Below are 72,089 nucleotides of genomic sequence, written 5' to 3'. Positions count from 1 at the left end.
CTGAACATTCTCTCAGGAAGTCACTGGCTGGGCATTATGGACACCTCAGTGCTATTGTAGCCATGGTGCCTCCACTTTTAGCAGATCTCAGTTCCCCAGTAAACTCCTCCTATGGAAGGGAAATCTGGTCATGGCACGACAAATCTAAGACGCGGTCTGTTAGGAGGGATGGTTTTCTGAGAGGGTTAAACAAGGTCCCAGAAACCACACTGTAGACTCAGCCATCACTCTATTCATACCTGGCCAGTCCAACCAAATGAAAATCCTAAAACTAATAGTACAAAGTGTCCTGATAAAGAGCCCCAGAGGCATGGAGAGGTTACTGTTGCGGGTTATAGTGGGAAGGGGAGATGGAAGGGCTAGGCAGTGAGGGACCTGAACTGTCCCATGTGTAAGGCTGTCCCCAGAAGGTCCAGAGCACAAACAGCAGTGAGTAAAGGAATTTAAAGTTCAGGGTTTCTCCAGATGAGCTTCTGAACCCCAAGGATATAGCTTGCGGGCAAGGGTGGCGATGCTAGCTTTGGGACCAGAGCAACAAGCAGGGTAAGTAATGAGACAGAGGAGGTGACAGGGGGAGTAGAGGGCTGCATTCCCATGGGTCTGAGCTGGAAAAATTGCACAGGTAATAATTAGATAACAGCTCTTCAGGTTAAGCTCTCGTGGATGAGTGGAGTCAGGTGAGGCCAGGTCTGACTCTAACATGCCCATAAACCCCACCTCAGAAGCTTCCACTGAGCCCTCTCACTCCCTATGTAGCACAAAGCCTTGTGATCAAGCTCCCTGGGTTCCATTCCTGTCTCCACCCCTTATTAGCTGTACAACCTTGGGCAAGTTTCTTAACCTCTCTGGGATTTGCTTTTCTCATCTTTAGGAAGAGGATGATAATAATAGGATATGACATTGTGATATGAGCATTTCTCGAGTTATCATATATGTTCATAGCAAAACTTGGCACATGGGAAGAGCTACGTGAGTGTTAGCAGTTAGCATTATTATGATTACATCAGATTTTCAGGGCTGGTGGAGGAAGCAGACACACAGGAGGATCTTTGTCCTCAATTTGGAGCTAAGGAGACATGATCTCACTTTGATAAATTAAAAAAAAAAACATGTTTAGGTCCATGATACACCATGGAAGCAGTTATGCCAAGGTGACATCTGGACACGCTTACAGAGGGGACAGCATAGGATAAGGAGAACAGCCTCAGGTGACCAGCAGGCAGAGGACTGGGGCTGGGCTCCAGGTGAATCCTTAGTGCTTCTCAATTTGTGTCAGATTTTCTGCACACTTGCGGCTCCTCCGTTCACCAACTGTTGACTGTTTGGGGCAAACTCCCAGTGAACTGCTCTAGGGGTGGGCCTGTTTCCCATCACGTCTCTTCTGCAGGCTGTCAGGGTGGAGGCAGGGTGGAGCGGGCTCGGGAGTCACCAGCCATCCTCCCTGGAGCCTTGGTTTCACCTTCTGTCCTAAAGCACCTGCTATGTCACAGGTGATCAATGCATGTCTCTGCCCTTACCTTCTGCCACTCATGGCAAAGTTCTAAATAAGGAAATAGCTAAAGGGGGTCTTTACTCTATAGAAGCTGCAAGTTAGTCACGATACCCCCTCCTTAGCGTTGATGGGGAAGATTGCAGAGTCACTGAGAAGATTTATTCATTCAAAAACCATTTATTGACTATTTACTAGGCAACAGTTCCTTCATATATTTTGAGTTCTTGCAACAGCCTGACTAGATAAATGCTGTTATTACTTCCATTTCAGATGACAAAGTGGAGGCTCAGACAGGCCCAGCAAAATGGCCCAAGATTGGAATTTGGAGGTGTCTGATTCCAAAAAGTTAGCTTTAGATGACCTCCTGTGCACCTCTGTGCATTACAACCTCCTGCAGCACCTCATCTTTCAGGAGGCTGGCTTCTTTTTCTGGGTCACAGTCCACTATGAAGGTGTGACATTCAGTGACTCATGGCAAGAGAAGGCCTCCACCTAGGACAAAGGCCCATGAAGCAACATGAGCTTCCTCCCTCACCCTGACACCCACGCCAGGGAGAAGGCTGAGTGGGGCTGTCAGGTTTTGGAAACAAAAATACTGCATTTTACATTTTATCTGTAAGCTCTAAGGTGAGGGAACCCTCTGTGTTGGGCAGGGGATGGGTTCAGAGGGGAGTCAGGGAAGGGTCTGCCTTAGACCTCAGGGCTCAGATCTCTCACTTGTCTGAACTCAGTCCAGGATGGCAATGCCAGGAGAGAAAATCTAGAGAAGGTGTAGGGAAAGCAGGATGCCCAGGTCTTAAGACCCACTTCTCCTCTAGGACTTTGGAGCAAGATTCCTCACAAGCACTACACACCAGCTCGTGGTCCTGGGGCACCTGGGCATGTGGCAGGGGCCCAGTGTAGATTCAGGAAGAGCTAAGAGGGGGCCAGAGAGAGCACTCTGAGGCCTCTCAGCTCTAGTTGTGCAGAAGGGAGCATGCATCTCTGCTTGCTCCTCAGTAGCTGAGGCTAGAGAGCTAGGAGCCAGCATGAGCCATCCTGCTGCTTGCTGAGGCCACTGACCTCCATCCTGAGCCAAAGCTGAGAAGCAAAGCTGAGATGGGCTTACCTGAAAAGAGGAGAGGACAGGAGAGGAAGGGAACAAACAGCCTCCTCACTGCCCTCTGTCTGCATCACTAGCTGCACATCTTAGCAGCAAATGTTAACCTTGTGATGAGCAGAGAAAGCAACCTCCCTAATCGGACTGCAAGGACCCCTAAAAACTCCAGGCTCCACTGTGGGACCCAAATTTTTTCTATGTAGGCCACCACTAAAAAGCTGACACTTCCTCTTTGCAAGACTGCAAAATAGTCAGGAGGAAAGGGGAGTGGATCTCAGAAAGACTGAGAAATTTTCTACATAGCAGAACATTTTAGAAGATTAGTGGATGGGTTAGCCATTATTGGCAAGTTGAAATACGTGAAGTGAGTGTGTGTTTCCTCTTCCCAGTGGGATGGAGGCCCAGAATGGAGAGGGTCAAATGCAGAAAACAAAGAGGATATGCTTGTTGAACTCCCTGTTTGTAGTTTATTAACTTATTGCCCCCACTATGGAGGAATGAGGAAATACATTTTTGGCAGAATGAAAATACTGTTCAGAATGACCACAGAGACTCAAAGAAATAATGGAGGTGCTGTGGTTTTGGTGCTCGATACGGCTGTGGGAAATGGAGAATTACTGACCCCACAGCACCACACTGCTGCCGGTGGCCAGGATCCTTTCACTGGAGAACCAATCACAAGGCTATGGTGACGCAGAGGAAGGCTTTTAAGTTGGCCCTCTATAGATAGGAGGATTCCTGTAGGTTAGAGAGGCAAGAAGAGGTCATCCAAATGCAAGGCCATGGGACACAGTCTGTAGGCATGTTCAGTAACAGCGAGCAGCCCGGTGTGCTGATCATACTTGGGTGCTGGTAGCAAAACCCACCTGCCAGGGTTTCCTAGGTCTTAGGAAAGAAGAAAGGAGCATTGGTTTTTAACTCTGTAAATACCGTATCCTAGAGAAGCTCAAATGAAAAGATCCAAACAGGGGCTCTGCTAGAGGTGGGATTTGAACCCAGGCATTCTGGGATCAGAGTCCACATTCTTCACTGCTCATAGCAATAGATACTCAGTAATCACTTATTGGTTGAATGGATGTATGAGTTAATAGATGGTTCTGAGTTGCTAGAAATGAGTTCAAAGATACAGGGAGAGCCAAACAAAGTAAGCAAGGGAAGGTATGCACGCAAAAACAGTGCCGATAGGAGTCCACACAAAACTCTGCTGGATGAGGAGGTGCTGCTCCACCTCTCTTACTGGTTTCCACTCTTCACAAATAGTATCTTATACTTTTAAGGGTGCTATAAAAGACATCTGACACTTAAACCCCAAACTAATGCTATGGTTCATCCATGTCAAGAATAGTAATTATCATAGATTTCACATGGGTCCTTGTTTCTGGTCCTGCTTAGGGCTCTGCCCCAACCCTACCTGAGCCTTCAAGTCACTGTCACCTCCCAGCATGACTAGCACCTCATCTTGGGCTTCCTTGCCGAAGAGAAAAAGTCCTTTAAAAAAAGAGGGGTTGATTATCCACACAAGACAGGTTATATGGGGTTCAACAAAGTCTCAAGGTATAGTCTGGAGTCCTTCTGCTGAAAAACTCATTTCTCCCTCAAGATAACCTCTGAGATTAGTGATATGATCATTGTAGTTTGGGGAATTGGGAAACCAAGTCTGAGAGATGTTACATGATTTGGATGAGATGATAGAGCTTCCTAGTAGCAGGGTAGGACTTGAATGTAAATTCTCACGGACACAGACCCAAACCTTCAGTCTTTTTGTCACACCTGCTCCTGATGAGGCTGATCTTGGGTCTGGGGCCAAGTTGACACAACACTTGAGCTGAAGGACATTGAACTTGAATTGACAAAGTGGAGTGAGAGTTGCCTGAGCTTAATAATTCTGATCCATAGCCTGCCATTCAATATTTGTTCATTCTATCGTTGTATTTGCTGCTAGTCATGAATTAATCAAATATGAGATACGGTATTTACAGAGTTAAAAACCAATACTCCTGTCCTCTTTCCTTCTTTGGTCCAATAACATTCATATTTTACCCAAAGGAATGTAGTCAATCTTGCCCAGAGATGTTGACTCTAGATGTCCTTATCTTATAAAATGACAAACTTAATCACTGTCTGCACACAAACTTAGCATGACAAGTAAATCTAAATAAAATCTAACCTCCTGTAGATTTAACCACACACTACCACTCTCATACTTAAGCATGATTCCCAGCTATTTCTCTCCATTGAGGGAGGGGATGTTTGGAATTTTTTTCTAATATTTTTCATTTGAAACCCCACGATGAAATAAAGAGATTTCTTTTTATTATGCCTAGAGGTGTGGCATCAAGTGCAAAGACTGTCACTTAAGAACATGTTTTGGGGATGAAAGGAGAGCCACAATCCATGGACAGACAGGGAGTTTAGGGCAGCTGGTTCTGGGGTTGTTGAGGGAATGAGTGGGCCCAGTAGCAACTTCTCAGTGAAGTAGGAGGACTCCTCAGTGAAGGAGGTTGGATATAAAGGGCCCAGGCTGGCAGCAAGAGCCCCTGGGCAGGTGGGAATCCATGCTCTGAGCAAGGCAGGTAGGAGCATCATGCTCCTGATGGAGAACACAGGCCAGTGTAGGCCTTACAGAGAGTAGAAGGGCAAGAGGCCAAGAAAACCAAGAGTCAAATTAGAAATGAAGTCATGAAAGCCGAAGGAAATGTTCAGTGGCCAGTCCTTGGTGCAGACATACCACAAGAGACGATGGGCCAGGCCAAAGTCAGCAGCCCTGGTTTGAGAAGTTATCTGGGATCCATCAACTGGAGGAGTGGGGTCACTGCCATCTTGTACACACTTTGCTCAATATTGGCTCAGGGACCAGCTGGAGCAACTTCTGCAGGGGGCAGGCCCTGACTACCTGTGGCTGGGTGGGGATGGTGAAGGGGGAAGTGACAGTGTCTACACAGCTGGCCAGATCTGGGTTTCTACACCTTATTCATTTTTTTAAAATAATAAATTTATTTTTTATTGGTGTTCAATTTGCCAACATACAGAACAACAGCCAGTGCTCATCTTGTCAAGTGCCACCTCATTCATTTTTTATGTGTTTTGCTTTCCCCAAGTCCAACAGACCCTTCCCTGAAATCCACCCAGTTGTCTAAGTAATGGGCCCAGTTACCTTAATCATGTTACACACCAAGTTATGAGGTGGTTTTACTTGTCTGCCTAGTTTAGAAAAGCAGTTGACAGGAAATCATCCCATTGTTACCCAAAGTGGAAAAATTGGGGGTTGGAGGAGGGCAAGATTCTTTGGCAACACAGGATGCAAGAAAGCACTTGGGTGGGAAGACTGGATGTGCTGTACCATCGTCACTTATTTGGTAAATAACCTTGGGCAATTAATTTGCCTGCCTCAGTCTTGATATTCTTTTCTGTAAATGGGCACAGTAGACTCTACTTCCCGTGATTGGAAGGATGATTAACACGGTACCCCATGTATGAAGTGACTTCATATGGTGCCTAAGAAATGACAGATAGTAGGCACATGTGGGAGTGGCCGTACTAGTGATGCTGGTGCTGGCAATCCCCATCACCATCCACTACAGCCCCTGGAAGCTCTCCCTTAGGGGGTTCAGCTGCAAGTCTCCATGGGAAGTAAATAGGGGTTGGTGGGGAAGAGGGAATGAATCAGGTGCACCAGATTTGGACAAAGGCTGCGTAAACTGACCAACACGCATTTCCCACTTCCACCCTCACCCCTCTCTGTCCCTTGCTGGTGGACACTGATGTCATCACCTGTCATCTGAGCAGGTTCTGATTCCAGGTCCAGACTACACATCTGGAAGCAAGAAAGGGGTATTCTAGAAAGGGTCTAGCTGATTTCAGCCCTGGAGATATTGTCCCTTGCCTTAGACTGCTTTGCCTCACGCTACTAAGTTGCCATCACTGAGCCTGAGGCTCTCAAACCTTGGAATTCCCTAGAACCAGCTGGAGAGTATTTTCAACATGCAGATTTCTGGATCCTTCACCTTAAGACCCTGACTCAGTAGGTCTGGAATGGGGCCCAGCTTCAGGTGAGGCTGATGCTTCCTGTCCATGGACCACATTTTGACCAACACTGCCCTAGAAGATTCAGATGAAGGTGGTCTGGGACCACACTTGGATGAATTCTCCACTAAAACTACTTAGTGTAGGCTCCGGCTTACGTATTTTCCCCACACCCTGCTCCCTACCTGCTCACAGCCCAGTGCCTGACACAGACAGGGCCTCAGTGAGTAGTAGTTGAATGAAAGAACCCCCATCACTCTGAAGCATTTCTGGTAGTCTTTACAGAACTGGAAACTTCCTTGACATCTTTTTCCCAGAGGCAGGGGTCTAGCCTCTTGCCCAGTATATGAGTTTCTTGGGGCTGTCATAACAAATCACCACAAGCTGGGGGGCTTCAAAGAGTAGGAAGGTGTTCTCCCACAGTTCTGATACCCTGATCTCAGGGTGTCAACAAGCCGTGTTCCTTTCAACTTCTATTTGGTATGAAGTGCTCTATTCAGTCACCACCGCGTAACTCGCTTCTCTCACACTCAGTTTTGAGGATGTTCTGGATTAATCGTTCATGTGCAGACATTTCTTACTGGTTTGCGAAAAGATGGAGCCCTGGACTACAAGTCTGGAAATCTGAATTCTGATCTTGAGTCTGGAACTGACTAGGTTTTACGACCTTGAGGAAATCACTTATCCTGTCTGACCCTAAAATTCTCATTTATTTCTAAAATGAGGAGTTTGAGCTAGATGATTTCTAAGGTCCTTTTGAGTTCTATGATTCTGTGATGATGTTTTTTTTTTTTTTTCTTCTTGGAAAAAGAAAGGGGGGTATTTCATAATGTTGAAATGTTCTGCCTTTGTGCTTTTTCCGGAATAACAGGTCTTAGACTTACTAATGGCCAGAGGAAGAGGAATCATGACATCAGTTTTAATGAAAACTTTAAAACCATGCAAAAAAATCTTTAAAAAATATTAGAATTAAAGAAGGGAGTGGTTGTGAGCTTTTTTAGAGGAGACTCCTCCCTGGTCTCTTCTTAGCCATTCTCAGCCTCCCTTGGCTTGTAGCTGCATCTCTCCTGTGTCTGTCTCCATGTTCACAATGACTTCTTCCCTGGGTGCATTTATGTGTGTCATGTTCTCTTCTTATAAGGACACCAACCATTGGATTCAGGGCTCACAATAACCCAGGACAGTCTCTCTTAACTTTATTATATCTGCATAAATCTGATTTCCAAAGGAGGATTCTGAATTTTCAGATGGACATGGCTGGGAGGAGCACTATTCAGCTCACCAAACCTGGGTGGGCAGATCTGATCCATCTGATTTGAACCAGGACACCTCTGCATTCTTTCTGTACACTCCCCCCTTTCCTCTACTGAGCTTCTGTGCTCTGAACAACATTTACCCTTGATGCTGTGTGACTCTTGCTTTCTGTTTCCACTTGCCCTGCCCCACTGTGTGCCCTCTGTCTTCCATGGGGAAGATCTTAGACTTTGAAATAATTCACTTTCTTGAGCTGCATCAATTTCCTGCTTAACACCCTCCTGGACCCCCATCGCAGCTATAGTTCTCAAACTGGGACAGCAAAGAGATGATATGGACCAAGGATACGAAGCTTAAGGAAAGAAGGCAAATTTTGCTGGATTGTAAATTTTCCTGAAAGATGTTGGTGGAAAACCAGTTATGTTGAAGAAATCAAAGGTTTGATGCATATGCTTTTTTTTTTTTTTAAAGAATAAACATGAGTTTTCAAATACTTTTTAAGCTTGCATTATGCTGCTTGGGTTACTTCTTTCTGAGACTTCTCAAATGTCATTATGCATCTCTGCTCTGGGGTACTTTAATGGGAGACGGGAAGACTATAGCTTTTTGAACAAGACCATCTTTGATGTGGCCCTGCCTATTGATCTAGCTAGTTTACCCCCCTTCTACCCATCACTCTATGTCCCTGGGGTTCCAGTAGTCTTAAGAACCCCAAGTTCAGGAATGCCTGGGTGGCTCAGCAGTTGAGTGTCTGTCTTGGACTCAGGTCATGATCCAAGGATCTGGGCTTGAATCCCATATCCGGCTCCCTGCGAGGAGCTTCCTTCTCTCTCTGCCTATGTCTCTGCCTCTCTGTGTCTCTCATGAATAAATAATCCTTAAAAAAATGAACCCCACTGTGTCCCTATACCTTTGTACCTGCTGTCTGGGTCCCCTTTGTTCCCTGCCCACCTAACTTGTCCTTAGTCATCCCATCAGGCTTTACTCAGGTCTCACCTCTTCCAAAAACCTCCTGGATTTTTCTGTGTGGAATTAAGCTCCCCTCTTTTGTGCTCCTCCACTGCTGGCCTTTGACCTTGGGTACAGAGCACCCATGACCCTGTGCTGGTGTCATCCTATCATTTTCCCCTGAGGACTGTGAACAGCATGGAACAGCAAACACATTTTGGTCATGATAATTCCCCCAGCATCTGACAGTATTGGCCTGTCACCCAGCCTTGGGTGGGGTTTGATCTCCAGGTCTGAGTATGTACCAAATGGAAGACAGCTCAATGGATGGATGAAGACCCCCAAATAGAGTCCTCAGACATTTCCACCAAGATTCCTGTGTTTCCTACTGCCACTGTGACACATTGCTACAGACTCTGTGACTTAAGACAATGAAAATTTATTCTCTTACATTTCTGGAGAGATGAGTCTTATTGGGTCTAAAACCAATATGTTGGCAGGGTGTCTTTTCTTCTGGAGGCTCTGGAGACAACTCGCTTCCTTGTCTTTCCCAGCTTCTAGAGAGAAACTGCATCCCTTGATATTCACAGCCCATTCCCTTGTCTTCAAATCCCTCTCCCTGAGTCCCTCTTTTTATTAATAAGGACCCTTGTGATTATGTTGAGCCCCTGAATAATCCAGGATAATTTATCCATCTCAATCATATGTGCAAAGTCCCTTTTGTCGTGTAAGGTAATACATTTGCAAATTCTGGAGAATAAGACATGAATATCTCTTGGAAGTGGCTTAAGGGGGAATTAGGACCTGGACATCTCTGCATATCTGTCAGGGGAAGGTTTACTTTGTTCTGCCTACCACAATGACCAGAGCTCAAAGTCCCCTCCTGGGCTGCCTCCAGCCAATGACACAAAAAGGGCGAGCCTGCCATGTTCCTGGGTGAAGGAGCTCCAGCCATGTATGAGACCATCACAAGGGCTGGGCTTCAGTATTACCTCTGGACCTGTGGTGATGCCAAGACCTCCTTCCCAGCTTCCTCTAACTGTACAAATGGATGGGTTCCCAGTGATGCCATTAAGCTGATCACCAAATGTGCAAGGAAGTTAGTTGCCAGCTCAGAATAGCTCTGAAGTTTCAAGAGCAGAGTGTGTGAAGGCAGAATCAGACTTGGGAGATGATTTTGATAAAGGGAATATGTTCATCAGTGTGGCAGCCATGATCTCAGGCAGGGGAGAGGCAAGGCCCAGATGTCACAAGTTCCCATTCTCTGCTTGCATGGAAAGTGGCCTCCTGCAATGTGTGCCTGGGGATCAGGTGGGAGTGAGAGGGGTGGTGGAGCTCATGCAGTGTGGCTCATATTTCATGTTTTCATTTCCCGGAGGTGCCAGGAGTCAGCCGTATGCCAGACACTATGTTTGGGACAGAGGAACAGACAGAGGGACATTGCACTCAGAGCCCAGTGGGGGACACAAGTGATTGTAGTTAGATATAGAGAGTTCTAGGTGGCACTGGGATGGGGTGGCTGGGGAGGGGAAGAATGAACCTAAGCTGAGGATGGAAGTAACAGACCCCACATTCCTAACTGGGGCACTGGGATGACCAGAGCGGTAGAGAGGAACTGCTGGATGGGAAGTAGGAAATAGCCTAGAATCAGTGTCTGGAGGCAGTATGGCTGTGAGGAGTCCAGACACAGCAGCAGTGTTAAAATATCTAAGAATCATGGCACCTGTGTCGCTCAGTCAGTTGGGCGCCTAATTCTTGCTTTCAGCTCAGGTCATGATCTCAGGGTCCTGGGATGGAGCCCCATGTCGGGCTCCACACTCAGTTGGGAGTCTGCTTCAGATTCTCTCACTCCCTCTCCTCTGCCTCTCTCTTTCTCAGATAAATAAATAAAATCTCAAAAAAAAATTCCCTAAGAGTCACTATTTCCTGGCTACCGACTTATGGGGTATTTTCAGAAAGCCTATAACTTAGGGTCATCTCCAACAAGTCCCTGAGTCTAAATTGATTTGAGGACTAAAGCAGAAAAATATGTAATGGGCCACCATCCCTGGCTCCAGCCCATGGCACTCACCCCTCCATCCTCGGCACCTCACCCATGCTGTTGCTGCAACATGGGGAGTTCCCACAGCCTCTCTTCTCATCCTGGTAACCCTTTAATGGTAAATGCCACTTAGCTTCCATTCCGGAATTGTGTGCATGAATTTCCGAGCACACTTCAGGCTTGCATTTTTTTTTCTCAGTCCCTTGGGCTTTGTCTGGGTCCCTTTGGGGGTCCCTGTCCATGAAGACCAAGACCTTGTCCACCACAGAGCCCCTGTTGTCCAGGGCTCTGCAAACATGCATTGAATGCTTCCAGTTTCATGCTTGATGTGTTTTTAAATGTGTCTCTTTTGTTTTATAAGAAGCTTCTCATCAAAGATGCCAAAACCACAACTCTCAAGTATTTGGTTGAAGTGAAGCTGAGCATTTGGGTTGATAGGATCAATGAAAGTCAGGAAGCAAAATCCTTGGGACTCGAGGTTGGAGTTCTCAGGTGGGAATTTTGGCTCTGTACTTACCTCGATGATAAGCTCTCGAGCACAGAGTGTTCTGGTGCTTAGGACAGCGAGCAGCACTGAGTGTTTGAAGAATGCATAAGGGAGCATGTTTGCACCTCTTCCTTTCCGATGTCTTTGCTTCAACTAGCTGTTTTGCTCTTGGGCCATCGAAAGACTGAGCCATTTTTATGCAGTCCTACTGCCTTTGTTCCTTGCATTCTTGTTTACTTTTAGTGGAAAAAAAATATGTATCTGCTGTGATTCTAATATGATCGTTCTATTTTGTGCCCCTTTCTCGCAGCCTGGTAAAAGGGTGATTACTTAGAACTGTGATATATCCCTAGGTCTTTGAACCAAATGGGTGGTGGAATGTTCCTGTTCCCTGAAGTTTTCCTTTCTATCATGCAAAACAGCCCAGGGCTGCAGTGGCTTATAAACCCTCCCCTCCCCAGTTTTTGAATTAACAAACAGTGGCCCCCACTAATGAACTGCTCCCATCAAGCTGATGTTCTCCGTCCCTATTAGCATGATTTTCCAACCCAGATTCACTTCTAATGGGAGTTCTTACTTCTGGGGCGGAAAAGCTAAGCTTGGCACAATTCAAGTATCTCTTTGTTTATGCCCATTTGCCTGTGATGGAAAGGCCACTAATTTTCCAAAACAGACGCTGGCGGTCTCTGCCAGTTACTTCTCCCAAACTAATTTCCCCCCTTCCTCCTTTCCTTTCCTTTCCTTCCTCCTCTCTGCCCTCCTGGATTCGCATCCTGGTTCCTCCAATTACTTGTTAGCTGACTTTGGCTACATTATTTAACCTGCTTATGCCCATTTCCTTCTGTCTAAAGTGACAGTTTCCACTAACAATTCTATTTTTTTGAAAAGATGCATTTATTTATTTGAGAGAGAGAGCATCTGCGAGAATGGGGGGGGGGGGACAGAGGGAGAGACTATTTAAGCAGACTCCCCTCTGAGCATGGACCCAGATGTGAGGCTCTATCTCACAACTCATGAGATCATGACCTGAGCCAAAACCAAGATCAGTCACTCAACCGCCAGAGCCACCCAGGCACCCTAAGTCTATCTTTAATATTAAATGAGAAAAATGTGTGGGTGGTCGTGACAGCTTGTCTAGGGCTTAATTAATAAGTGTTTCATAACTGGGGGCTGATCTCCGCTCTGATTCCTCGATCCTCGCCCTTACTCTGGTCCCCTCTCTGTCTTTGCTCTTCCCGACGGACTCTTTCTTCTTTCTAGTTTATAAATTCTTCCTCTCTCCCTCCCTTCTTCTTCATCCCCCCTTTGTAATTCAGCTCTGGTGATGGCCTAATAATCCGCTTGATCAGAAGTTACATTATCATCCATCTGAAATGTTCAGCCGGGTTCCAGGGCCCTTTGAACCGGTGCACATCAATACATAGTCGGTTTGTTAGGGACCCACTGTTTACAGCATCGGGACAGCATGGCCTTGTCTCCTGGCCAGCAGCCACTGGATCGCAGAGGTAATCACAAAAGGGTTTATGTTTCTCTAATCAGGATGTAGGAGCATCAAAGGAAACAAACCTCTCATCCCAGGTAAGATTTTTCTCAGGACAAAGCAAGTAAGAAATATGCTTATTATGCCAGAACTTGCAGCCTGCCTCTCAAGCCGAGGCTCATAAATTGTTTTCTCAGTGTTTTCAGGCCAGCTGTTAGCCGTGTTTGCTGACTCTCTGAATCATTGGCCAGCATGTCGGCACCTTGTTAATCACAGGGACGTTTCCTTTGCCTCTTTTTGAAGAGATATTCTGCTTTCTAAAGGAAGACACCATTTGGCAAATCAGAGTTCCATACCAAGTGATGGCCACCCGTCAGCTCCCTAACTGCTTCCTTAGCAGCCATTGTATTATTCCTTCAATTTGTGGCATTGTTTGTTAATATTTCCTCAATCTGAGGAAGCAGAGAAGAGTTTCAGAGTGATTTTTCCATGTATCTGCCAAAACAGACTGGGGTTTTCGGTTTTCTTTTTCTTTCTTTCTTTTCTTTTTTTTTTTTTTTGTTGTTTTTTGGTTCTTTTGCTGCTTCTGTGTGTATATATTCATGTACACAATAGGAATACTTGTAAATGAGATATTCCTACCACCTACCAGTCTAAATGCGAGTGCCCATACTCACTGGCACTTGTTGGGATCATGACAGGACAGTCACAGTCACATCAGGCTATCACAAATCCAACCCTGCTTTTCTTGAGCATTTGCCTGCCACCATGCTGGGGCCAGTGTACACAGTACACACTCAGTTTTGCACAGTAACTCTGTGTGGGTGACCTTACTGTTCCTATTTTGTACATGAAGAAATTAGGGGTGCCAAGGGTATAAGGTGGCAGCATGAAGGGTGAGGTGGGGTGGACATTGTCAAATAAATGTGGGGGACGATGGCAGTGGGGTGATGGAACCCCAACAGAGCGCGTTTCATCTCCTTATACCTTAGTTTACTCATCAATGTGTGCAAGTGGGGAGGCCAGCCCAGTCCTGCTAACCTCACAAGTTTGAGGTGAAGACCAGATGAAATAACCTCGTGTGAAGCCAGTTCTATTGTCCTTCAGAATCTCAGAAGTTGCTGTCACATTCTAGGAGTTGAGGAGACCCTTATGAGAAAGGAACTGGCATTTAGAGTGTGAGCATTGCCATGACCTGGCCGGGCTCCAAACTCTCTCCCGAGTTCTCTCATCTGAATCCTATGGAAAGCCAGGTTGTACTCTTGTTTTATGTAGGGCAAGCCAGAGTGTGAAGGTGAAGTAACTTGCTCAAAGATACACAGTAAATGGATAGCAGAAGTAATGTCTGACCCTGTCTTCCCAACAAGAGAACTTAGTTCTGTTACACCATACTCATAAAGTCAAATGAATATTCATTTATGTTTCCCTTTCCCACTCCCAAAAAAGAAGAAGGATGGAAGGCAGGGAGGAAGAGGAGGAGGAAGAGAGGGAGCAAGGAGGGAGGAAGGAAAGAAGGAAAGAAAGGGAAAGCAAGCAAGCAACTCCTTGGATATCTTTTTCAGAAGTGCGCAGATAGAATGTGGTTCGATCAGATCACCTTCAGTAATCTGGCCACATTCTTTGTTAAATATTTATTGAGCAACAACTTGCTGTAGAAACTGTAGTGGTTCAGTTGAGTTTTATTGACTTGTCCCCACCCAGGTCTGTGGTGATGAATAGTGCAAATAAAATGAGTAGTAAGTGGAGAACCCGACTCATTCCACAGACAGGTAAATGAAGGCTTTAGAGAAGTTACTGTAATTTGCTCGTTGCCAGGCTCTGAATCCTTGGTGTTCCAGGAACCAGGCACATGGTCTATTTGGCAGCTGAGAAGCCAACAGAACACAGTAGGTAGTGGAATGTGGGCTACGTACTGAGAACCAACCAACCACCGATCAAATATGGGCCTTGCAACTGGCACACTTGCATTTGATCTTGACTCTTCTTTCAGGAGGGCTCTTAGCTGATCTGGTGTGCCTCCCCCTTCTCCCACGCTGCCCCTGCCCCCTCCTCCTGGTGGAGCAAAGCTCCTGCCGGAATTCTGCAGAGCTGGGATCTCTCACAATTATGTTTCCAGATGAAGCCTCCAAGCTGTTTGGATGACTTTTCTCCACCTCCTTTTACGATGAAGTGACAAAGATGTTTCTGGTTGTTTTGTGTTTTTCCTTTTTTATAAAGTAGCCAAGATAGCAAACCTCCTGCAATCTTGGCTCTGCAATACATTTCCATGCTAATTAATAGCAGCCTCAGTCGGGTGAGTTTTTAGGAAAATAAATTACATAGATTCAGGTGTCTGGTTTTTACCGCCATTAAACTTAACTACCCTGTTTGTGTCTCTTTATTGCTCTTCTTTTATAAAGACCATAAAAAAAGCTACAATACTTCAGCCAGGGGCCAGGAGGAAGCTGCCTTTTCATATTTCTAATAGCTCCAAATAAAATATTTGCCAGCAATCCCAGCCATATGGCTGCAAAAGGTTGTTTAGAGGGGCCCCTTCCCCGCCCCTGATTCTTACAGGCATCAATCCTATTTTCCAATTCCTTTGCTGGATTAAATTTATGAAATACTCAGCCCTCTGGGTGATAAATGTGTTGATTGTGACCATTTCCTCTTTCCAGTTTCCAATTAACATGATTGGTATGGAATGTGCACAGACAGCTAGGTCTCTATACTTTTCATCTTGCAGCTGTGGTAGCTGAGTCAGCAGAGATTTCTGCGACCCCTCCCACTCTCTGGTGGGTTCCCTGCTCACACACCTTTTGGAGTGTTTGACAGTAGCTCAATATTAGTTCCATACATTTGGGGGAAAAATGGATTGAAAATCTGCAGATGCAACTTGTAATCTTTCTTTAAAAAAATCCATTGAGTGCAAGTAATTTTCTATAACATTTTCATACTATGGGCAGTGTCCTATTTGCATAGGAAAATAGACTGAGCTTGTAATCAGGCAGTATTACAAGTGATTGCGATGCTTTTTACAAATGCAAAGTGACGGCAAAGGTAGAGAGCCATAAAGAAATAGAAGGGCTCCAGGGTGTTTGTGAAGAGCTGACTGCCTTTAACTTCTGCATTATTCTAACACCCCAAATCTGAATCCCAAGAAAAGGGTAGAGGATCTAAACAGGGGCCAGTGCCCCTCCTCGTCCTCTCCTCTTTCTTTCCCTCCTCCCATAAACCCTTGGCTATCACTGTTACCTTCTCAGGTCCCAGAGGACACTTTTGTGCTGTGAAGAGAATCCAGGTAGAGGTCTGTGGGGCACCAAGCTTGACTCTCTTCTTGACCTAATTATTTTGGATGGAGAGATTTTCATGCCTCAGTTCTAATTCTGGCATCTACAAAAAGAGAAAAAACAAAACAAAACAAAGCACCTCTCTCAGGTATGAGAAGAAATAATGCAAGCAAAACAGCTGGCACGAAGCAGGTGCACAGCAATGTAGTGGCTAATTGCTGAGACGCCAGCCGGACTGCTTGGGTTCAAGTCACAGTTTCACCTCCTGGCTGTGTAGCCTTGGAAAACTTACATAACTTTTTTTGCTTCTGTTTCTTTCGTCTATTAAATAAGAATATTAATCATAGAACATATTTTATTATTGTGAGATGAAATGTGTTAGAGGCTTACGCCATGCAATACTATGAAAATGTAATTATAACCTAAAGCATTTATCAATAGCTTATTATTACTTCCTCCAACGAATATTTGATGATCATCCTCTATGTGTCAGGTGCCCTCCTAGGTACTTGTCATGGCCCAAAGATGAATTAGAGCCTTCAGATTCAGCTCAGGCACGATACTCGAAAGGGAGCCTTCTGTGCACTTAATCTCTGACCACGTTAGATCCCCTGTCATGACTTCTTATAAAACCAGGGCTTCTTCTTTTCAGCGCCTGTCACTGTTAGACATTTCCTCTGTGTGCTAATTCAATTGCTATTCCGTCTGCTACACCATCAGCCCCATGAGAACAGGAATTCTGGCTGTTTGGCTCAATGACCAATGTTTAGTACAAGGCATGGTTCATGCCAAGAGCTCAGTCATTACTTGTTGAATGTGGAATGGAAGTAGAGTCACCTCCTTTGAAAAAGCTCTTGCATTTTGGCAGAGTGATCAAACGTGTCAAATTCTATGATAAAGTTATACATAAAAGGTGTTGGAGAATCTCAAAAGGCAAAGGACTCCACCCTGGCCATGGAGGAAATCTTCCTAGTTGCAGGGACTTGAAGGGTGAGTAGGAGTTCTTCCGGCTGGCTAAAAGGGGGAAGGCAGGCATCCCAGGCAGATGAGAGAGTAAGTGCTAAGGTGTAGAGACACGGGAGTGTGTTGGGGATTAACGATATGGCTGAAGCTCAGGTAAGTATGGTACAAGGTGGGTTAGGAGACAGAATCTGGTGTAGATAGTCTTGTCTCTTAAGTACATAGCTCAATGCCTTTGCAGATGTTTGCTGTCCAATATTTTTTCATGAATGTCAAATGAAAGGGCCAGTGCTCATATTCAAGGGGAATACAAAGTACTTGGTATAAATAAATAGACACAAATGTTGGTATATTATTTAGCTACATGTTCTGGTTGTGGTAAGAAAGACCAAAAAGAACCATGGTTTACATTTGAGAGACGTTTACTTTTGTCTCCTATGACAACCTGAACATGAATAGGTTAGGGCGGATATAGCAGCTCCTTGGCACTGAGAACCTGGGCTTCTTATATCTCAATGTTCTGTTTTTCCAACACAGCTTCAGTTTCTCTGGGTCCAGGTTGGCTGCTCCAGCTCTCACCCTGCTATCCCCATGTGCTATGGATGGCGAAGAAAAGGAGCTTCTCTTCTCAGTACCCAGGAGCTAGCTTTGAGAGAGGTGGAGGAAGGTAGTCTTGGATTGTGTGACAGTTAATCTCCTGAGTCATGTTGGTAGGGCCACAGAATGCCCAGAAGTCTGATGAATCGTTATTTTGGGGCATGTCTGTGATGGTGTTTCTGGAAGAGATTAGTATTTGTATGGGTGGGCTGAGTAAAGCAGATTGCTCTCCCCAGTGTGGGTGGGCATCATGCAATCCACTGAGAACCTGAAAAGAATAAAAATGTGGAGGAAGTTTGGATTTATCCTCGCTCATTTTCTGACCACATAAGCTAGGATACTGAACTTCTGCCCTTCACGCTCCTGGTTCTCAAGCCTCAGCACGAGACTAGAATCTATACCCTCAGCTTCCCTGGATCTCCAGCTTGTAGATAGCAGATCATGGGACTTCTCAGCCTGTATAATTATATGAGCCAATACCTTATAATACATCTCTTTCTAGATCTCTCTCTGTATCTCTCTCTCTCTCATCTATCTTCTATTTACCATCTCTTATTGGTTCTATTTCTCTGAAGAACCATGACTACAACAAGCTGGGGAACCATTGGACCTGCTAAAATTTTAACAACCATAGAGGAAGTAGAAACAAATATTGATGTGACACTTAGACATCTCTGCTCAGTCAGCTTCTGTACATGTCAGGAACCTGCTAAAATGGGAATTATGATGAGACAGCTGGGCTCCTGGGAGGCTCTGATTCAACTCCCATTCTTCTCCGTGCAGTCAGACTTACTTCAATGAAAAAGAGATATTTCTAGAGAAAAGGGTTAGTGCAACTTATACCTGCTGTTGAGAGAAAGTACTCTGATGTGCATATACCAGTTATGAGAGGTGTTAGGAATCACCTACTACTCTTACAATACAAATGTTTAGAGTGAGCATTTCCTGTATGAATTTGAATTCCTACACTTGCATTATTAATATGCTTTATACTGTAGGAGGGAAATGGGTCAGTTTATAATCAGTTCAGCATGATTTAGGAGCCATGGTGACATGGGGGTCACAGTTTGCCTTATCTGTAGCAGATTCTGAGAGCTTGTAATGCTTCAGATGCCTTTCATGTCACATGGAGGCTGGGGAGGTTGGAAACCACCCAAGTTTTAATTTTAACTAAAAATTAAAGAAATGAAGAGTCTAGAAAGGAGGGGAATCCACTAAATTCTTTCCTTCAGGGTGAGGAAAGGGTGAGACCAGTAGTACTCTGAGGAAGAACCTGAGAACCTCAGACCAGGGGTGGTGATGGTGGCAATTCTGTGAGGTTCCACATCTTTTATCAAATTATTTTTAAGTACATTTTCACTCCCTCCCACCTTTGGGGTGGATTGTACTCTCCTGCTTCACTAACTTTTGCTTAGACAATAGAAAGTGAGCAGATTTAATAAGAGCAGATAATTCAAGTGCTATATAAAGTGCTGGCACAGTTTGGCTCAGTTCCTGGACTCTGGTGATTTGCCCAGAAAGCTCCTGTCCCTTCAACCTGGGCCACAAGATAAGGACAGGTGGAGCAGACCTAAACTCAACTGCAGTCTGGAGCCAAGCTGGCTGCCCAAAGCAGGTCTTCCCAGCAGAGACCAGCTCACATGAGCCAAACTGCAGTTGGCCTGCAGATGCATGAGCATAGGAATAGATGTGTTTGTAAGCTATTGAGTTCTGGACTGTTTTATTATGCAATATCAATGCAGGGATAGCTCACAACTACTGATTTTTATTTGATACTGTTTTCCCATGTGCATCACAAATGAAAGTTATATGATTTCTCATGCATGACATAGTCTACTAAAGATCAGCAGGAGGTATGGTGTGAGGAAGGGCTCCATTCTACATAGTCACCCATGGACTCAGGCTCCTTTCATATTGTGGGTCAATATTGAATTGAATCAGAGCTTGAATCATATTGAATCAGAGCTTCCCAGGAGCCCAGCTGCCTCATGTGCCATCCTTCCTTAAATTCTACACGACTGTCAGCAGATGAGTGAAGAGAGGCTTATGGGTTCTACACACATTCTATTGGCCAAAAGTCAGTCTAGATGCAGCTTATCTAACTGCAAGGGAGACTGAAAAATAGAGTCTGGAGTAAAAATTTGTTTGATGGACAATTAGCTAGTCTTTCTCATATGGGGAATAGAATGAGTGGATGAGTGGATGAATTCCCCATGATTGCATGAAAAATGTGACAGGAGAACAGAACAAAAGTGAGAGGGACTTGAATGACATTGGGGGGACACATTGTGTGGAACAGGAAGTGCCAGAAGATGAGGCAGGAGCAGAAGCAGACCAGGCTCAGGGTTAGACCATGGAGGATGTCATAATTCATGTACCTGGGTGCACACTTATTTCCTCTGTGGTTGTAGAGAGCTGTGCAAGTGTCTTCGTAGGACATGGATGCCTCAGATACGCATTCAGGAGAACTCCCAGTGGAGGCAATGGGTAGGGTGGCTGGAAGCATAGGCCTCTTGGGAGAGGTCAGGGAGGCTGCTGGTTTGGAGAGGCTCCAGCCCTTAACTGGAATTCTGGTTGTTGAGCTGGGGAGAGACCAAAGGCCAGAAAACTTGGGAAAAACAAAATTTGAGCAGTGACAGAGAAACAAGTCTTTGGGTAGAATCCAGGAAGCAAGAATCAGAAAATGAGAATGAAAAGCTAGGAAGTTTTCGTACCACAAATCAGAGCTCAGAAAGGGAGGACTCATCAGTCTCAAATAAAGCAGAGACACATGTGCCTACCTCATGGTGAGTGCTTATCTCTGTGAGGCCCTCCTCCTTGGCTGTGATGTGATTCTGTTTCTCTCCCATATCAGATACCAAGTGTGGCTCCATTAGGCCCTTAGAACATGAAGAGGTCATCTGGACCTTGAGGTCATCTGGACCAGTGCATCTCAAATGTTAGCATGGATCAGGATGACTTGGAATATTGTTAAAGCACAGACTGAAGGCACCCAACCAGTACTTGCTGATTCAATGGGCCCAGGAGGGGCTTGAGAGGGTGCGTATCTAATAAGCTCTGAGGTGATGTTGATACTGCCCAGCCACAGACAACACTGAGACACCTAGAGTAGAGAGAACCACTCCTTATGTAACCTAGAAAGCCTAGTCAGAGAGGGAGAAAGACTGGCTATTTTGGAAATGACTCATTCTGGAAACATTTTCTCCTACCCTGCTACCTTACTGTCCCCCCTTTGCCCCTGCTGCCACAGTTTGCATCATGTTCATCTCAGGCTTCAGAGCACCTGCTCACTATCATGAGCCCAGTCTCCTCACATCCTTGTGCTGGGTAGCTACAAGTCTAATTGACTTACCACCAGCCAGATGAGGGAGTAAAGAGAGGGGCTTAAGTAGGATCAGCACACCTTTCTGTTATCATTAAAGAGGAAAATTGGCTTGGAGCAGGGGGATAAAAAACCTATGGCTGCAATCCTGCATAATCTCTACCCTTCATTCAGCTCCAGAGTCACCTCCCAGGGGACTCTTTCCCTGCCAAGTGCCCATTTTACAACCAGCTCTGCCTAGGATGCTTGTGCACTGTCTCTCTACCCTCCTGCCATAGACCCTCTATCAATCAGAGCAGGGGTTGCCTATGTTGCAAAGGTCAAGTTAATGCCTGTGAGTAATCTGAGGGCAAAGCAAAGTTGTACTGTTGTCCTGTCTTCTGCATTTAACACAATGTAAGAATTTTAGTGTACCAGTCAGTATCCAGACAGGAACAGAGAATCCGCGCTCAACAGAGGGATCCATGCTCAATCTAATGCAGGGAACTAATTACAGAGGTGTTGGAAAAGCAGAAAACAGGGAAAAGTGAGGAAACCCAGAGAGATTAACAAGTAGAGAAAGCTGCTACCACCCCTCTGGCTGGAGGACCATGGGTGACAGTGCTGCCAAAGCTCTATAGCTGGCACTGTGCGAGGGAGTATGATCTTTGGAAGAGGAGCCTCTCAAGGATTCAGCCAAAGCTGAGCATATGAGGCTTCCTGGAGGGGGTGAAACCTCTGGAAGGTAGCTGAGGGTCTGGAGAACAGAGTCACCTTGCAGGATCTGGAATGAACAGAAGGGAGCTAGCACTAGAAAAGTGACTAAGGTTAGAGCTGGAATAGGGAAAGAGCCAGAACCACTGATGACAGTTTGCAAGAAGCAGAGTGGGAAAGGCTTCTCCCACTGTCCTACCCAGGTAGTCTGGAGGCAGAACCTGACACAGGGAGCTGTGTACAAATCATACACTAAGAGAAGCTCCCAGGAAAAATCTGTATGGTCAGGGGAGCATAATGGAGAAAGACAGGGATTTAAGCAGGGGTGGGGTTCTGGGTAAGATCTAACTTCAGCGACATACTGCAGGGAGCTTTCGGGTACAAATTGCATCTCAGTATTTTCTCCTGCCTTGAGGTGTTGAGATGAGCTTTTGTACACCCTATTTAAGTCAGTGGTTGGATAAGCATTCCAGAGGGCTATATAACCCGGAGCCAATTCCAGGTGAGGTACGGGGGCAGTCCCACAGAGAAGATAGTAAGCTTGAGCCCCTTATCAGCAGCACCCAGAGGTTTGGAGATGGGAACCCCAGACCTAAAAGGTCCCCCTGCCTCAGGGATCTGAATGATGCACCAATAACGTCTACACCATATTTCCTAACATTACTATTTCCTAACATGATTTTTATTGGTTGACTTTAACTCATGGAGTTAAACATGGAGGGTTTGTTTGCAGAGAAAGGGTGGGAAGGGGGTCAAACCTGAGAACAAACAAACAAATGACAGGTATTAAGTACCCAATAATATCTGCTAAACTGAATTATACTTCCCCACACCTTCTAGACTTTTTGGTGCTTTGCAAAAATTGAATCTGTCAACAGCAGTTGAAGATTTACCATCACTAAGGAAATAGTTTTCAGTAGAAAATTATCATTTGCCTAAGAGTGCATGACAGATACTGATTTTATGTCAAACACAATACAATTTACTCATGACCTAAAAGGAGTTGAGGGGGAAGCACAGATTCAAACTCCAGTTGAATGGGGTTGACCCACCACTGGCCTCCTTCTGTAGCATTGAACCAAAAATATTTTAGAGCTGGTTTGTTTTTTCTTCTAGATTTAGAAAATGCATTTTCAAGAAAAGTCTAAAGTAAGCTGAGGTCTAAGTATTGTGCTGACTTTGAGTTAAAAGTCTAGAATTGCAGTACTGATTTATAATATGGCTTTATTATCTTGCAGATTTGTTTTATGGGTTCTTTCTAGAATTCACAGTGTACCCCACCATGTAATGTCTCAGGGGGATCTCGCTGAGTGGCTTACCAGCTAGTTGTTCTCGTGTAATTACATAGAATATTTGTTCAGCATCTCGCACCTTTCAGAAAATGTTATTTGGTGGAACTTATCGGTGTCCAAAAGACTTGGGAATTCATAAAATTAAAAAAGTCAAACTTTTTAAAGAGAATAAAAGGAGAAATGTGTTATAGAACTTTTAAATGCCAGGCACAGTGCTAGGTTCCATGCTGCTATCTGTTCATCTTCTTCCTATAACATTTCCACAAATTCATATATGTGTGATGCAGAGAACAAGACAGACTTAGAAAGATCAGGTGACTTCCCTAAGACCACACGACAGGCAGTCACAAAACCAGAATTTGAACTTGGATCTTACTGATTCCATACCCCATGACACCAAAGATCTAATAATAGTAACATTAATAATTAGCATCTGTGATTTGGGCCTTTATACATTCTTCTACCTTTACTTGAATGCCTACCCTACCTCACTTTCTCCTACACACCTGTGAGACCTCAGATGAGATGTCACCTTTCTGGAAAGATTCGCATAGAGTGCTCATGTCTGTGGTAGGTGCTCCTCTTATGTGCTCCTAAAACGCATTGTGCTTCCCTCCTAATAGTGCTTATAGCTTATATCACTGTGTTCTCATTGATTTTTGTCTCTCTGGGTGCCCTGTGAGAAGAGGGTCTTTCTTCATTCTGTCTATACTAGTTTCCTAAGCACTTAGCATAGTTCCTGTCACATTGAAGGTGCTCAATTAATATAAGTGGATTAGTGGGGGCCAGGCAGTGTCTGTCATTGTCACATTTCTTATTCTAAAAAGCCACTGGAGAAAAAATATACATATGGCACCTAGGATAGGAGTTTTCCTAGTGAATATGAATTTCCTCCCCATCTCTACCTTCTAGTTACTCTACCCTGACTCTCTAAGGAAGTAAACACACACATACACACATTACTTTAATTGACTAACTTTATTCTTTTTTTTCTCCTTTCCAAATCTTTTACTAAATATTGGAATTTATCGATAGGGCTCATATTTACCAAGTTCTGAGAAGAACCCAGCCCTGCAGAGGGTAGGTTCAGTGAAAATAAGTAGTTATTCCATCCCTGCGAAGGGCACTCTGTGGTTGTGCAGTATACAACAGTGCATATTTAAATACGGTGAGTAAAGCACATTTAAATACGGTGAGTAAAGTAGACACCCTCACTTCCACAGGTATTTATTAAGTGTCTTTCTTGTGTCAGGCCCTGTGCTCACTCCTTCCCTCCTTGAGGGATACTAAGCTTCTGCTTAGGGCTCTAAAGACTTCTTTTGCCTATAAACCTATAAACTGATACTTGAGCTCAACTACATGCCAGCAGAATGACCAGAGAAATTGGATCACATCAAAAGTGCAGAGCTAAAATTTGAGCCTAGTTTCACCCAACTGCATGTCCAGAGAAACCTGTTTCACTCCCTCTGCACCTGTCAGCCAAGAGACCAATGTGAGGACAAGTCATTTGTAATTAAGCTCCATACTCACAACTCAAATTCACAAGGAAGCTTTGATTAATTTACTCCAAACTAATGCTATTAATGCAGCCTTATTATATTTAAGAAAATAATTGAACTAATAATCAGATTTTCTTAACACAATTAGAACACACACAGGGAATTGCAGTTCCTAGTCTGACACATGAAGACCTTCAAAGTTATCATTGCCATCCTCACAACAAGGTAAAAGCCAAAAAACCTGAAAATCAACAACTTTTCTTAGATTCATCAGAGAATTGAGGTCCCAAGGCAATCTGCTATCACCAAAATAAGAGAAATCAAAAGGTAAATACAGAGAATTGAGACTTACTGGGAGCAGAAGCCCACAGCAGGAGCCAGTATCACTGGGGACACTTTCAGCTATTTGTTGATTTGCTGGAGGCTCTGCATAGACTAGCTTGACAGAAAATGGAGGGTGGGGGCAGCCTTAGCAGGGACTCATACTTTAATAAGTTTTACTTCCAAGAGTTTCACTAGACTCTCAGGGTGAATTTTGGAGAAAAAAATCCCCTCATGCTTCCAGCAGAGGGAAAGGAAAAGTAAACATTTGAAATCTGCCCAGAGATTTCTTTTATCCTTAATAAAGTTATTCTTAGGGGAAACTGTTTTATCAAAGTTTAACTCAGTAGAATTTTACTAAAGCTGAACTGACCTATTTAACATAGTACTGGATGTTCTAGCCAGAGCAATTAGATAGGAAAAAGAAAGTCATCCTAATTGGAAAGGAAGAAGTAAAATTATGTCTGCTCATGTATAATGTGATCTTATATGTAGAAATCCCTAAATATCCCACAAAAATCCTACTAGAACTAGTAAATCAATTCAGCAAAGTAGCAAGATTCAAAATTAAGATGCACAAATCACTTGCATTTCTAGACCATAACAATGAACAACCGAAAACTAAATTATCAAAATAATTCCAATTAGAATAGCACCAAAGAATAAAATGCTTAGAAATTAATGAAGGAGGCAAAAGACTAGCATAATGAAAATTATATAAAACATTGCTGATAGAAATTTAAAAAGGCATAAACAAATGGAACCGCATCTTATGTTCATGGACTGGAAAATTTAATAATGTTAACGTGTATTACTATCCAAAGAGATCTACAGATTCAATGTAACCTCTATTAAAACCTAGTTACTGGGGCACTTGGGTGGCTCAATGGTTGAGCATCTGCCTTTGGCTCAGGTCCTGATCCCAGGGTCCTGGTATTTCTCCCCTGCAGGGAGCTTGCTTCTCCCTCTTCCTGTCTCTACCTCTGTCTGAGTCTCTTGTGAATGAATGAATAAACAAACAAACAAACAAACTCATTTTAAAAACCGAATTACTTTTTTAGAAACAGAAAAATCCATACTAAAATTCAGATGGAATCTCAAGGGGCTGCAAATAGCCAAAGCAATCTTGAAAAAGAAAAAATCTGTAGGATTTACACACTTCTTTATTTCAAAACTTACTGCAAAACAACAGTTACAAAAAAAAGTATGGTACTGGCATAAAGATAGACACATAGACCAATGAGAAATAATAAAGATCGTAAAAATAAACCATCACTTGTATGGTGAAATGAATTTTGATAAGGGTGCCAAGATATTTCAATGGAGAAAGGAAACTCTTTTCAACAATGGTTTTGGGAAACTGCATATGCATATAGCAAAGAATAAAGTTAGGTGCTTACCTAAAGCCATATACAAAAATTAATTCAAAATGAATCAAGACCTAAATACAAGACCTAAAACTATAAAATTTTTATAAAACTTTAAGAAAATGTGGAGAAAATGCTTCACTACATTGTATCTGACAAAAATTTCCTAGATATGACACCGAAATCATAGGAAACAGAAGGAAAAAAAAGATGAATTGGACTTCATTAAATTTTTTTGAAATTATGCATCAAAATATATTATCAACAGAATAAAAAGGCAACCCACAGAATGGAAAATATATTTTCAAATCATACATCTGATAAGGGATTAATATCCAGAATATATAAAGAACACCTAAAACTCAAAACAAAAAATGAATAACCTGATTTGAAAATGAGCAAAGGACTTGAACAGACATTTCTCCAAAGACAATACACAGTGGGCTATAAGCACATGAAAAATGCTCAAAATTACTAATCATTAGGAAAATGAAAATTAGAACTATAATGAGACCACCTCACACCCATTTGGATGAGTGCTATCAAAATAATAGAAAATAACAAATGTTGGTGAAGATATGGAGAAATTGGAATCTTTGTGCCCTGGTGGTAGAAATGAAAAATGGTGCAGTCACTGTAGAAAACAGTGTGGAAGTTTCCTCAAAGAGTTAAAAGTAGAATTACCATATGATTCAGTAGTTTCATTTCTGGGTGGACACATAGAAGGGTTGAAAGCAAGGACTCAATCCTATATTTGCACACCCATGTTCATAGCAGCACTATTCACAGTAGCCAGAAGGTGGAAGCAGCCCAAGGGTCCATTGACAGATGACTGGATAAACAAAATATGGTATATACATACAATGAACTATTATTCATCCTTAAAAAAGAAAGAAACTCTGACAGATGCTATAACATGGATGAGTCATGAGGACATGATATTAAGTGAAATATGCCAGTCACAAAAAGACAAATACTATATGATTCCACTTCTATGAGGTAGTTAGAGTAATCAAAATCATAGAAATGGAAAGTAGAATGGTGGTTGCCAGAGGAGGGGGAATTATTGTTTAATTGGTATAGAATTATTGTTTAATTGGTATAGAATTTAATTGGCATAGAATTGGTATAGAATTGGTATGGAATTGGTATGGAATTAATTAGTATAGAATTCAGTTTTACAAAATGAAGAGTTCTGGGGATGGATGACGATAATGGTTGCACATCATTATGAATCTACTTAAAAATGGTTAAGAAGGTAGATTTTCTATTATGTATATTTTACCACAATAAAAAGTTGGAGAAAAAAAGAAGCTGGAAGGAAATAAGTCCACCTTACTTACAGAAGAGCAAGATAAGAATTTCATCCATCTTCTCTTCAGAAACCATGCAAGTGAGAAGAGAGTGAAGTTAAATATTTAAAGTGTTGAAAGAGAAAAAAACAAACAAACCTAAAACTCTGTATAAAACAACATCACCCTTCAAAGTAAAGGAAAAACAAAGACTTTCTCAAACAAAAATCGAGATGATTTGTGGGCAGTAGGTCTGTCTTGCAAAAAATCTTGAAAGAAGCTCTTCAAAGAGAAGGAAAGTGATGTAGCTCAGAAGCTAAAATCTACATAAAGAAGAGAAGAACCTTAGAGGAATATATGGAGATACTGGTTTTTAAGACTCCTATAACAAAATATTGAGCGACTTAACAGAAATGTATTTCCTCTCAGTTCCAAAGGCTAGAAGTCTGACCTCAAGGTGTTGGCAAGATTATTTCTGTGGGGAAATATTTCCTTAGCTTGTAGGTGGCTATCTTCTCCCCGTCTTCACATCTTACCTCTGCATACATGTGTGTGTGTGTATGTGTGTTCTAATTTCTCTTCTTATAAGGACACCAGTCTTTTGGATTAAGGTTGACCCGTAATGACCTCATTTTAAGACAGTTACCTCTTTGAAGACCCTTCCATCAAATACAGTCACATTCTAAGTGACTGTGGGCTCGGACTTTAACATGTGAATTTTGAAGAGACACAATTCAGTCCATAAGAAAAGGTAAAATAAAATATTTTCTTTTTCTTTATTGATGTAGTAGATAACTGTTCAAAATAAGAATATTGGCAATGTGTTGGGTGACTGTAGCTTATAGATAAATGGAGTTAAGGACAGCAATGCAATAAGAAAAAGTAGTGAGAGATTGGGAATATTCTAAGTGTCTGCACTACCAGTGAAGTGGTATAGTGTAATTTGAAAGTTGACAGAATAGTTGTGAATGTATACTACAAACTCTGGTAAAGTCACTAAACAAAAATTTTTTTAAGTAAAATTGACACTGCTAAGAAGGGATGGGAAATGAAATTATATAAAATGCTCAGTTAAAATTAGGGAAGGCAGCAAAAGAGGATGATTTTTAAGAAAAGAAAAAGGACAATAAATAAAACACAGTAACAAATATGATAAATATTAATGCAGCTATATCGATAATCACTTTAAATGTTAATGGTCTAAATATGTCAATTAAAAGACAAATTGGTAGGGTAGATAACACATGAGACTCATCTAATATTGTCTATGAGAAACCCACCTGAAGTATAAGTCATAGATATTTTAAAAATAAAGGAGTGGAAAAAGATATACCACACAAACACTAATCAAAAGAAAGATGACAGAGCTGTAACAATTTTACACAAAGCGGACTCCAGAGTAAGGACCATGACCAGTGAGCTACTTTCCAAGGCAGATCCTGGAGAGGGGGTTACTCAATATTCCTTCCAACATTTTATTTTATTCCTCTCCTTCCTCTACTGTAGAGTCTGGGGAATTAAAGACTTACACGTCTAGAGGCCGTGGTTCAGAAAGCAGAACAGAAGCAGATGTTTGCTAAACATTTTGGAGAAAATTTTTTGCTTCCCTAATTACAGAAACTATTCTTTCTTTCTCTGCTTCCCTCATTCCTCCCTTTTCCTTCCTCAATGCGAATGGCTTGAGTTATCTTGTGATCATGAGGGAAAGGCTGAGAGATTTATACAAACTTTAGCCCTGACACCCTTGAGCAGATGAGTAATATAGATCCTTTTCTCGTAGCTGAATGCAATCTAGTTTGAAATAATCTCACCTCCATTGCTCCCAAGTGTTCGGTGAAAGTCTGTTACAAACCAGAACTCTTTGCCAGGGCTTTATAAGGAAATGAAGGAAGATGGAAGAACATTAGCTCACACAGTGCCTGGGAGCAAAGTGAGAGCAGGGAGCATGAAAAGTAGCCCGTACTAGCTCAGGAAATGAAGAGACTCACTTGTGTGCAGGTGCACGCGCGCGAGCACACACACACACACACACACACACACACACACACCTTGGACCTGCTGCTATAGGAGCTATGCAATGGAGGATCAGACTATTTGGGAAGTAAAGAATCTCTTAAATTCTAGGGGATTTAGGGACATTCAGGTGCAGACACACTGAGTTATTTCTGCCTAATTTTTGTTCTGAAACACAAAAATGTCGCCACGGTGATTGCAACTCCAGATCACAATTATCCTGATGTGATGATCAAGAAAACGGTGTAAAATGGTTCTTCATATGTACATTTTTGAAAATATATAAAATTATTCACAAGCATCTCATTGAAACAAATGAGCAAAGGATGGTAAATGAAAGTACATTGTAAAATGTTCGTTTTTATGTAAGCACTGAGCAATATGTATGTTTTGTCTTATTTAGTGAGCTTCACTATTATCTTATGCTCCTGTACCCACTCAATCTCTACTACTCTAACCTGGCATCTTTCTATAGGGTCTCAAGTTGCTCAGCTATGCCATCTTGTACTAAATGTTCGGGGGCTTAATCTTTGGTGTGGGTGGGAGCCACGTCAGATGGAGGGAATGTCCTATCCATATTCTCAGGAGACTGGTGTGGGCTCCTGTGAAGTGGGAAGCAGAGCAAGTGGTATGACCGCCTGGTTTAAAGGCTCACAGTACATGTGAGTCCTCTTTGTAACCATTCCCACCCTTTATCAAGGATCCTGGTTTCCTAGGGGATCAAGTGGACCAAGGAGAATGCCCTTTGTCTGAACATTTCACAGTGACCCAGGAATTTACACAGGGTGACAAAGATGTGTCAGCTCCATTCATGTACAACATCACTCATTTACCTCAGACCTTGTCAAAATTATTTCCAGTTTCTAGGTATACCTTGAAAATGTTAAAAAAAAAAAAAAAAGAAAAAAAAAAGCTGTGCTTTGTAATTCCTGCCCCTTATCTTGAAACTTTCACCTGCTGATTGGTCCTGGTGGCCAGGTGTGGGCTTGGATTTGAGTTGAGATGACCAATTCATATCAAGTTGCCTGGACTTTCCTGATTTTAGCACTGAAAGTCCCTCATTCTGAGGAAATTCTTAGTTCTAGGAAATTAAAGCTGGTCAGTCTGTTTCTGAGCAAGCTGCAGATGCATGAAGAGCCTGTCGATAACAATGCTTAATCTTTGGATCATCTTGGAAATGCCACACAAGGGTTTGGGAGACACACAGGGATACAGCATTGTCTAGATCCAGGCTCAGGTGTCCGGAACTTTACAGAGATCCAGTAGTATGGGCAGCTACGTCTGACTTCCTCATTGCTCAAATCCAACTTTATAATAGATGACAAAACTTAATATAATAAAATTTGTTATTTAATATAACATTATAATACAATTTTATTACAAAAAATAGAAGAAAGTAAACAAATAAATATTGCTAGCTAGAAAAGACAAAATAAAAAATGTTCCTAAGGATCATAGAAAAATTTTCCAAAGGAAGAATGTATCTTTGGAAATTACAAAATCCAAAGGTTATGGTGAGGTTTAAATGTTTTAGCAGAAGCTTAAGTGAATGAATGGACTCACTCAGGAAAATGAAGGGGAACCTTACAGGAAATGAATTCTAGAGGGAAGAGACCTTTTAGAGATAGCGGAGAAATTTCCCAAGCAAATAAAAGCATGAGTCTTGCCCTGACATGTTAGAAAACTATAGAAAATGAGCTATAGGTCTAAGAATAAATGGAAGAATTCATCAGTTCTTTGTAAAGCCAGTTGACAGTTCAGGGTTGGTGAGACTGGTCAGAGAAACCCCAATGAATTGAGAAAAGAAAATGAACATAGAAAAAAAAAAAAAGGAAAATGAACATAGCAGAGCAAAATTCCTTGAAGCAGATACTCACTTAAGCTTCCGTAAAAATGTCTTCAAAACCTTGGCAGAGACTCAAAATCCCAGGTTATCTGATCACCAAGGCTGGAGGCGTGTTCAGCTAGGATAGTTCAGGGATCTGGGCATGTGGATTGCAGAATGATGATTCCCTCCATCAGGCTAACTACATCTCAGGACAGTTCTTTCTCCTCAAGGGCGAAGCAGAACATCATCTCTTCTTCCTAAAGTGTGGTTCTCTTTCCAGATCAGCAGGATCTCTCAGCTTTTGATGCACTTCCTTTTCCCCGTGCAAATGGTCCAAGATCCTAAAGAATAACACTACTGATGCCTTTGGTAATTTAGATTCTCCTGCTGTGTCTCTCACACTTGAGAGTGATGCAGCTGGCCCAAACTTTGTTTCTCCATGTCATGATGCAACAACAAAACCCTAAATGATCCAATTTAAAAATGGGCAAAAAAAAACTTGAGTAAACTTGAGTAAGTCTCAAGACACACAAATGGCCGACTATGTATGAGAAAAGATGCTCATTGTCACTAATCACTAGGGAAATGCAAACCAAACCATAGCGAGATACCACTTGGAATGACTTTTGTCAAAAAAAATGGAAAATAGCAAGCACTGGTGAGGATGTAGAGAAAACTGAGTCTTGTGCACTGATGATGGGAATGCAAAATGGTACAGCTACTATGGAAAAGAGTGTAGAGGTTTTTCAAAAAATTAAAATATCATCATATGATTCAGAAATTCTGCTTCTTCAGAAATTATGGATATATGATCCAAGGAATTGAAAGCAAGGAATCTGATATTTATACATCCACGTTAATGGCTGCAATATTCATATTAGCCAAAAAGTGGAAGCAGCCCCTTTGTCCGTGGACAGGTGAGTGTATAAATGAAATGTGATATATGCATACAACGGAATATTATTCAGGCTACAAAGGAAGAGAATTCTGATACACACAACAGCATAGATAGATGATTCTTGAGAACATTATGCTAAGGGAAATAGCTACAAAAGGACAAACACTCTATGATTCCACTTATGGGAGGTAGTAGGAGAAATCAGAGTCTGAGACAGAAGGCAGATCCTGTTTGTCAGAATCTGAGAGAGGGAAGAATGGGGAGTTCTCCTTTAGTGGGGACAGAGTTTCAGTTTGGGAAGATGAAAAAAGTTCTGGAGACAGGTGGATGTGCTACAATAGGAATACGTTTAATGCCACTGACTGTACCCTAAAAAATATCTAAAATATTAAACTTTATGTTGTGTGTATTTTACCATAATAAAAAAATAAAATACATAAGACATGGCTCTTCTTCAAAAGTTGCCATGATGACCTCTTTTTTTTTTCTTTTTGCGGAAAAAGAAACCATTGTATCCTGTCTCACCACGGTGATTGCAAAGATTTTCAGACAATCAGTTGATTTTCAAAGCTCAAATGAGCTAAGCTTTTCAAAAATAATTTTATCACCTCTGCCCATTGCTTTAGACACTGTCTCTCTCCCTTGATGGTCCTTTAAATATGCATTAATGTAATAAGATTAGGCATTGCTCCTTCGCACATTCTCACTGCGGATCGGAGTGTGAAGGTGAAGTGGATTATAATCAAACCTGTTCAGATTCCCTCAGCTGCCTGGGGCCTGGGTTGATTGCAGACTTCGGATGCAGTGCTCCTCGGCGAAATAAGGTGAAGGGATGACGGGAGTGCAGGGAAGATGAGCTCTCCTTGAATTTGTGACTGTGGCTGCTTTTCATTGTGATTAATGGTCACTGGCCACTGCCCATATCAATCCAGGCTTATTCCCCCACACGGAAGAGAGCCCGCCTCAACATTACAGGAGTTAAAGTGGTCATGACAGCTGCTGCACTGGCCTGGAGAGGTCCCTCCCCGCCACTCCCTGCGCCGCTGGCATGCTCCCCTCCACCATGGTGCTCCCACCCAAACAGGTGAGAAGGCATGGCCACCGGCTGGCGGGGGCCGGGGCAAGGCTAGGTGGCCCTGGTGGAGGTGATTTGCCTGGCTGTGTGGCAGAGGGCCAGGCAGAGACTTTGGGAGCCTGGGAAAAAGCCACCTCTTATTCTGAGAACAGAGGTGTGTTACTGGATTTCTTTTCATTCTGGCCCCCTCTTTTGTAAAATGGGGGGTAAGCCTTGCCCAGCAGGTCTGTTCTCAGGATTGCACGGGACAATGCGCATCACTCGTCTGACTCACTGTAGGCGAGTCTTCTCTGAATCTCATCTCTGTTGCTGAAGAGGATGCTCCCACTAAAGCAATTTGATTCTTGCTTCAACACTTTTGTGTGAGCTGCTCCCAATGCCTGCAGTGTCCTCCCACTATGAGGACTACTGTCGGTCTTTCACTGTGCCACCCAGATGTCACTCATTGTTTCTTTGTGGAAGGCCACCGCCCCTCTTTCCCTCATAGAGACAGCGCTACATAACTTTCCCTCCCGTGCTCCACTTCTGTGTCCTGGTCGTATTTCTGTTGTCAGGCTTCCCTTCAAGGACAGTTGTTCACTGTTTCTCTGACTCCTCTGCTAGTCATTGCCCTCAGAAATCCACTGGGTTTTTTTTTTGTAGAAGTCTTGATGGTAAATAATTTTAGATTTTTGAGGGCCATACAGCCTCTGTTGTAGCTGTTCCATTGTGCTGTTGTGCTGCAAACACAGCCATGGGAAGTAGGTAAACAAATGAATGTGGCTGTATGTTCAATAAACTTTATTTAACCAAACAGGCAGCAGGGCCAGAGATGGTCGATGGGCCAGAGTTCCTGACTCCTGCTCTGTCCCACTCATGCAGCACAGAGCTTGGCAAAGCAAACACTGGAAAAATGTATTTTTTTCTAAATTCTGGGCTCAGACCTGGCTCTGAAATGTCCTCTTCCACTGGTATATTCTGCTCCTGTTTGGGATAGGCCCACTGGATGCAAAGAGAAGCCCAGAAAGGCCCACTGCATGTGACTCTTGCTCCAGAAGCTATATTTTGTGGGTTTCTTGCTTGGGTCAAAACACAAGGACATGTGATAGCGCGAAATGGCTGCTGTCCATGATGTCAGAAGAACTGGACTCTTGCTGTGTAGTCAATGGTGTCCATGTCCCCCTAGAACCTCAATGTCTTCATTTGCAAGTTAGGCCGTGTACCTACGTTGGAGGACTTGGATGAAGATCACAGTGGTATCACATACTCTGTTGCTTGGTAAGCAGACTTGCTAGTCCAAAGCTGGCTGACTGGCTAGTCAATATTATCATAATCATTATTACGAGGCTCAGATTCTAGCTTTCTTCCATACTTCAACCCCTGGGCCCACAGAAGAGGCCTGTGTTCATTCATTCATTCATTCATTCATTACAAAGTCTGGATTGGAAAATTATCAAATAAGGGAAGAAACTACTCTGTTGGGTCAGTATACCAGTACGGACTTTAAGAACATTCCAAGCATCACTGGCTGATGTTCTTTTTCATCAGCTCTGTTTTTATACGTCCTGCTGATTTAACCATTGGTCAGGGGTCTAGGATAAGAGACACCAGAATGCTGGCCTGGACTCTCAGACTATGAGAGGTAGTGAGTCATATATTGTCTGTAGAGCCTCATTTGGAGAATAGGTTGGGGTGACAGAGATTATTTCTCTTCCACCAAAGTCTGTTCCCTTCTTCTTCCCAAGTCACAGCCACACTGTGTGTCCCTTGCAGTGAGACTGTCTACCTATGGCCATCAGACCAAGTTATAGGCAGTGAAGTGTCAGCAGAAAGATAATGCACCTCTTCTAGGCCTGGCCCTCAGGAAAAACAAAGTACAGAAAAAAGAAAAACATTTCCCATGTTCACTTCTTGCTTTCCTACCTCCTCATGTCCTGGGAGGGTGCTGATGAGGGAAACCCTGGGCACCACATGGTAATGACCACAGCCTGACCACAGCCTGAGTCCCTTCACGATCTGGTGGAGCAAAGCTTGGCCTAACCATGAACTTCCACCTTGGACACTTAACAGAGCATCACATCAACTACTTGTACTGTGCTGTGTTGTGTTGTGTCTTCAGCTATGGAGTTTGAGAGCCTATTTATTAGAGCATTTTCTTACCCAAAATGAACCAGATATATCTACCTTCTTTCTTCCCTTCCGTCATATCTTATTTTCTTTCTGTCTTCCTGACTTGCTCTTCTTTTTCCAACTGCACAAACCCATAATCCTTCAAGTAGGAAGTTTGATTGAAGATTGAAAACTTTTCAAATTTTACAAAACTGATGTAGTGTACTAGGGCTGATCCCTTGCAGGGCTGAAGCTTATGCAATTTGGGGAACTTCTTCAAGTAAAAGATTCTAAATTTTGAATACAATATCGGGGACAAAAGCCCTGAAGTCAGACAGCCCGGGTGGCTCAGCGGTTTAGCGCCGCCTTCAGCCCAGGGCGTGATCCTGGAGACCCAGGATCGAGTCCCACGTCGGGCTCCCCTGCATGGAGCCTGCTTCTCCCTCTGACTGTGTCTCTCCCTCTCTCTTTCTCTCTGTCTCTCATGAGTAAACAAATAAAATCTTAAAAAGAAAAAAAGCCCTGAAGTCTAAGCCTCTTTAGCTGCCAGTAGATCCCCCACTGGTGGCACATACACAGGGTGGCTGGTAATATAATGGAACTGACACATTTGGACTAAACCCACTATTCAAAATTATTAATGTATCTGCACAAAAACGTATTAATATTCTACATGGGATCAATGAAGATCATACATGGCCTCTCAATAATTCAGGTCAAGTTTTTCCCCTAAATTAGTAAAGGTCAGGGACACCTGGGTGGCTCAGCAGTTGAGTGTCTGCCTTTGGCTCAGGGCATGATCCCGGGGTCCTGGGATCGAGTCCCACATCGGGCTTCCTGCAGGGAACCTACCAATGGTTAAATCAGTAGGACTGCCTCTCTCTCTCTATCTGTGTGTCTCTCATGAATAAATAAATAATCTAAAAAAAATAGTAAAAGTCGGCTTTGGTCTCCCTATCAAATGAACTTTTAAAAATACAGCTTTTAGAACTCTTTGGGTTTCAGAATGGTGGATATGGGATCTGCATAACAATGGTCGTGCGTATTAGGTCCTATGAGAGAAGACGGTATCATACGTACGATCTAAACTCCTTCTTTTAGTGAGTCTACCATCCTCATGAGGAAACGTGATGTGAAGTGACACAGCTATAATGTGATTCCTGCCAAGGGAGTAGCTCACATGAAATGAAAGACTTATGTTACCCAGAGGGACTTTCTGTGGGTGAATGTAAAGTCCACAGAGAACCTGGGGTCTTAGAGAGTCTCTGCCCAATCACCATGACGTGCCCTGATGTTCACCAGGATGTTGTGGCAGGTGGAGGTATCCTAGACAGTGAGTCAATCAGGAGAAGCTAACCAACTTGAAGCAGACAGTGGGTTCCTGGGTGGCTCTGTCAGTAGAGTGTCAGACTCTTTGATTTTGGCGCAGGTCATGATCTCAGAGGCATGGGATTGAGCCCCACATCTGGCTCCACACTCAGCATAGAGTCTGTTTGTTCCTCTCCCACTGCCCCTCCCACTGCTATCTCTATCACTCTCTGTCTCAAATAAATAAATCTTTAAAAAAGAAGCAGCAGACAGATCTGAGCTCAAATGCTGATTCTTCTTACTTATTGTGATGTTGGGTAAGTTGCTAACTCATTGGAATTATCAAGTTAAATTAATGAGATACAAGAACTGTTGTTATTGGCTGCCATTCGTTCTGTCCTTACCACACTTTGAGCATTGTGATAGGTGCTTGAGGTGAATGATCTCATTTACTCCTCCTGTAACCCCATGAGATAGATGTATTATTGGTTTAAGGCTAACAAATTAAAGATCAGGGAGCTTCAGAAACTCATCTAAGATTCAGGTCTGTTTGACCCCAAAGCCCAAACAGGGAACTACTGTTCCTCTGCCCCTTCCAAGGATATAAAAATGACTCAGAAAGTCATAAACATAAAATGATGCCAAATTCTTGTCCTTGGTCTGGTTTATCCAAGCTCCTGAATTTTCTCCTTTGAATCTGAATTTGACCCAGATGCTTTATACCTTTTCCTGATCTTCTGTTCTGATCTTTTCCTTTCCAAGAAGACATTATCCTAGATTTAAAGGCAGAGATTGTAAAAAGAGAGAGCGTAGGGGACACCTGGACTGTGACTAGATTTGTGACCTTCAAGATATCGTAAACTTTTTGAAATTTTAATTTGGTAATTTTGTATAAAAATCTGCACATCAGGCGTCTCTTGAGAAACTGAAATGACAACGCTAGGCTTGCATTTTTCCATGATAATTGGCAGCCCCTCAAATCTCAAGAAGGTCCCCTTCTTATAGCACCCTGTACTTTTTTTTATACTTGCTAAGGAAATATACATTTTTGAATTAATGAGGATGATGACATGAAGGGAGTGTGTTCACATATCCATTTAATACCCTATTCCTATGATAACTTAATAATCCATGCCCTTCAGTATGAAGCTGGCTCTCAATCTTTTTGAAGAATTGATCCATAATGGCCCCAAACACTTGCCATTTAAGTCCGAATGTTGGAAGTATAATGACTCCATAGTGATGTCTTTCTGCCACTTAATGGCCCCTAAACATTAAAGAAATTCTAATTGGCAGGGTCTGTGGGGCTATTGTTTTTTAACTTATGGTAGCTTTAGCTTCCAACTAGTACAATATACAAGATTTATGGGCAATAAAACGTAGATCCCTAGCCATAAGAATTGTCACGAACTGCATGTAGGGGAAAACAATCACAAGTTTATGTTGCCTGATGAGACAGTGATTGGCCATAATCATACTTTGATTTCATATACTGGCTTTCTTCAGAGGATCACAAGGTCCCTGCACATGTGGTTTATGAATCATGATCCATATAGACAGGGATGGTCCATCATCACCAAACCTTCTGTAGAGCACCAAGCACATTAATGCTCCCCTCATTTAGGTTGTTGTTATTTGAGCAAATCCAATTAATCTAACAAATTGAGCAACTATCAAGAGTCCAACTCAGTGCACATGGCTGTTTGTGGTGAGAGGACCTTTACAGGTTGACTTTATTCAATTCATGTATTTTCTAATTAAGTATTTCCTGATCCTCCCAAGTAGAGTAGCCTTCTCCTGGTCATCCTCCCCACTGCTCTTAGCACTTTGCCAGTTTCTTGCCCATACACAGTTGGGCTCAGGTGGGAGTCAAACAGCATAAGTGTCTTGGCAAGGCACAGGGTTCAGGGCAGATTTCAGGTAGGCCCCTGTATCCATCTCTCCTAGCCAAGTGAATAAATCCCACCAGTTCACCCATTCTCAATCTTCTCATCTTTAAAATCAGAAATAACACTACTAATATTGCATAGTTGGGAAGAATATTTTGGAATATTGTACATAAAGTACTTAACTATACTGATGGTATTGAATAAATACTAAACTATTCTTCCAGAGTATGGGAAATGTGTTGTGCTTTTTTATCTATTCCTCTTGGCGGAATTCCTGCTGAACTGAAGATTGTAAAAACTTATTAAAGGAAGGAAGGAGGGATCCCTGGGTGGCTCAGTGGTTTAGCGCCTGCCTTCGGCCCAGGAATCCTGGGATCAAGTCCCACATTGGGCTCCCTGCGTGGAGCCTGCTTTTCCCTCTGCCTATGTCTCTGTCTCTCTCTCTCTCTCTCTGTGTGTCTCTCATGAATAAATAAATAAAATCTTTTAAAAAATAAAAATAAAGGAAGGGAGGGAGGGAAATTCAAAGCCATTAAATTATATGGGTCATTTAATGGCTTTGAATTTCCCTCTCTTCCCACTTAGCAGGATAGCAGGAACAGAACAAGTAGGAATTTGGAATTCTTCAAAATAAATCCAAGGAAAAATAAGTTTAAGACATATGAATGGATATTTTATTTTAATTTTATGCACTACTATTTACCTAAAAAATACGAAAGTACCACTTCGAAGGGATACATGCACCCCTATGTTTATTGCAGCATTATTTACAATAGCCAAACTGGAAGCAGCCCATCAATAGGTGAGTGGATAAAGAAGATCTGGTATATAAACACATGCATGTGCACACACACACACACACACACAAACACACACACACACAGGAATGTTATTCAGCTATGGATGGTTATTTCTGGGCCAAGACGTTCTGTGGTCAACATAACTCTCCAACTCTCCATTGGCATGTTTCATTTTGAGTGTTTAATATAAGACCTTTCCAAGAAAAATCTGCTTTTTATATAATTGTTTCATACTCCATATTTTCTGTCATGAAAAGGTCATTACTTTTCTCCTCCGCAAGTGTCTCCTACCTCATGACAAATCCAAGCCCCAGGGGCTCATTCGGTCCCAGGAGTCAGTTTGAGCTTCAAATTGCCATGCAGAGTGGAAACTGGAAAATTTAGTCTACTGGGGACCTTTCTGTGCTGCACTGATATTAATGTTACACTGCTGAAAAACAGATGCTGTCTTATGTCTCCAGAGGACATCCTCGACCTGTACTCAGTGATCCCAGCATGTCACCACCTGATCCTGCAATAACTTACCCAGGAAGTGTGAGGAAGGGGGAACGAGGTCTTGCCTCACTGTCTTCTCAGTCGTGGTCATTCCACATGCACATAGTCATGGACTCCGTATTGCACAGTATCCCAGCAGGAAGTCGCACCCAAGGGATTCAGCAGAAGAAAGCTGCACCAAAGGACAATTTCAAAATAGAAGTGGCTGAGCAAAAACAGAATCGGTGCCTTCCTGAAGCTATGATTTTAATAGCATATTTTAGCCGCAACTACACCGTGATGGAACATGTTTCAGTAAATACTTTGACACTTCTAGTCTTCATGTTTCTTACCCAGCTACTTCCCAGATTTGCAAATGGGTGCATGGTGGCTTTTCTTTCTGAAATGGCACTCACAGGCTCATGTTTAATATTATGCTAACTTGGCTCAGAGAAGATCCTTCTGGCCTCCAACTATAGCCTTTAGGTACAGCCTCAGTAAGGCAGGAAGGTAGAGGGAGGCTCAGTGCTCCATTGCAGTCTGTGTGAGAGACACAGTTGGCAAGGACTGGGCTATTTCAAGGCATGAGGGTGAACACAGAAATATATTTCCATAAGTATACCAGATGCACTAATTGGAGTCCACTGTCCACTTCTTTGGAGCCTACTTTCGAACACACAGCCTCCAGTTTTCATTTACAGCTTCAGAAATTTATTTGTTATTCCCAGCTGGACTTGTGTCCGGGGCTCCAGAATGATAGCTATAATCATTAGGATTTTAGGAAAGTGAGGACAAGAGAAATTCTCCAATATAATTTCCATCCTTTCGAACATAGCCTGCTATCATTCAAACTTGTCAAGTTGCACGTGAGTTGCTAATGGGATATCAGAGATATAGACCGGTCATGTATGCAGAGCTCCATCACCAATCATATTCTGGCAGATTCAGAGTGTGGGGTTTTGCACAGAAGTTCAGAAATACACATGGAGGCCTTCACAAAGATATTTATCAACATTCTGCAGTGCCTGTTTCTAAATTTTATAAATATTTTAATAAGTGAAAAATTAAAGTTAATTTCCAGGTGGTTTTGTTTTCTCATGTGTAAAATGGATAATAATAGTACTTTCTTCACTGGAGGGCTTTAAAGCTAAAGGTGGATTAATACCTCAATCATTTGTTGAATGAGGCAGAGGATTGCTCACTAGCTAGCTAGCTGGATAGGTAAGTGGGTAATAAATCAATATAGACACATTGATAGACGGACAGCTACCCAATAATGTTGAGTGTTCCAGTCCGGGGATAAATAATCATTATTCACTTGGTCTTCAATACATGTTTATAGATTACTTGGATGATCAGAATAAAGCTCTGTACTGGCTTTTTAACTTTCAGTTCTTGAACTTCACACATTCATACTCAATATTTCTTTCAAAATAAAAAAAAAGAAGAGAAGGTATATTTTCCAAAAGATGTATTTCCACTGAAAAAGTCCACTGGTAAAAATGAAGCAATTACCCACAACATTATTGGGATTGGTGTCTTCTATCTGCCACTGAGAGTACAAATATGTGTAGGGCAGACCCACACACATGAGTGGGGATATCTCAATGCACAGCTCTCCAATTTGGAGGGAAGAGGGTCTGTGGAGAGTGTATGGGGATGTATGTCAAGATCATTTCATGAACAAATTGATCTGTATAATTAGAGGTTGTATCTTATTAAACCACTCTATCTTGGTCATTTATGAATACAACCTGGTTTAGATGAATCTACTTGATTTCCAAGAGGAATTTCATTAATAACAATGATGATTCTTAGAATTTAACTATGTACAAGACACAATCTAAGTGATTTGTGTGTACTAATTCACTTAATTTCCAGAACAATCTTGTAAGTTAGGTACTATTAGCATCTCCCTTTCACTGAAGAGCCCAATGACACAGAAGGGTTGAGGAACCCCATGACATCTCATACCAAACATGTGGCAGAGCTGGGGTGTGAACCTAATAGTCTGAACCCAGAATATAAGCTATTGGCCAGTACAGAACCCTTTTATTTAGAAAATGGGTTTTATAGCTTAGGAAATGGTGGCTGAGAAAGGAAACTGATCCATAGAGCCAGAGCCAGGGCTGGGAAGTGTCTTTTAATTTAATTCATACAAATCCACTAAATACTTCCTTCAGGCCAGCAGTAGGCAAGGCCATTAGATATACAATGGGGAACAAGACAAATAAGGTCCCATTCTAGCCCTTGCAGAGATGAACTGAGTGGGGCATGAAGTGATTGAACTGGTGGCAGTAAGAAAGCAGGGTCAGCTGTGCTGCTGGAGTGCAAGGAGCCAGGGCAGCCTCAAGGCCCCAGGGTAAGAGCAGGAGGAGGATGAAATTAGCCAGGTAGGTGTGCCTGATCAGGCCTTGGCACTTAAGGCCTTGCTGCATTTTGAACAAAATGAACCCTTCTCATTGTGGCTTCCAGAGTTGAGAACTGGTCTGGCCCTGGCTACCAAGTAGGATCTCATCTGGAACATTCTCCTGTTCTCCCTCTGGTCCATCCCAGTTGCCTGTTTTCAGAGTTTCTTAAATAGGCCAAGATCTCTCCTGACTGCAGTCTCCTTTATATATGCTCTTCCTTCTGCCTAAAATGTACTTCTGTGCCTTTCCAAAGCTCCTTCAGGGCTTACTTCAATGCCATCTCTTCAAGGAGGCTTTATAAATGACCCTCCGAGTTCCCTCCAATGATCCCAATTCGTGATTGTTATGGATTGAATTATGTCCCTCCCTCACCCCAGATCTCCATGTTGAAGCCCTAACCCCCAGGACTTCATAATGTGACCTATTTGGACATAGATTTCATCAGGTGGACCCTAATTCAGTATGGCTGGTGTCCTTATAAGGAGGGGAAATTTGGACATAGACACAGATTCAGAAAGAAGCCACATGAGGATGAAGGCAGAGATGGGAGAAACACTTCTACAAGCCAAGAACACCACAGGTTGCCAGCAAAACACCAGAAGCTAAGAGTGGCATGGAAACAAACCCTGCAGACATCTTAATCTCAGGCTTGCAGCCTCCAGAAGCGTGAGGTAATCAAATCCTGCTGCTCAATCAACTTACTCTGTGGTGCTGTTTTCTGGCAGCCCTTCCAAACCAGTACAGTGATTACAACTTTATTATGGGTTAACTTAGCCCACTCGACTAGGGGGCCAGGCATGTCTGCTTCAGTCACCAGTGCCCCTAACCAGGACTGGTATGCGGCAGGTGCTTAAAGAACTCTTGACATGGGCCGATTCTCCTTTCCCTCCAATCCCTCTCCTCCTCTCTTCCTTTTCCTTTTTTACTCCCTCCCCTCCCCATACTCTCTTCCACATCTCTTATTTTTGAAATGCTTTCAGGATGATGGGGATCCAAATATTTCTAGAACTTCCTCACAGTTTAAGACAGGTTGAGAAACAACTGAGACCAGAACCAGATGCCAAGGAGACGCCACAGACCTTACCCACCCACCCAAGAGAATTTTGTTTAATTTTCAGGTAATCTTGGGTATAGCTTGTTTCCCAAAGGTGGGTCACAAAGAACTTGCTGGAAGGCAGTGACTCGTAGAGCAAGTGGAAAGCACATGGCCCAAGGTATTGCCTAAGTTTGGTTTGTAACCTTAGTTCCTTCTCTTTCTGACTGTGGGCTTGAGAAATGCCTTTATCTTTGACTCCAGCTTATCTACAAACTAGGAATATTGTGTCAATCTACTTTTTTACATTTAGCAATATATTGTGAGTCTTTTTCTATGAAAATAAATGCTAATTTACAGTATCTTTCTCAGAGTTTGCAATCAATGCCACTATTAAATATATATACACATATATTAAAGAATTTATATAGTTATGAACATTAAATATATATACATGCACATATGGTAATTAACTAATCCTCATTACTGTACATTTAGATATCTTTCAAGTTTTGCTATTATAATGGTTGGTGAGATAAACTTTCTTGTACAGTCATGTTTGTGAACCTGTGCAATTATTTTCTTAGACCATGTTTCAAGTATTTCTTTAGAATAGATTTTTCCAGGATAAACTTAGGTCTAAGGAAATGCAAATTTTTGAGATCTTTCCTATATACTGTTAAACTGCTTCCCAGAAAAAGTTGGATCAATCCATCCTCCTTCAGCAGTATAGAAAAGTATAAGAGCACCTGTTCCCCTCACCAAATACTGTCATTCTTTCACCCATTCCAGCTTAGCGATTCTGAACATTTCCCGTGTTCAGAAGCCTTTGGTATTTATCTCCAGTGTTTCTCCTTGTGCCGTTCACTGCATTCTCAGTGTGCTCTGCTTCATGCCCCATAGGAGGGATTCACCCTGGCTCTCTTATCCTCCTTTACCCTGTTGCATTTGTTTCCAAGGAAGGACATCAGAGGGCAAGAGAATCTCCATGCTCCCCTCCATCAGGTCAGGTCCACGGTTTGGCAGTGGCTGTATTTCTCTGCCTGTGGCCACAGAACTTGTCTGGAAGCTGTCTTTCACAGACAAGTTCTGGTAATACTGCTCTCTCACAACCCTTTGGTCTTGCACAATTAAGGATTCTGCTGTTGCTTCTCTGGATGCTTCTTTATCCTTGTGTGTTTCTTCACCCTGCCTACCTCTCTACAAACACTGATATATTATTAAGCTCTGTTCAACTACTGCTTTGGGTGTCCCATTTGTTTCCAATTGGCCCTACAAATGATATATACATATTTCATTAATACTCTATTATACAGTATTGCAATATTTTCCCCAGGACTCCTGATTCTCAGGTGAAATTTTTCTGCTTTTTTTTTTTTTTTTTTAAATATAGCCAGGTATCCCCAATTTGAGGCAGAAGGAAATCTAATTTAGCAAGAAATCTAAACCCTAGGACTATTTTTCAAGAACAGCTATTTTATGATTTAGAATAAATACAGTTATAGGAAATAGGAAAATGAATTAAGAAGTCTTCCTGAAATAGCAATAAAGCAGACATAATACTATGGATAAAAATGGTGATGTGAGTTAACACTTTGGCCTCAAAATGGATTTCTTTAAATGGTGCAGAAGCTTTGCTTACTTACTTAGGAGGATTAAACTTTCTCCTTAAAATTATTTATATTACTTGTTATATGTAGAAGACATTTTCTTGTGGTTTCCAATTCAGCGAACATTTCATTGAGTATTTGTGGTGAGTCAGCCACTTTCTTAGCCTTCACTCAGTATGGGAACTCTGTAAAGTTGGTGCTTTCATCCTCACTTAAAAGGAAGATCAAAGTTCATAGAGGTTAAGTAAGATACTTAGAGTCACACAGAAAAAGAACAAACTAACTTCTCAGCAGGAGAGAAATTTAAACCTAAACCTTTTGCTTTTAAATCCAGTGCTCTTATTACAGTATCAAATACTTAGCCAACAGAATACATTTCAACAGAAATCATGAATATTTAACAAAATTCAGATTTAGCCTACATATAATAATGTTTCTGAAATGTTCAAGTTCAGCATATAACTATTAAAGATACATGTTATGGAGGTTAGGGCCACATAAATTAGAGAATTTACAAAAGTAAAGAGTTATAAGTACCGTGTTTAAGTGAAACAAACATTTTCTAAAACAAAGTCTTTTATGAATAAAAATAAATATAAAAATATACTATGAAACAGGTGGCAAAGTAAGCCCACATTGATATCAGTTAAAACTGATATAACCAAGTGGATATAAAAACTGTTAGTGGGAATTTGCTTGAAACGGGTCACCCTGAATAGAAAGTATGTGTACAATAGGAGAAGCTATTGATTTTTGGTGTGTTAACAAGAATTAGTGGGCCAGAAAATGTATATTCATTTTCTTCATTTGAAAATAATAGACTGTAAAATAATAGAATTGTTATCACAGTGCAGGATCAAAATCTCATGGGCGAGCCTCATCTGAAGCATTGTTGGTAAAACATATGGCAGTTATGGAGATTCTTTCCCTTCCATGCTCATAATTACAGAGTTCAGCTGCCTCCATGTGATGCAAGCAACTTGCCAAAAAATAAAAAAAGAGATAAACCAATCCGCCTATGCATTATGAACAGCAGTGCATGAAAACAACAACCACTGTGGGACAGAGGTCTCTTGTGACAATGTGGAGTCGAGTGGATGTGGTTGCATTTTAGTTCAAGCTCAAGACTTACAAATAATTTACTTCTAGAGAAAGACTGTGCTCATTAAATCTAGTGGCATTTTCTAACATTTAATACTTTTTAGAATCCAATTCTAGAAAGATGGCAACTTTATAATGTATTTGCATCCCCTTCTCAACTCCCACTGCCAACCACCTCTCTGAATGTGGTGTCCATAGACTCCAGAGGGCTGGCAAGATTTGGGGGCATGCAGAAGTCAAGACAGGAAATGGCGCTTAAAGATCTCTGCTCTCCTAGATCAAATGAGAGCCTGGAAATCAATGGAGAGAAACATGGCAGCGTTACAAAGAGTATGGACCTATGGAGACCTTGGACATCCTTACCCCTTAAAGACTCAGGGGCTGGAAAAAATACTCTTGGAAAAACCTGTTGATCTCCCTGGTTTCAGAGCAGCTTTATTGGAACTTGACAGGTAGACTAAGTCCTTTTTTATAGCTAAATATTGTTGATAATTAGTCTGACAGAGACGAAGGTACCTTTCTTATCTTTGAAGGTCAATGCTAAGGAACCCTATGGCTGAAGTTGAGCCCCACTAAATGGGAAGGGAAATTTTACATCTAGTCAAAAGAGACCTAACAGCCAGAGAAAAACACTGGAGAATAACAGGCAACTTAAAGAGACAAAATTATCAACACTTAAGATCACATTATATAGCATGAAAAAAAAAAAAAAAAAGACTTCACAGGGCCAGATACAGGCAATTCTCATGATTCACGGTCGATGTTTTACACAGTTGCTCTGAATATTGAATTAGCAAATACCGGGCCATGCTGCTGGAAGAAATACAGGGATAGGTTTCTGTGAGCCTCTAGTCAAAGTGTTTCACCAACTGATTAATACATACCTTTGTTTCATGTGTGTTTGTGTTTAAAGACCCCTTGTTTAGTACATATCATGGATTCATCTGTTGAGCTCATGGCCAACATCATTATAACTCATGTTTGAATGAAGCTTATCTAACACATGCATTTGCCCTGGAAAGCATGTCATGGCCATTTTGTACTGAGGGACATTAGACAGCTCTACCACACTGTGCTTAGGGGCCATTTTAAATAACAAAGTCAACAAAAAAAGACCCACAAAGTTTGTGGTTAAATATGGCACTACATAGACTGTGAAAAAGACATTTGTTTGTAGTATGAGAGCTTTAGTAAGAAGGCAGCTGGAGGCACTGCACGTTGGCTTTCTCAAATTTTTCTCCACTATGAACGTGTCTGCAAATGACTGCAAAAGCACCATGAGTATTGGTTTTCGGGTTGCAAATACATTTTAGCAAGTAAGCAAATTCACAAACACAAAATCCATCAACAATGAAGATCAAGTGTATATAATAATATTTTTAAACTAAAAATCTCAGAAATTGAAGGAGAATGTGGTTACCATTAGAACCTGGAACACCTAATAGAAGAAAAATCTTAAATCATGAGAAAAACTAAGGAAAGGGAACTATGAGGGAAAAGATAAGAGATGAGATAAGATGAGGGTGGTGCTAATTTGCATATACTGGTGCTTCCAGGGGAACAGAATAAGAACAGATGGAGAATGGGTTATAATAAAACAGTTAATACATTAAAAATTCATTGAGTTAAAGAAAGGCTTGAGTCTGAATCCTGAAAGCCTCAACCAATTCTAAGCAAGATGGATAAAGAAGTCACATACTAAGACAAAGTCTGAAAATGCTCTTCATTTTCTTATCTTGGGAATACAAAGAAAACATTGAAAGCTTCCACACAGAAAGAGAAATAATTTGCAAAGGTAAAAAAGGATCAAACTGGCATGGAACTTCTCCTGCATAGCACCAAATTAGAGATAATGGAATCACATTGTGAGGTCGCTCAGAGAATGAATTCTGAACCAATAATTCTATGTCCAACCAAGATGGTATTCATCTGTTGGTGTGAAATATGTCTGCAGATATAAAAGGGTTCCGGGAACACATCACTGGCACTTCACTGAAGAGACCGAAGTATGGACTCTAATCAACCAAGAAATGAATCTAACAAGAGACCTCAAGACAGAAGAGGATAGGAGGAAGGGAAAGAGAATGAAATAAATAAAGATAGAAATAGAGACAGATACACATAATTACCAAAAGCCTTGGTATGCATAGCATACATATCAAAGAATTCCTGAAATAGAAGTCACATGCTCCCAGAGAAAATATTTAAAACTGGGAGAATGAAATTCCTTCTGTGAATAAAACCATGAAGGTATGGGATAGACCAGAGAGGAGAAATGAAAATATTTCTAAGTGTTCATTGCCTTGATGTAGGAGGGTAACAATGGGCAGGCAGGTTAAAGAAGCTCGGTTAGAAGTAATAACTGCTGTCTCACTTTATCACAAAAATAGAATAGTGAGTGGTTCTGGGCATGAAGAAAGGGGAGATCTTTGGTGGGAGTATGCAACAGAATAGCATAAGTTCTGAACTAACAAAGGGTACAAACAAGGCAGTTTATATGTGTAGTGCCTAGAACAGATCGACAAAAATAAATAAGGAAAAACTAGAAATAACAATGTGTAATAAACAGTAAATATGAAGAGCGTGAGAAGAATAAATCATATCCAGTTGTTCTTAATACTATAGATGAATGGGCAAAGGCTGCCCAATTTGTTTGAAAAATAAACTTACTTCCATATTGTTGGCAAAAGTGAATTTAAGACAAAGTAATGAAGAGAGTTGAAAATAAAAAGATGTATAAAGATCTATCAGGCCCTACGACCCAGCAATTGCACTGCTGGGGATTTACTCCAAAGATACAGATGCAGTGAAATGCCGGGTCACCTGCACCCCGATGTTTCTAGCAGCAATGACCACAATAGCCAAACTGTGGAAGGAGCTTCAGTGTCCATTGAAAGATGAATGGATAAAGAAGCTGTGGTCTATGTATACAATGGAATATTACTCAGCCATTAGAAACGACAAATACCCACCATTTGTTTTGACGTGGATGGAACTGGAGGGTATTATGCTGAGTGAAATAAGTCAATTGGAGGACAAACATTATATGATCTCATTCATTTGGGGAATATAAAAAATACTGAAAGGGAATAAAGGGGAAAGGAGAAAAAATGAGTGGGAAATATCAGAAAGGGAGACAGAACATGAGAGACTCTTAACTCTGGGAAACGAACTAGGGGTGGTGGAAGGGGAGGTGGGCAGGGGGTGAGGGTGACTGGGTGACGGGCACTGAGGGGGGCACTTGATGGGATGACATTGGATGAGCACTGGGATGAGCCACTGGGTGGCTCAGTGGTTGAGCGTCTGCCTTTGGCTCAGGTCATGATCTTGGAGTCCTGGGATCAAGTCCCACATCAGGCTCCCTGCATGGAGCCTGCTTCCTCTCTGCCTATGACTCTGCCTCTCTCTGTGTGTCTCTCATTAATAAATAAATAAAATCTAAAAAAAAAAATCTAGCAGGCATACAATAAGAAAGCCAAGTGGCAACGTCAGTGTTATATGTACTAGAATTACTCTCTTTGCATGTTATATACATATTTATAAATTATATGTGTGTGCATATTACTCTTTGTTCTTTGAATACATTACACATTTTACATATGTCTAATAAACATCTTCAAAAATTGATTATATTCCTGAGTACAAAAAACTTAAATTCAAAAACAGTAATTAAGCAGACCACATACTGCGATCAAAATCATGACTATAACTAATTAAAAAAGAGCACCAAAAATTATTAATTACTTAACATTTTAAAACTCAAAGTGACAATTTCAACTGAAATTACAGACTATCTAAAAAAAACAATGAGGGCAGCCCGGTGGCTCAGCGGTTTAGCGTCTGACTTTGGCCCACAGTGTGGTCCTAGAGTCCCCCGGGATCGAGTCCCACATCGGGCTCCCTGCATGGAGCCTGCTTCTCCCTCTGCCTGTGTCTGTGCCTCTCTCCCTCTGTGTGTCTCTCATGTATAAATAAATAAAATCTTTAAAAAAATAAAAATAAAAAAACAGTGAAAAGGATAAAACTTTATAACAAACCCATGAGGCACAACAAAATTAATGACATCTATAAGAAAAATATGTTTTAGAATAAATACATCAAAACTCTCGTTCTTTGAAAAGATTAATAAAAATATATAAGTGCCTTATTGGCAAGGAAAATGTAGAATGGTCTTGGTTCAAAATAAAATTGGAGGTTGAAACACACATATGAAAGAGAATTTTAAGAATGTCAAATGAATGACATGTAAATCTATAACAAATAAGTAAATATGCATGGAAACAAATATAGAGAGATGGATGCCTCCTTGTCAAAATACAAACTACCAAAACTGCTTTGGAAGAATTAGAAAATATGAGCAGATTAATTACCCCCCCCCAAAAAAAAGGATTTAAAAAGCAATTAAAGATTGACTCAAAAAAAAAAAAACAACACAAAACCTTGAGGACCAGAAGACTTCACAATTGAGTCCTAACTAGAAACCTGTAATGATCCAAGAAAGAAAAAAAATCTCAAGTACACAACTCTTTAAAAGAGCATAACCTTGGGAAGCCTGGGTGGCTCAGTGGTTAACTGACTGCCTTTGACTCAGGGTGTGATCCCGGAGTCCCGGGATTGAGTCCCACATCGGGCTCCCTGCATGGAGCCTGCTTCTCCTCCTTCTGCCTAAGTCTCTGCCTCTCTCTGTGCCTCTCATGAATAAATAAATAGAACCTTTAAAAAAAAAACCAGCATAACCTTAATACTAACTAAGCCTACAAAGTCCTAAAAAAAGAAATAATGACAAATATTACAAGACCAACTTTATTTGTAATTGAGATGCACAATTTCAATATTAACAAATAGGACCATACACCGTGACCTGGAAGGTTTCTTCTAAAGATAGTCTACCAAGAAATCTATTAATATAAGAATAATAAAAACATTGAAGGTGAATGTGTATTCAGCACAGACTTTGCACTACGTACTCTGCTAAACGATTTTCATGTATTAACACAATGGCCTTCTCACTGTAGTCCTGTTTTGGTCATCACAATCATAATTAGAATTGAATTTTGAAGATGAAAAACCGAAGGTATTAGGAGATAAGTTAAACTCCTATGATCACACATAGTGTAAGTGTTAGGCCTGGAAATCTCAGTGCTTATTCTTGACCATTCTACTGCAAATAAAGGCCTATGTTGGAGGAAGATGGGGGGTAGGGTAAGATCATATGAACAGGTGCTGAAAAGGAATTTGATAAAATTTGGTAGCTATTATGATTATATTAAAAATAATTTAGAAACTAGGCAATGATTCATTATTTACAAAAATCTACTCTTAAACATCATTCTAAAAGAGTAAAACTCTGCAGCCATTTCTCTTAAAACCAAGCACAAGATGGGATGTCCATTAACTATCAATATTCAACATTTTTATAGGTTCTCACAAAAGCAATTTAACATAAAATTAAATAATAATTTAAAACATAGTAAAAGAATCCTCAAAGATACTGCTCCAGCAGTTTTTAGATTTTCTTTCTTTCTTTCTTTCTTTCTTTCTTTCTTTCTTTCTTTCTTTCTTTCTTTCTTTCTTTCTTTCTTTCTTTCTTCCTTCCTTCCTTCCTTCCTTCCTTCCTTCCTTCCTTCCTTCCTTCCTTCCTTTCTTTCTTTCTTTCTTTCTTTCTTCTTTCTTTCTTTCTTTCTTTCTTCTTTCTTTCTTTCTAGAGCATGAGGAGGGAGAGGGGCAGAGAAGAGAGTTTCTCAAGCAGACTTACCCCTGAGCATGGAGCCCAACATGGGACTTGATCTCAGAATGCTAAGATAATGACCTGAGCTGAAATCAAGAATCAGATGCTTGAACACTTCCTCTGAGACTAATGATGTACTGTGTTGACTAATTGAATGTAATTAAAAAAAAAAAGAAAGAAAAAAAGAAAAGAGTTGGATGCTTAACCAACTGAGCCACTCAGGCACCCCTGCTCTAAGAGTTTTAAACTGTATACATACACATATATATTTACATATATATTTGATTTAAAAATCAAGTATTGATAACAAGTTTTTTTTAAGATTTTATTTATTCATGAGAGACAGAGAGAAGGAGAGGCAGAGACATGGGCAGAGGGAGAAGCAGGCTCCCTGTGGGGAGCCTGATGTGGGACTCGATCCCAGGACTCCAGGATCACACCCTGAGCTGAAGGCAGGCACTTAACCGCTGAGCCAATCAGGCATCCCTGATAACAAGTTTTTTAAAACCTCTGTACATTTGTACATACAGAGGAGAGAGAGGAAAACAGAATGTGTTATCTGACAAATGGTGGGGAAGGAAGGGAAAAATAGTATTACAGTATTTCCCTCCATTTATTTAAAATTATAAGGCTCCAATTCTATGTTTGCATAAAGAGAGTTCTGAAATATGGATAATAAATTTTTAATGATGGTTATCTTAGAGTGCTAGGATTTTATTTGATTTTTATTTTCTTTTTTATAATTTTCTGTATGGTTCAGATTTTTCACAATGAGTATGTACTACTTATATGGTTGGAAGAAAAGACGGTAAGGCTCCATTCTTTGTGGGGAAATTGTACTAACGGTGCTTACAAAGGAAAATTTTTAAAATTAATTCTTCTGTCTCCCTCAAGCTGGGGTAGTCAGGCTGACCAGTGAGGTGGGGAAAATAAATGTAATTTAATGTGTAACAATATGTGATATAACATGTAATGCATAGTGCATTTAATATGTAATATAATATGTAAAAAATGGGAAATGCTACAGTCCAAGGGACAAACTAAACTGCGGATTCCAGAAGAACCTCAAGTCTGGGAAGGACCAGGTGATAGTACCAGAAAGCAGTGGGGATCAATAGGGATCCTTCAGGGGTTTAGAACAAATAGCTTTATCTGTAAGTCCTAGGTTCCAAGGAAATGTTTTATGGGACATTAAAACAAAACAAATAGAAACGTTCTGTTTTGGTGGAAGTAGGAGTGGGGGACTTTGAGGACCCTCCATAGTCCCACCCAACTCAAATGGAAGCTCCCAAAGGGCCTTTGCAAAATCCATAGGTTTCTAAGAAGCATCATTTTCAGACCCCTTTTCCAGAAGACTGCCATATGACCATAGATCCCTTCTGTGGGCCACTGGGGTCCAACTCTTAGTTGGCAGCTTGGCTTACAGATTCAGGATTTGGTCAGAAAGAAGGAAAACCCTGCCATCAGATCCGTAGTAGTGATTGCTTATGATAAACGCCAGTAAGAAGTAGACTCCTCTTTATTTTTGGTGGCACAAGGACATAAGAATAGCCCAAGATGTAATGAATTACTGTCCTGGCACTGTCATTGATAATTGTGTATAGAATATACATATAGTATGCATATTCATATTATATATAAGTACATATGTAATTATAAGTGCATATAAGTGCATATGTATCAGTGCACTGATATATTTATTACTTTTTATGCATTATAATATAAAAACACAATATAGAAAATTTAAAGACATTGTACATCCTGATCCACTATAATTACTTCATTCACCAATTTGTACTATGATCAATCATCACATAATGATCCCATTCTTTTCTTCTTTGGGGGCACAAAAAGCCTATTTTCCCTCATTTATACTGCATTTAAAAATTAACATGACTCAACAAAAGGCTTAGTAGGTCACTGTTCATTACCACAGAATTTATTATAATGAACACCTGGAAGCCGTCCAAACAGTAAATAATAGGACACTGAGTAAAGAGAATCGAGCACCTCTCCCGGAGAGTATAGCGCACAGATATAAGCTGATGCTTACCTAGCATCGGTAATGAATTCCCCTACCCCTCACCTGAGTACATCTAGTGGCAAGTCAAAGTCGAGAGCTTCTCTCCCCATCGGGTTAAGAGGTCTCACTGGTTACTCCTGCTTGTCCTCAGAGAGGGTACACCACCAGTTCACCCCTGGCGTCTGTATGGAAGCTTCCAAGGGACATTATCTTTCCCCTCGTGTTCCCCCTCCCTGATGCCTTGCTTATGGCACTACCTTCAGGTTCACCCTGCTTCTAGGCTCACCCTGCTTCCAGGCTCACCCTGCTTCCTGGATCACCATGCTTCCAGGATCACCAGGCTCCCCCAAAAATCTGGCCCACGACAGCTGTCTTTGATGCTTCTGGAACTGTAGCTCTCCTGGGTGCCAGGAGACACAAGTGCTGTGGAGTTCTAACTCACCAGGGCCTCATCACATTTCTAAAAGAAGCTGGGGGATCAACCCTTCCATGAAATTCCCTCATACGAGTTCCTCCATGAAATTCCCTCATACGAGTTCCCCCTTGAACTTTACCTAAAGGTCTTTTGTCCCTCAAGCTCAGGGGTAAGTCCATGTGACCACCTCAAAACCGTAAGAGTGACCATGCCGCCTGCATTCTAGTTCCTTCCTCACTTAAGGCTCCTTGTTGTCTGTGAAGTGACCCATGGAAATTTGTACCTGAGGATGTGCTCCTTCTCTCGTAGGCACGCCTGACTCACCATAGTCCCTGACCACGTGCAAGCTCTACCTTTCTCTATGAGAACTTGTAAAAACCTACTCTAGTTACACGGCACCGGCAGAGCAAGCTAGATATTGCAGATCATTGTGCACGAGTAACCTGAACACAGATGGGGAAATTGGGAGATTTGCTCTACTCATTTTGTCACTTTCCCATATTCTTAATAAGGAGCTTTACTTTTACTTTAGGTCATGGAAGAAATTATACAAATGTGTGAAAAAATTGTAAAAATGTATGAAAGAGAAGAGTCCTTTAATGCATGAATAATAAAAACATATTGTGTCTGTGGCAGGTACTCAAGCGTGACTGCATCTAATCTTTACAATAAATCTGCAAGATAGCTGCTATTATTCTAGCTTTATGGATGGGCAAACTGAGGCTCACTAGAATTCCCTAAGGTATATAGCAAGCAATGAGGACATCTGTTTTTTCTCTGACCTCTTTACCAAGAGCTTCATAATCTTTGAGGGAAAATTGTTCCCGCCTCCACTTCAGCTCTGCCCTGGCCTGCCATTGGCAATCCTGCCCACCCGGCCACAGTTCACTGGTCCAGAGGTGAGCATGTGACCTGTGTTGAACCAATGAGACTCTTCTGAGATATTTGAATTGATACCATGGGAAGCAGGCCAATGCCTTTCTAAGGGCCATTGATTTTGAATTTCACCTCAAAACTGGGCTCCTGCTCTTAGGATTACCTTAATTCCCAAATAGAATTTTCTGTTCTATAGGTTTTCCTGCCTTCTGTGACCCAGAAGATAAAAGATTGTTTGTGACTGCACAACAGGGAGTCCAGCAGTAGGGTCTCAGATGAGGAGAGAGTGGCAGAGCTGAGCCCTAAGAGATGCTCTATGACTTCCAAAGCCCTGAGAAGCTTTCCTTGGGTCTAGCAGAAATCCCTGCCCTTAAGTATAAGAGGCACCTGCCCGGACTCCTCTCTCCACCATTACCCACGCCCACTCCTACCCTTACTTCCCAGGCTCTGCAGCCTCCAGATCAAATGCCAGAAATCTGGAATCTTCCCTGAGAAGCTAAATGATGGTGGGAGAAACATCTGGCATTTGGGCAGATTGAGAAAATATAGGTTCAACCTGAGTCTTCCGGTAACCAGTTACCTTGAATAAGTTACTAGCCTGCTTTAGGTCTCCTTTTTCCTGTCTAGGAAAAAGTGTGGCAAAAATGCTAAGAAATTATCAAGGACTTTGCACTAGAAGATTCCTCTCCCTTCTACTCCTTTATTTCTGCCCAGAATATATTGTGGGTTTTTTTTTCTTGTTTTTGTCTTTTAAAGATTTTATTTATTTATTCATGAGAGACAGAGAAGGGCAGAGACATAGACAGAGGGAGAAGCAGGCTCCCTGCAGGTGCTTGGAGAGACAAGGACTGTGGAGTTCTAACTCCCCAGGGCCTCACCGCATTTCTAAAAGAAGCTGGGGGATCGATGTGGGACTTGATCCCAAGACCCGGGGATCATGACCTAAGCTAAAGGAGATACTCAACAACTGAGCCACCCAGGTGCCCCACATATTAAGTGTTTAACAAATACTTGCTGAATAAGTGAACATCCCTACTTGATATTGTCTTGCATGACCATTAATAGTATAGCTCTGCCTATCCCAATGGACTCCACACTCCCTCAGATGATATTTATTGAGTATATACTGTGTGCTAAAAGCTATGCTACGTGCATTCTTTTCATCTCTGAATCTGCCAAAATGCCTTACATAATAACTCACATGCTACAGAGGAAACCAGGGTGCTAAGGAGAGAGAAGCTGCCCTAAATAGCTCAGGCACTAAAGATGTACTATAGGTTGGCTAATTGAATTTAAATTAAAATAAATAAATAGCTCTGTCAAGTGAGAGGGTGGTTTTCTCCCTGCTGCCCACTGCCTATACCTGGTAAGATATGGAAGCAGCACATCTGGTTGGATAATCTCTGGAAGTCACGTCTCTGCCCCAAACCCCTGCCCCCCCTCATTCCACGGAGTTGCTGTAAGGATTAAATGAGAAAATATCTGGAGGATATCAGCATACAGTAAGCGCTCAAGTATGACTCCGTTACAACCGCCATTTCACTATGGTTGCGTCTCTAGGACAATGAAAATCATGGAAACCAAGTGGCAATCTAATTGAGTAAAAAAAAAAAAAAAGAAAATCCACTTTCTCACTTTCCATTTGTTCATCCCTCTTACTTTTTCTCCTTGCAGACTGCTTGTTGCAGGCTCAGCAGAGTTGTATTTGGAGGACGCTAAATTAATTTTTTAATATACACGACAACTGGACTGTTTGAGCTGGCAATGTACACACTGAAGAGATGGAGGTTTCACTGAGTACCTCTGTTATGAAAAGGGATCAGGAGAGGAGAACTAACTGCCTTTGGCTGAGCCTGTCTTGAATTTGATGATCTCTCAAGACATTCATTCCAGAAACTGGACTTCTTGCAGTCGTCAACCAGAACCCCAGATGGCTTTGAGGATGCCTCACAGGAACTGGAAGAGTAGACAAGAGTCTGGGATCCATGTGGCCTCAGAGTTTAGGTCTCTACAAAGACTCCCTGACCTGTGGGAGGATCCCTGAACTGGAAGTTGTTCTAACTACAGATGTTGCAAACCTGAAAGGCAGCTGGCTCTGTGTTGCCTTGCCTTTTACTGGAGAGGAGATGCACACATGTAAGTGTGAGACCTCTCCTTGGCCGCACGGCCAAGGGCAAAGTTACTGCACGTATGGAATCAGTGGGACGAGGCTGGCCACAGGGGCAGAACACTATACCTAGGTCCAAGTACATCACTTGTTCCGGAATATGCACCTCAGGGGCTCACCCATGGGAGGGATGCTGAGGAGGATAAAAAGCATGGTGCCAGAGGAACATCAAATGTGGAAGTAATTAACACAAAGGAAGTGAGTCTGGGAATGCGTCCTGTTGAAGGACTCCCAAAGACTGTGTGGGAAGTGCGATCTGTTCTAGGTGCAACCAGGGTGGGCTCGGAGTAAATGGATAGAGCTGTGTGGGTGGAAGTCTGCCTCAGAGCAAGGAGGGTGTTTCCCAAGGATGGACAGGCATATGGGGATGGAGCAGACACGATTCAGACACTGCTTGAGGATAGAATCACAAATTCCCTCCCTAGTTCTCAGCTCTGTGAATCTACAAAACCCACTAACCACCCACATTCCACCACGCGGTGAAGGTTTGTTGTTCAATATGCCTTGTGTGGCCACCAGCTCCCTCCTCTCTCTTTCCTCCTTGGTTTGCAAGAAAGAAATTCAAAGTGTTTCTCCATCTGTTATGCAAAACGAGGTTTCCCTTCTCTTGGGTGACTTTGCTGGCAGCTAGTCCCCAGGTCGCTGCTTGGTGGGAGTCTGGGCTGGGGTCTGGACCTCACCTTTGTTCCGTGTATCCAAACGCTTGTGAACGTATTCCTTCCTCATACAGACAATTTTCTACACATCAGAAAGTCCCAGGAACCCATCGGGTAGCCTCCTGCTGCATGTTAGCATGTGGGCAAGTGTATGTGTGTGTGTGTTGGGAAAGTTTACTGAGATCCTTAATGAAGTGCGAAACCGTTTGCAGAAGATCAAGGAGGACGTTATTAACAGAGCCTGAACTGACAGCTACTGAGATCTGAGGAGGTTTATTTCATAGGTGTGCAATCATCTCTGAATAAAATCATGAATGATGCGGGGAAAAATTCAGCAGGCAGCAGATAAATGAAAGGAGGGTAAAATGAAAAAGCCAAGGTACACTGAGTAAAACAAAACTGAGTGGCGGGAGAAGGCCTGGAAGGAATCTGACGAGGGGCCAACCCAGGGTGTTCAAGGAGGAAACGAACCTGAACATCCAAAGCGAGTCGGAGGTATCCGCCACCCAAGAGGCAAATTTTGCCTCTGACATTTGGGGAAATTTTAACAAACTGAAGGATCCAGAGGAGCAGCCGGGATGGTGGGAACCTGAGTCTGTGGGCGGCTGATGTGCTGATGGCGCCAGGTGACCGTCAGCCTGGGTGGGCCGGTCGTTCGATGGAGGGTAGCGGAGCATCGTTGAGCTTCTCAGAAGCAGAGGCAGGAGAGAGAGGTCCCAAAGTCACCAGCCAGAGAGGTTGGGCGGGTGACCAAAATGTGGACCAACCAGGTAGAGGTGACCCAGGGCGTTCGGGGACAGTGGCGTGGTGGTCACCTGTGCCCCAGCTCACGTCAGGTGGCAGCTGTCCGGCTCCTGCCCATCTTCCCCCTTCGGAAACCAGCCTTCCGTTTACAGATCTGATATTTTGAGAGAGGCCAGATAAATAAAAACTCTCTATTTCCCTTGTGAATAATTAAATAATTAAATTTATTTGAAAACTCCAGGCAGTACAGCCAACATCCGTAAGGGCCACAGGCATCCACTACGCACCTTTGATTAGACCTGCAGAGTACCAGCAGTTGCATTTCTGCTCAACATAAAGGACTGATTTCTAGTGACTGGAGTGGCTCAAAATGGACAGGATTTGCTGAGTGTGGGCTGGAGTGGGGACGTGAGCTCCCCTGCATCAGAGATGCTCAAGCATAAGGACACTAGACAGAAACATTGAAGCGTTGGTTGGGGCTGCGGTGGGGCAGGGAGTGACTTTGTATCAGACCTGCCACAAATGAAAATGCCTGGACCTGTCCCTGGAGAGTTGGACTCCATGGCGATATGGCAAAGCCAGACATGAGTAGACTATGGAAGCCCTCCAGACCATCCTGATGAGGAGACATGAGTGGGACATGTTCCTGCTGGTCGACCACCAAGGTTGTACCCCCCGCCCCCAAGATCTACTAGATGTGGAGCGGAGACGAGGCTCAGGAGGCAAGTGGAGCCTGATGACTGGGAGAACCGATCCAAAATACCTGGACTAGTTTGTCACATGCATCACACTGCGTTATCATTTCTTGTTTGAGTGATTGCGTGTGACAGGTGTTCCACGGTTGCTTCCTTCATGCGTGTCTCCGCTGCTGGAGTCCAGGCCCTGAAAAAGCAGGGTGTTTCTCGGTCCTGTGCACCAATCATCCTATTGTCACTCCAGCCCAAGGCCCCTTCTCCTCCCTCAGATATTTTTATGGCTTGGTCCCTTCTTTAATTCAGGTCTCTGCCCGAGCATCCTCACTTCAGAGATACAGCCCTTATCAACATGCTTTAAAACGGTTGCCTTGATGTCTCAGTTTCTTTATCTGGCATTAACCGTCCTACGAGTGTTTATCACTGGCATTGTTTATATGCTTACTGGTTTGTTGGTCGTCTGTTTCTCCCTTAGAATGGAAGAAATGTGACTGCCCTGTCCTCTCTCCCCTGAGCCTAGGACACAGGATGGTACACCTGAGACAGTAAATACGTGTGGGAGATGCAGACTCATGACAGCATCCAGCAAGTCCCCGGGAGGGAGAGGACTGCGGTGTGCCTGGGCGTGGGAAGTGTGGCCATGTGTGGAATAGTGCAGAAAGTATGGAGAAAGAATTCTGCAGAAAATGCCTGGGGTTTACAGTTTGCCCTTTAAGCCAAGGTGAAGAGGGGTGTGGGGGCAGGCCCTGGGACCCGCTGAATCACACCTGACTCCTTTGGAGAGATCTGTTGGGAAAATAAGGAGATCCGTAGCATGTCTCTTTGGAGCATTGATCATCCAGGGAGTGAGCAGAGAGGCCTCCGAATGCTGGGGATGGGGCTCTTGTCCCCCTGGTGAGGAGCCTCTATTTCTTGCTCGGGGTTCTCTAGCCCCAAAGGCTCATTATGCTGCCTTCCCCCTGTTGGAGGTCAGATCTTTTCCAAAGGGATTTGGGAGTAGTTCCTAAGTTACATCCCCATGTAATGTGACCCAAAATGAAAAATCTACTTGAAAGTCACTCAGGAACCACAGTTATCTAGACGGATGGCCAAATCCAGTGCTGTGACATGGGTTGACAGGGTGGGGGTGAGGAGGAAGCCCCGCAGTGGCCTTCATCAGCTCTGCATGCTGCGGACAGATAGGACAGCCGAGGGGCTGAGAGGATGGCCCTCTTGCTCGGCTGTGACAGGGTGCCCCTGCCCCGGTTCTATGCTCTGACCCTCTCTGCCTTCTGGCCTCGGCTTCCCCAGCGCAGAGCTCTTGGGGACCAGGACAGGTGGGTTCCTGGTAAGCAGGATTCCTAATGATAGCCCCTGATGCCTGGGGACCCTTCAGTGCCTGTCACCGCCTTCCTGAGTGAGCTCTTCCAGGCCCTCACCATGCCCACAGGAACACTGCCCAGTAAGCAGCAGTCTGCTTGGCCAGTGCCCTGATCTCTAGCCCACCCGCTCTCTGCCCATGCTCCCGCCTGCACCCATCTGCACCCAAAACCCTGTACCAGCCAGGAAAGAGCATTGGCCATGCATCCCAGGGCAGCCCGGGGACTCTTACTTCTTGCTCCTTCCCTGTTCCCATCCTGCTCTGCCTAAGACCCCTTAGAAGGTGACACCAGGCCCAGTGGAGGGAGTGAGGGCAGGGAGGTTGAAGCCAAGACAGATCATTTTCAAAGAGCAGCAGGAATAAGGTAGGAACAACCACTAATGACAAAGGCAGTGGCGGGCATCTCTGTGGGCGCACAGAGCAGTTTCCTGCTGTGTGTGTCTTTTGTCAGCATTTTAAATCGACAGAGACTGGCTGAGCCTGAGGCTGGGAGGGCCCAGGGACCTGCTCAAGGCTGCCTGTTAGCCACTGAGTCAGGATGAGATTCGCTCATCTGCTGACGCCTCGACTAGGGGGTTTTCCTCCCCGCAGTGCTGACTGCTGAGGCCTTGGATCCCCTCTGACGATTTGGAAAGTTCTTTTTTCTTCCCTTCATGTATTTTAGAGTCAAAAACCTCACTTAGAAGCCCAGCTCTGTGACTTAGAATCTGAGTAGGGCTTACCTCATTGAGCCTCAGTCTCCCCATCTATAAAATGGAAAGCGACAAAAGCCGTCTGTGCACAACCCCAGAGGGTTGTGCAAATAAGACAAATTAATGTGTGTCCAAAAGCTCTGTTACAAGAACACATGAAATCTGATGACATAATTAGAGCAACGATCCCCACACCCTTCCTTTAGTCGTTACCAGTTGCCAGAGGCCAGGCATCTGTGCAGACCGTGGGTCAACAGAGGCATCTTGGCACATTTTGCACCATGAAGAGAACTGAGCATCCACCTGCACAATACAGCTTGCTGATGAGCTAGTAGAGCATGTACTGAAGGGACAGTGACCAGACAAGACATGAATAGATGGAGAAGATTGACCAAGAGCAAGGAATGCGGAGAGAATGGGCATCACCTGGGATCACAGTCCCCTAGGAGAAATTCAGGTGGTGGCATCACAGTGTAGGTGCTCTACGATGCAGGTACAATTCAGGTGGTGGCACCTACAATGTAGGTGCTGGGTTTCTCAGAGTTGAATACCCAGGTCTCTTTCTGGCCTGAGAGAGAGTATATCCCTGGTCCATTGTGATTGAGGTGTCCGTTGTGCCAAGTCTCAGGCAGGTGTCCAATCTTGCTCCTTAAACAGCGAAATCTACTGAAAGCTAGATTGGATGATCCAGTTTAGAATCTCATATGGAGGTGAGATGGGCCTTCCACCTCCTCCCCCACTCCCTCCTAGGAGACTACCAGAGCAGGAACATAGGGTGGGGGGAGTGGGAGGGTCGGGCCAGGGTGCTGGTGCTGCCAGGCTGTGCCCAGGGCCTGACCAGTTGGCAGAGAGACACAGGTCACACGCACCTGCTGGGTATCTCTGTGCCCCGTATCCAAATTTTTCACTGATTGGTGTCACTCTAGCTAATGGATTCCAACACCCTCCTTCCCAGTAGACAAATGTGCTCAGCACTAGAGAAGAAGGTAGGGACAGGAGCATCTTTCTAGCACTTCCCTGAGAGGCTAGAAGCATTGGCAGGAATTCCCTCATCTTTGCCCCCAGTCATGATCGAACACTGAGTTTGGTCTCACATCAGTTCCTGTCTCAGGAATTACCAGGCCCCAGTGTGTCCGCATCTGTAAAACAGATGATAGTAGCACCTCAGAGTTCTGCTGGGGTGAGGCGTGAATGAGCGTAAGTGTGGAAAGCACACGGCAGGCACGTAAATTGCATCTGTTGTTACTTTGCTGCCGTAAACACGGCTTCTTTCCGGATCCCACGCTGACTCACAGTGTCACAGCGTCACACACTCATGACACACCACGGACGGGGCCGGCAGAGGGCACAGCACCTGTGCATGGTGCTCGCCAGTGCTCCAAAGTCTCCTTTTCTCTCACAGATGACAGCGCTGAGGTTAGAGGTGGGCAGTGATTTCCTGAAGTCAAACACAAAGCGATGAGGATGGAAATGACCCTTTTCCATGCCAGCTTTCTCAGTGTGCTTTTGCTTCCCTGAGCTCCCCAGCCACCGGTGGCCACTGGAGGGAAACAGGAGCAGGAAACCAAATCTAGTGGGTTCTGGAGTTTCATCCGAGGATGGGAGGAATTTCTCTGTTCCAATGCAGGCTCCTTCTGGTAGTCAATTTTAACAGAGTCTTCCAGAACCACTGGAGACTGCTATTCTACCTTAGAGGATACCCTGGAAATTATTCATGCCTTCTTACCTCCTGGACTGACTGACAAATTGCTTATTTGCTCTGTGGTTTGAGAACATTTTCTTTGGCTGCAGGGGTTCTTGTTTATCTCAGAAGTCCCGAGCAGCTCTGAAGAGCCAGGAATGAACGTGCCAGTCCTCCCGTGTTCTTCCAACACCTACTGGTGCTGAAGAGGGCACCAGGTGCTTTCAAACTCTCATCCTGTTTAAGCCTCAGAAACACCATCCTCCCCACCCCCACCCCCAACAGAGTGAATATTGCTTTCCCTTCTGACCACGTGGAAACTTGGAGAAGTTATGAAACTTGCTCAGGGCCATAGAGTTATATGTGGCAGCGTCAGGCATCAGATCCAGTTTTATCCATCTCCCAAACTGAAAGAGTTCCGTTTCCATTGCAAGAAAATTGACACATTGGGAAGAGAGTATGGTTAAGGTACAGGTGGGACATGAGTCACTGGGGATCTGCCGTGTTCTAGAGCCCCACGGGCATTTCCTGCATTGTCGGTCTCCCCCACACTTGGGAACAACGCTACTCCTGCCAGGCTTCTTGGTCTCCGTGTTAGAGCCGAGGCCACAGAGTTTGAGTGGCCCAGCATCTCACACCAAGTCACACCAGCTGAAAAGAGATAGAGTTGGGGCCTCATCCCAGGCTTCCTGACCCCAAAGTGCCATGTTCTTTTCACTGTCTGATGTCACATGGCAGTTTTCCAGCATGAATCTGTCTATAGGAAGATACATCAGCTAGTTTTATATGCCTCCTTTTGAGGAGTATATATGCACTGTTTTGCCTGCCTAGTAACTTTTTGTAAGCTGGTAAGAGGTTTGTTTTTCTTCCAAATTTTTGTCTACATTCAAATTAGTCAATATAGAGCATAGTATTATTTTCAGGGGTAGAATTTAGTGATTCATCTCTTGCACATAACACCCAGTGCTCATCACAGAAAGTGGCCTCCTTGTTTGTTTGGGTTTTTTAGAGACAGAAAGAGAGAAAATGCACATATGGGAGCAGTGCAGGGGGTAGGGGGGACTAGGTAGAGAGATACAGAGAGAGAATCTCAAGCAGGCTTCCATGCTCAGTGTGGAGCCTGATGTGGGGCTCAGTTTTAGGACCCTGAGATCATGACCAGCCAAAATCAAGGGTCAGACACTTAACCAACTGAGCCACCCAGGTGCCCCAGAATAAGTACCTTCCTTAATCCTCATTTAATCCATCCCCTCCACCTGCATCCCTCCATTGACCTTCTATAGTGAAGCATGTCTTATGATTTCTTTCCTTCTCTCCCTTTTTACCCCTTATCATATGGTCATCTGTTTCATTTCCTAAATTCTACAAAGGAGTGAGATCATATGTTATTTGTCTTTCCCTGACAGACTTATTTCACTTAGCATAATACACCCTAGCTCTGTCCATATCATTGCAAAAGGCAAGATTTGATTCTTTTGGATGGCTGAGTAATATCCCATTTCTTTGTCCATTCTGGTTTTGTTTGGTTGTTTTCACTTCCCTTTGGGATAGGCATCAGGTACTTCTCTGCTCTTGAATTCAGTGAGACCATCAATCACACCTTCCTACCTTCTCCTGTCCAAGGTGTGGACATGTGACCCAAGTTCTACAACTTATCTCTTTCCCCCTAGAGTTTAAAGCTTAAGTGGAGAGGCTAACAGTGAAAACCAACTGGATTAAAGCTTCTTCATGTGAACATCTACGGAGGCCAGCCCTGTGAGTGGCTGGTCCAACACTACTATTGATAAGTGTTTTTCACTCCCCAAAGGATCCTGGTTGAGATGATAAATTATATAGTCACCTTAACTACTACCCAAGTTCCCATAGTTCCCTTATTCTGGATGCCTTCTGATGTCTGGATTGTCAACATCCTCTTCCACTACGTAAGGTGTCTCTGACCTCTCCAATACATGATTTTTTGGCACAGGTGAATAAAGCCTGTGTCTTGTTTGCAATAATAACAAAAACTTGAGTTGTGCTCCCTTGAAATGGCATTGTGAAGAAGTAGTCCTCAGGGATCAGGTGGCTAGGGTTTTTGACTGATAATATGCAGCCTCCTCCCTCTACAATACCTATGCTTGTTCAAAGGACTTATGGACAAAAGTCATTCTCAAAAGCTTGACTGCCCCTCACCTGGGTTGACTCAGTTCCTGTCTCTGCCCAGCACAGAAACAACAGGTAAGTCTGGGGCTGCTTATGGTGCCATTCCTTCAAAGCATCTGCCAGCCTAGCTGATTAAAGTGAACTTCATTCATTTTGGTGAGAAAGGAACTAGTTCTCACTGGAATTGATGCCTATTCTAGATTTGAATTTGCTTTCCCAGTCTCTGATGCCTACTCCATTTGTAGACTTATGGAATACCTTATTCGTTCCTCTGGTATCTCATACCAAGAAACAGTTGCCACTGCAAGGAAGTAGGACAGGGGAGAGATGCCTATGGGATTCATTGCTTTATAATGAACCTAATTGCCCAAAAGCAAGCACACAGCCTAATAAAGAGGTGAAGGGGTTTACTGATGGCTCACCCTTGGAGTCAGCCTGGAGACAACATTCTGTAAGGAGGGGCACATCTTGCATATGTGGAATGGGCTTGGATCCAGAAACCAATGTGTGGTGCCATTTCTCTCATTGCTAGAATGGAGGGAATAGGAATCAACAGACAAATGTGGAAATGGTGCAGTTCTGACTGTCCTAACAACATGCTTACAGAGTTTTGGCTTCCCATTCCAGAAATTATGGACTTTGTTGTTTTAGGAGTCTCTGCACCTGTTTCAGTCAGGATTGCAAAGAAATAGCACATGCAAAGTAGGATAATTCAAGTAAAGTTGCTATCACTTATAAGTAAATTATTATTATTTATAAGAAGACTGTTACAACATTGTAAGCAAAATGTAGTGGAATGACAAGGGACAGTGAAGGACTCAAGGTTTTTAGGGTTTTCAGCACTTCCAACTAAGTTCAAGGGAACAAGGGGATGGAAGGGTCTTAGAAAACTAGAAGAGTAGGGGCACCTGAGTGGCTCAGTCAGTTCAACAGCTGACTTTGGCTTGGGTCATGATCCCAGGGTTCTCAGATCAAGCCCTGTGTTGGGCTCCCCCATCAGCAAGGAACATGCTTCTCTCCCTGCCTCTCCCCCCTAAACCCTCCCCACCCCCACCCCCCGGATGTTCATGGACATGTGCTCGCTCGCTCTTTTTCTCTCTCAAATAAATAAAACAAATCTTTAAAAAGAAAGAAAGAAAGCGAAATAGGAGAGTGATCCCTAAAGAAATCAGCTGACTTGAAAGGAGCCATGACCTCTGTTGAGAGACGGCAAGATGGAAACAGAGAAATAAAAACAACCTGGCTATACTCTCTTCTCTTCCCCAGAACCCTGTCCCATGGGATCCATTGGCTAAACTCAGCAGAAAGCCAAAGGGCAGTAGATTCTTTGATATGTAATCCATTAGGGCAGAGATCAGTGTGGAGAAGAGTAACTGTATGTAGAGAGACAAATGAGGTATTCAGCCCAGTAACCAAGTAAAGAATTCACAAACTATTATAATTAATCACTGGCTACAAATTGGTATTTTTTTAAAAAGTCAATTGTATTTCTACATACTACATGAGCAATCCAAAACTACACATATACATATATAACTAAAAAACTTCAAATAGGTGGAAATAAATCTAAAAATGAATAAGACATCTGCACACAAAACTATAAAACATTATTGAGGCGAACTAAAGAAGACCCTCCTGAATGGAGAGATATATCATGTTCATTATTTGAAGGAGTTATTATTGGTAAGGCAATATTGTATTATCCAGGATTGATCCATAGATTTCATGCTATTATAAACAGAATCCCAAATTTCTTTATGGAAACTCCAAACTGATTCTCCAGGAGATATGGAAATGCAAAGAGCCAAACAATAGCCAAGATCCTAAAGAAGGAAAACCAATTTGGATGATTTACACTACCCAGCATAAATGTTTCTTATAAAGCCACATTAATTAAGACAGTGTGGCATTGGTGCAAGGGCAGACAAATATATCGATGGGCCAGAATAGAGTCTAGAAATAGACCCAGTCAAATAAGGACACTTCATTTATGACACAGGTGACACTGCAGAGTGAGTAATGGACGGTCTTTTCAATAAATAGTGCTATGTCAACTGAAATTCATATGCCAAAAAATGGATTTTGACCCCTCTTCTGAACCCTAAATAAAAATCAGTTCCACGAGGTTTTGAGGTCTAAATGTAAAAGCTTAAAAAAAAAAGAAAGCTTCTATTTCATGGACCTAAATATGAAATGCAAAATTATAAAACTTCTGGAAGAAGTCATGGAGAAAATTTTCATGGCCTTGGGTTTAGTGATGAGTTTTGAGATGCAATACCAAAAAATAATGTAAAATTAAAGTTAATTTTATTAGGAAAGAAAAATTGATAAGTTGGACTTATTAACATTGAAAACTTTTGCTCTGTGAAAGACAATATTAATTGAATAAAAAGAGAAAGCACATACTGGGAACCACATTGAACTTCACTTATGCAGAATATGCAAACAAGTCTTAAAACTCAGAAAGGAAACAAGCAACCCAATTTAAAAATGGGGGAAAGATATGGAGAGAAATCTCACTAAGGAAGATGTAAAGATCTTGTAACAGGCCTGTACAATCCTATACAATCCTGTAAAAAGATGCTCCACCTCCTTTATCACTATAGAAATGCAAATTAAAAAAACCAATGAGATACCATTACACACCTATAAGTAAAAAAAGAAAAGCAACATCAAAATTTAGTTCTGATGAGGATATGCAGAGCAACTGCTGGTGCAGTTTGGTGGTTTCCTATAATATTGAACATACCCTTAACATACTATCCAGCAACTGTCCAGCTTCTAGATATTGACACAACTGACTTGAAAACTTATATCCACACAAAGCCTGTACATAAATATTTACAGAAATTTTATTCATAATTGACAAACATTGGGAACGACCTAGAAACCCTTTAATAGGTGAATGAACAAACAAGCTATGGCATAGCCACAACACTAACAGCTGTCCAATCATCAGAACCAACGACATGCATGAAGCTGAAATGCATATTGATAAATGAAAGAAGTCAACCCGATAAATGTTTTCATTTATATAACATTTTGAAAAGCAAAGCTGTAGAGACGGACAATAGATCATGATGGCCAGGGCTTAGGGATGCAGAGATTTGACTCAATGAAGTACAGGACATCTTTTATTTTGTGTGGCTCTGTGGTAGTAGATACACGACACTACCCATTTGTCAAAATCCATGGAAGTTTATAGCACAAACTGCAAATCTTAATGTATGCAAATGGTTAAAAAGTATGAGGGTGGAAGATCTCAAGGTGGGATGCAGACCGTAGCCAAAGAATCAGCCTCTGTTACTAATGGGTGACATAACCTCTCTGAGGAGAGTGGAGGTAAGAGAGGTACTGAAACTTTAGGAGGGAAGAAAACCTGTCAGACTCACCACAGAAGGAACTGCGCATGAGCATTGCACTTTAGGTGATATAGTTGTTTCCCATGGGGTACAGGCTTACCACTTCCGAAACCCACTGTAAACTTGTCCTGGAATTAAGTAAATGCACCACTAATGTCGGAAACCAGGTTTCTTACTTTGGGGTGGGAGGTTACAGATATGTAGGAAGACTAGAATGAACTACGTAGTATCAGATAAGGGTTTGAGACATCCATCAGAATTCGCAATTAGTTTCATATGGATACTCGGGGTAGACATAGATGTGATTGCAGATATGTGTGTATGCATGTATACTTGGTTTTAACACACACACACACACACACACACACACACACACGTTTCCTAGTTCTGCCCCCTGACAAAACCCCATAGCAACAAATATACTTAGAATCCAGACTTTGGTCTCTAATACCATTCTCCAATAAAAGAAATCAGGGCTTCTTGGAGAAATGGCTGATTCTAGGGCTGGGGAATAGAATATACAGAAAGAGTCTGAGTCATCTTATAGTGCCAGAAAGTAAAAAGCCAGAGCTTTAAACAAAGTGGGGTGGGGATCATGGGCCACATCCAAGGGACACGGGAGCCAAGAAGAACTAGTGGCCAAAACTGGAATGAAATAAATAGCCCAAATTATAATTAAATATCCATGAATCCATGCCAACATAAATAAGTGATGGAATAAATGGGAGAGAAGATTCAAATCTCCCATACAGAAGAAATTCAAGTAGATTTTGTAGCTACTCTACCCTCAAGGATGTGTAGTATCATTCCCCATAACTGTTGGCTATGCTTAGTAACTTATTTCCAAAGGGTACAGGATGAAAAAAGAAGAGAAGAAGTAATTCTACATCGGAGAAACCTCTACTTCAATTAGGCTTCCAGACTCGGATGGGGGCTTACGCCATTGGTTTCCCTGATTCTCAGGCCTCCAGATTCAGACTGAATCACACCACGGGTTTCAACGTTCCCCTTTGCAGATGAGGAATCATGGGACTTTTTGGTCCCCAATAAATGGATGAGCCAATTCCTGTAAAAAATCTTCTATCATCTATATCATCTATCTATCTATCTATCTATCTATCTATCTATCTATCTATCTATCTATCATCTATCTATCATCCTCTGTTGGTTCTGTTTTTTCAGGAGAACCCCAACTAATATGCTCCCTAAATGTCCATGATAGAAAAATGGATCAGTAATTCATGATGTGCCCACACAGCGTGAAACAAAATATTGATGGGGATGAGTGAACCATTGCTATAGCAACCACACAGATGAAGCCCACAATCATGTTATTTAGGTAAGAAATGAGGCACGTTAAATAGATACCATATGATTACTTTTATGCAACAATTTTTAAACATAAGCCAGCATTATTAATTTGCAGCATTACAAGTGAGGATCACGCTTACCTCTAGGGAGAAAAGGATGTTATAGCACACGGTCTAAGAGGAGTTTATGGGATTCCAGGGATGTTCTATTTCTTAATCTAGGTAGGGTTAGGTATGCGTGGCATTTAGGTAATATTCCAGTTTTAGCTTAACTGAGAGGAAGACATTTTATGAAGGTCTTATAAAACAGACTGCCACTAAGTGTCCTAGTGAGACTCCAAACACTACTTCCCTTGCCTTACCAGGGCAGCCTGCTTACCTGGGGCAGGATCAGAGTCCTGAATGCTAACTCATTCAGAGGATCATTGAGATCCCAAAATTTACAATTCAATTGATGGATTCAGCTTTCCAAGTGACCTAACTAAAAATTCAAGTTAAATAATTTTAGACACGAGGGGCATTCGTTCTAGAGAAAGGATTCTGGAAATAACAGTGGTACTACCAAGAAATGAGTGGGGCAACCGAAGTCACGAAAAAGAAAAGATTGTAAACCAAACGGGAAAAAAACTGTCTGATCATCCAAAGCTATGAAATTTCATTCTGCTTTGAAGAGAAAATGCCAGGTGCCTACTATGGAAAAAGAACAGGAGAGAATTTGACATTTTTCTGTACTTTCAAATCACTATGATGCCATTTCAATATTGTAATTAATATCAGCCTCCATAACATCTTGTCTGTGTGTCATTCCTCAGCCAGAGGAGCATGGCCTTTAGAATGGGGCAGAACTGGATTCAGTCCTGGCCTCACCATTTTCCAGCTGTGTGTCAACAGTCACCTGCCAGGACAATGGGCATGATTACGGCTCTAACTGCATGGCTGGGAGGGCAAAGCAGTGACTCTTCGTGCTGGATCTTGTGGGTCAATAGAAATGGCAGCTGTGGAATTACACTCAGGAATCACACCTAAGCCCAGCCTACATCGGGATCATTCGATGGTGAGGATTGGGGCTTGCAGCCTCAGCTTCCTGCTATGATTGGGTGAGACCCGGGGGGGTTAGGGGGAGAGCCCGAGGGTATTTTGCACATAGGAGAGATGTGAATACTTGCAACCTGGGGAGGTGAAATATAGCAAATTAACAGCAAAGAGGTCTACCAAAGTTTTTCCTTCAAGAGGGGACCCAATGTGCTTCCCCTTGATTTGAGCTGGCCTCGTGATTCATTCTGACCAATAGGATATGGTGAAAGTGACCCCAGGTAACCGATGATCCTGAAACTTAGTGACTTAAAACAACTTAGACATCTCATAACGTGTGGGTTGCTGCTGCTTTACGTGAGTCATGTGCCTGTTCAACCCTGGGAGGCCATCAGGGGCTGGCATGAGTGAGACAGCTCTGAGAGCACATAGATGGAAGCTGAGGGGCATGCAGGGTCACTCTCACTGCTCAGAACATGGAGGGAGTCATGCATTTCTAGAAAACAGAAGTACTGTAGCTACTACCTTCTATCCCTTGGCTCCCCTCTACACATCCACACCCTTCTTTCTACATGTCCAAGTAACATTTCCTTCTTTAAAAAGAGCACTATTCTACATCCAAACGGAAATACACCAACTTCCTCCCAAAGATAGACAACCCCCAAATACTTTTAGGCACCACGGCTAAATAAGAATAAGGCCAGGAGAAAAGAAGAACAGTGACCTACGTTCACAGAGCCATCTTGTTGGGCAATGTTGTGAGAATGAATTTTTTTTTTCAATTCAGGGACTTTCCTAATCTGCCAACCTGGCCTGTCCAGTTCTGATCTTTGAAAGGCTTTCTTCTGTCCACTGTTCTTCTCAACCACCTCTGAGTCAGGTCCCAGGGAGGATTCCCCTCCCAGGCCTGCAGTGACTGAGTGGCCCACTTCCTGCTGCCCGAGACCTGGGAGTTGTGCAACCAGACTCTCATTCTCTGGAACTAAACCTTCTCCTGTGTATGACTCCCCTAAGATCTCAGTCATCTGTTGGTTGGTTTGGTTTTTGGAAACAACACTGGCTGGTGACCAAAGACCAAGGCTTGAGTCAGAGTCCATGCATCTGGATACACCCTTGACATTTTCATTGCTTCCTAACTGGTCTCAAAGTTCTGTCCATTCCAGCCGGCCTCAGCTAGATGGCTTCCACTTGGGTGGCTGGCATGGGAAGACAAGCAGAGGGGATCTGCCTTCAACCCCTGTACTT

The 72,089-nt window shown here is 42.7% G+C and overlaps 1 long non-coding RNA gene across 2 annotated transcripts; it reads right to left on the bottom strand.

Moving 5' to 3' along the window:
- Positions 1 to 14,496: 14,496 nt before the first annotated feature.
- Positions 14,497 to 47,806, bottom strand: LOC112662433 (uncharacterized). Of its 2 annotated transcripts, XR_003138524.2 has the most exons (6): positions 47,664 to 47,806; positions 44,900 to 45,074; positions 39,861 to 40,002; positions 20,029 to 20,232; positions 16,059 to 16,196; positions 14,497 to 14,689 (listed from the first exon to the last, which is right to left on the bottom strand). It is a non-coding gene; the product is annotated as an uncharacterized LOC112662433 (long non-coding RNA). The 2 variants fall into 2 exon arrangements; XR_003138525.3 differs by lacking the exons at positions 14,497 to 14,689; positions 16,059 to 16,196 and adding an exon at positions 17,469 to 17,918.
- Between the last annotated feature and the right edge of the window lie 24,283 nt (positions 47,807 to 72,089).

The sequence above is a fragment of the Canis lupus genome, chromosome 13 (genome assembly GCF_003254725.2).
Source record: "Canis lupus dingo isolate Sandy chromosome 13, ASM325472v2, whole genome shotgun sequence".
NCBI classification, from domain to species: domain Eukaryota; kingdom Metazoa; phylum Chordata; class Mammalia; order Carnivora; family Canidae; genus Canis; species Canis lupus.
This window is presented reverse-complemented; position numbering and strand designations above follow the sequence as displayed.